The sequence below is a fragment of the Epinephelus lanceolatus genome, chromosome 18 (assembly GCF_041903045.1).
Source record: "Epinephelus lanceolatus isolate andai-2023 chromosome 18, ASM4190304v1, whole genome shotgun sequence".
NCBI lineage: Eukaryota > Metazoa > Chordata > Actinopteri > Perciformes > Serranidae > Epinephelus > Epinephelus lanceolatus.
Window position 1 is genome coordinate 11,674,902 of NC_135751.1, and position 72,089 is coordinate 11,746,990.

Below are 72,089 nucleotides of genomic sequence, written 5' to 3' on the forward strand. Positions count from 1 at the left end.
TGGATGTGCAGGTATGATGTGGTGTTGCACTTGTTGCTAGGGCACTTTTTTCTGCTCCGTCATCGTGTAGGTGGAAAACTGACACACAGTAAACCAAACCAAGATACACACATAAATCACACAATTTACAAAGAAGAGATGTTGCCCCCTCCCCACTGTTGAAAACTCATAATTATCATATTGCCCTCAATTTATTGCTCCAGACAATTTTTAAATGGCTCACATAGTAATTTAGGGGTTAATTACAGGTTTATCAGGGCTGGTTATGTTTTATAATGAGTGTAATTAATGAGTACTCCAACATCTAATGACTTTTAATCATCTGGGGCTCACTGTTACGCTGAAAACATACGTTTAGCCTTCGAGCAGGAGACGGTTATTTGCTGGATAAAAGAGATGAATGTATTATTTTCCTCAAGTCTGTGGAAAGATTAAGACCTCCTGTTTAAAGATGCACCATGCAAGTATTTAATGTAAAAACAGCCCCTTTGGAGATAACTAACTGAGGCTGAAACAAAAATGATAAAATGCTGCAGATTCACCCTGTTTGCATTAAAACAAAATTTTAATCTGTGCTAATGTGTCAGTTCAAATGAGTTCTCATCTCTTAGGTACTTTTAGTACAAGTCATCACAGACTGTCTGGATAAGAAAACATGAACTCTACTGCAGTTACCTGCGGTCACCAGTAAGTGTCCAAACATGCAACAAAAGTTGCCCAACCACATACTGTAGACAAACATGGATGTAGTGCAGATGACACAATACATGTTTCACTTGCAACTGCGTCCTTGAAGGAAACTATTCTTGCACAGCAAAAACAAACATATTGCCAGATAGTCTCTAGCTGTGTCTGTCTGCTGTTTGCTGCTGAGCTGGTAGTGTAAAGTAGCTTTCTTTATGAAAATGATGCAAGTTGGTTTGTTTATATGGATGTTAGCCCACTACAATGGTTGCAATGGCAACGTTACACAAACGACCATCCTGCTGCACTGATTTGAATGGGAATGTCTGTTCTGCTCTCATTCTATTTCTGTGAGTATACCACAGAGCACTGACTTACCAGCAAGAAACAAAAAAGAAAATCAGTGGAGCAGAAGCAGAGACATTGTCTACATACATACACATGTCTTCCTTGTTAAAACCTGGTTCCTATATTACCCACAATCCACAAACAGTTTGGTTGGAGATTCAGGTGAGTTATGCTGGTAGCAGTAGTGGCCATTAGTGGTAGTGGATCTTTTGACAGCTGATGTTCTCTTCTGCTTTAAGCCATTGTTAAAAAAGGTCACATATTGACCTGTGTGTGTGGATCGTTCCCACAAAGCTGTAAAGAATAAAGCTTTCTCTTTATATCCCTGACAACCTCACAGAGCGTTTCCTCTCACTCCTCTCCCTCTGACAGTGAGATCAAGTCAGCCACACTATGAGCAGCTCACAGAGGTGGACATGTATCTCTGAGCAGGAAATGTGGGACGTGTTTCCAGCACTGCATCCAGCAGCAGTATGGATTCTGTATGTGGGCCTCACTAGCTGGTAAAAATAGATCAGTGTACACAGACGTGGACTGGGCTGAAGTTCACAGTGCTGGGAGGTAGGATTGGGTGATGTCTCACAAACTGGCATATAACAATTTCTGCAGTGAAAAATGGTGACACATGATGATATTATATATTGATATATTTCCTAAATGTAAAATATTCCCAGTTAAATGTGCAGAAAAAGGTTCAGACAGATGTAGCACTTTACTTGATGTTCAGTCGGCTCAGTAGTCCAACCCTTCCTGAAATTTAGGCTCCTAACAGGGAACAGCTTTGCAGGTATTCATTGGCAAACCCTCCTGGAAGTGTGACTGGGCTCCCAGTGACACCAGTTTGCCACAGCCAGGCTGAGCAACTGGGACGGCAGCACCCTCAGTTTTGTCTTTGCTAATTAAATAAGATGGTTGTCATGGTAACTAATGGATGAGACACACCAACTTCAGCTGCTTGCTTCAGTTATTGAAGCTGACAGGGGTTTGTCAATACACTCGACCAAATGTTGCCTTTAACCCCTGGTGTGATGAATGTGAGCTCCATTTTTAGGCACATATTTCTATTGAACACTTTTCAGTTGGTTGTCCAGGTGACGCCCTGTCATTTTGATGAACAAAACCACACAGTAACAACAATTGTAAGTGATCCAAAGCAACAACAAACACAAGTGGGGCCAGTTCTCCTTAAATGACAATAACATAGTCTTTATTTCTCATTTAAAATCTGGAAAATATATTAAAAGTTAGCCAAATGACATCTTAACTCTAAGTAAACTTTGATGTGTTTTAACCTGATGAAAATAAAGACAATTATGTTGAAAAGTGAAATATTTTCTCACAGTAAGCTCTTAATACACAAAAACGAAGAACTTTAAATAAATATGGTAAAAGCTTCCTTTTAAAAAAAAAAATAAAAAAAAAAAAAAGAGAGAAAAAACACCATGTGTTAAATGTCTTGTATGTATTTAATCAATTTTCCAGAAAACTGAGTGGAATATTCAAGAAAAGACCCACTGATCACCACCTTCGTAACAAATATCAGCATGTTAAACAATACTTGAAGCCCCTTTTTTATTTTTATTTTTTTTTTAATTTTATTCTCAAATATAACACTATGAATATATTTTATTTACTTTTTGGTTAAGACCAAAGTTTGCAGTTTTCTGGTGATTAATATGACAGTATGGTGTCACCTATGCCCCTAGTGGCAGGGTAAAGAAAGAATTCACAACTTAAAGGGAAATTTCAGTTTATTTCAACCTGTCTTCTATCGTCCTAAATTTGTTTCAAGTGACTAGTGACATAAAAATAATAGTAAGCATGTTAGCCGTTAGCCTAGATACAGCCGGGGCGCATAGTAGCGTCAGACCTGTTAAAACGTAAGTGAACGGGCAACCTTCAAGTGCAAAGTTAGTCCACTAAACAAGCTTTTTTTCCACAAAGACCGCCTCATATCATTAGGATAAATGTCAGAAAACATATAGAAAACGACATGTAAACGTGTTGTCTTACCTTACTGGTGTGGTGCCATGTTTGTTTACCATCTAGCTCTGCTTTCCAAAGCACGGGCGAAATATCGCGAGAACAAGCAGCGATCTCATACCGTGCCTGAAATCTCGCGAGAACAAGCAGCAACAGCTGGAAGCTGGAAGGCAGAACCGGACAGTAGCCTGAAAAGTTCATTCGTTTATTTTATGAAAGATTTATAGAATAATGGCTGACTTTTTGCCATGGTACCACACCGGTAAGGTAAGACAACACATTTACATGTCGTTTTCTATATGTTCTCTGACATTTATCCTAACGATATGAGGCAGTCTTTGTGGAAAAAAAGCTTGTTTAGTGGACTAACTTTGCACTTGAAGGTTGCCCGTTCACTTACGTTTTAACAGGTCTGACGCTACTATGCGCCCCGGCTGTATCTAGGCTAACGGCTAACATGCTAACTATTATTTTTATGTCACTAGTCACTTAAAACAAATTTAGGACGATAGGAGACAGGTTGAAATAAACCGAAATTTCCCTTTAAATGTTTATGGCGGTGAAAAACAAAACAAAAAACCCTCCTCCTTCATTACTGCAGATGTTTGCAGTTTTGAATATGTCACTCTGGTTGGAACGATGAGCCCAGCTGCCATATGGCTACTTAGAGCTGTGCACTGTGAAACCATGGAGGGTGTTCTGCGTCTGACTGGAGCATTTTAGGGTCCCGTGATGATTCAAATGCTGTTTCATATGGAGCTTTATCCCTATCTTTATTCAAGAGAGTGGTCTATCAGTTTGAGAGCATTATTTATTGATTTCACATTCAAAAACCCTGCCCTCGCACTCAAATAGCCTCTGCTTGCGCTTGGATCTACTCTGTTTCTGCTCAAACTGTGTGCTCGCACTCAGATACCATGTTGCTCGCACTCAGATACCATGTTGCTCGCACAGATTTCCTGCTCGAGCTTCAGCTTTTCTCCTCGCGCTCAAACTGTTTCTGTGCGCTTGTGGAATTTCTGCTCTCAGATTTCTGCCTTGCGCTTGGATTTTTTTGTGTAACAACCCTGTTAAAATCCCCCAACCAATAGAATGCCAGCTTTACTGTTGACCAATGAAATGATCCCTGCCTCCTTGTGGGTGCGCTCGCTTTAGTTTTAGAGCGTCCTGTCCGGGCGGGTAGGCTACTCTTTAACCGCGTTCATCCACTCCCACCCTCTTCCCCTGTCGGGAGTTATTTTTCAACAGTCACCGGCTCACTATACATTATTCCTTACACATATATATATATATATATTTAAGCAATATCTCACGAGGGACTGATGTTGTAGGCCTACTGTATATTGTCACGGCTGTGATTCGGTCATGGGCACGAGGCCGCAGCCCGAGTGCTGAAGACAGTTACAGCCGTGATGAGATACAGTACAACGTTACGACCTCAAGTGTGATATTGCCTTTATACAACAGTTCAACAACAGCTTAAACAGCAATGCTGAGTAAAGAAATGTTAACGAAAGGCGATGAAATAAAGTATGTTATGTAGTAGTGATGCGTGGGTCGGGGTTTTTTCCAACCCGCGGGTCCCGCATTTCTGAAATAATTTGAGCCGCTCCATCCCGCCCGCACAACCGCATCTATTTTCACAACCCGCCCCACCCCGCCCCCGCCACTATTAACTTACCCGTCTTGTGGCTCTTATGCTTGTATAGCTTATCACAGGAATTGCACTTCACGTAGCCAATGCTGCTGTCATCTGCTGCACTAACTTTCTCACAGAAATTGTCCCAAACATGAGATTTAGCAGCTTGGCCTTCTTCTCTTTTAACTCTGTACTCTTCCGACCGTAATCTTTCCCTCACTTCTTCTTCCATCTTCACCGCTTCATTGATTCTGGTTTGTTGTGGCCGCTGCTTGGCGCTTTTGTGACATCAGGTCGCAGGTTACGTTATGTAACATGCATTTATCTAACCTACAACAGTTTTGTTAACAAGTAGGCTATATCCGACATATTTAATCTTTAATGACCCGGCAGGGAGGCAGGGATCATTTCATTGGTCAACAGTAAATCTGGCATTCTATTGATTGGGGGATTTTGACAGGGTTGTTACACAAAAAAATCCAAGCGCAAGGCAGAAATCTGAGAGCAGAAATTCCGCGAGTGCACAGAAACAGTTTGAGCGCGAGGAGAAAGGCCGAAGCTCGAGCAGGAAATCTGTGTGAGCAACATGATATCTGAGTGCGAGCAACATGGTATCTGAGTGCGAGCACACAGTTTGAGCAGAAACAGAGTAGATCCAAGCGCAAGCAGAGGCTATTTGAGTGCGAGGGCAGGGTTTTGAATGTGAAATCAATAAATAATGCTCTCAAACTGATAGACCACTCTCTTGAATAAAGATAGGGATAAAGCTCTATAGTTTCAGAGGTTTCCTCACCTTGACACAAACAAAACGACTGAACAGATGTCATGTGCTGAATGGTCAGAGTTCTCCCCTGATGGATTATCTGAAATACTACTCTGCTATCTTGAACTGAATAAAGGATTATTGACCAGGCTCGACCTCTGACCTCAGCCACAAGTAAAGAAGCTATCAGCAGACACACAGATGCTCATCATGCAAAAGAGATACTTACTGATGCATGAGCTCAGTGCATTGTGCAGTGCAGGCATTACGTATAATCAGCTGCAAAGGCTTGCCACAGATTTTGAAGAAAATGCTTCACTCTGAATAAGTGAAGAAGCACTTAAATCCACATAAAAATAAAAACAAACTATTTTCTATCATAGTTTTACTTAGAGAACTATATTTCTACAATTCAGTTATGACTTGTAAAATCTTCTTCCCCTCTGTGTCATACTCTTACATTTGCTTAATAACTGATCAGTGATTTGGAGTTTTTCTTACATTCTTACTTTCTTCCCATGACTACACACAGGCAATCGCTCTCCATTTAACTTATTATGTGACTGGCTGCACGGCTGCTGATTCAGGTGTATCCAGTTATCAAGGGGGTGAATACCTCTGCAAACATTTTATATTTGTAATTCATTTAGATGACATTAAGATTTTTTGTGTTGATCAGTGTTGAAAATCCACATTAAATCTGCTTTGACTCAATGTTGTGAGACAATAGAATGTAAAAATTTAAGAAGTCGGTGAATATGTCTAATGGAGATGTTTGCGCTGACTTTTTTGGTCCTTTAAAAACACAGAAGCATTTCACAGCTTCAAGAGTGCTTCTATTAAGGTCTTAAATTCCATGCAAGTGTTGCATAACAATGACAACTAACTGTGAAATTCATTATAGATTATACACAGCTCAGAGAGTTTTATTATGTTGCAGCTTAAGAGGGTTGAAATGCTTTCTAAGGACATTTTGGCACTGCTCCCCCTCTGTTTCCACTGTTCCCTAAATCAAAGCTGGACAATAAAACATATACCTTTTAAGGTGGTAAGAATTTGATGCTGCTTCTTTTTAAGAGCAAAACGAGTGGGAAAAAACAAACAATCAAATCAAACTACATTTGTTAAATGATCTCCAGTGAAAAATATAAACTGATTAAAGTCGCGGTCGCAGTCGCAGGGCAGATTCTGCATCACACACTGGTGGAAGGAAACACTGCACTACTAATCAAAAGCATTCAGTCATTATAACAGAGACTGGAGTGTGCTGATCAGAGCAGCTCTGAGGAGTCCTCTTGTCATTACGAGTGGCCACTGTGGACTCTGAGGGCACATTGATGTTACATGTGGGTTCGTAGGTGGTTGTGTAAGTCACCTTCAGCTTTATTCTGCACGTGCACACGAACAAGTAAGCTTCTGATGTTCTGAACATAGAGAGGTAGTCATTAGAGAATTTCACTGAAGAAATTCAAAACAATGCGACATGTCAAAAAATTCTCAATTCAGACAGACCACTTAAAACCTTACTCTGGAGCTTTAAAACACATCTCACATGTCATTGTCTAGAGAAATAAACAAATAAACTTAATTCTAACACAAGTTTAACACACTAAAACCCAGCAGGGATACTGTGTGTTTCCATCCGTCTGGTTATATGCGCATTTTAAATCTGTGCATTAAAACCTGAACCAGAAATGCAGAAAACAGAGAAAAAATTGAAATATTGCAAAATCAAAGTGTGATACAGATTTAGCCACAAAACCATGACAGGCATAAAGCATGTGCCTTAAATATGATTTAAACTTCCAAGGAAGACACAAAATCTGGCATGTTTTCCAAATGGTTTCCCATTGTTTAACATCTGGCGTTCCTTTAAAAACATCATCTCGTTGCTCCATCTTCCTCTGTGATGCTTTACTGGCACTGTTTATCTGGATGAACCAGCTCCTAATATTCACATAACAGAAGGTGGTGGGTTGTTTTTTTTTATGCCACACCCTTCATTGCAAGCATGACAAATAAAGAATAAAGTTGATGTTTTTCTATATTTTTCTTTTTGTTGGCAAATTCCATGAAAAGACCAAAACAAACTCAACATCAGTGGCTCTCAGTCATTTGGTTCCTACGAGCATAACTAAAATAAATAAAAATAAAACAGGATAAATATTTTTCAGTGAGAACAAAAAGACTCTGTAATTTCTTAAAAAGGCTGAAGAAGGAAATAGTGCATTCGTTGGGGACTATTTTCAGCAGCGGATTAATCCACATTTGGTGCTCTAGTGAGTATTTAGGGCAGCAGGATGGTGTATATGGGATTGAGTCAATATGAACTGCAGTTTTTGTGTTCATGGTAATGAAATAACACGTCACCCACTGCAACAGTGTGGCTCATTGTTTTTGGACAACAATAGAGCTCTCAGGCTTTGGATACATCCATGGATAATAGAGAGCGAAGTAGGACAGATGTGAGATTTAATCTTGACAACAAATAATTTACAGAATAATTAAACTCCAGGACACTCCCAGACTAGTATGAGCCTGCAGAACAAATAAAAACACCTATAATGACTGTGCACACAGAGTTTATAGACAACTACAGGTGTGCATGTGTGTTTTCTCTTGAAAACATGAGCAGTCTCATGTGTTATGAAAGACTCTACCATCAGAGGATTGGTAGTCCTGGAGACATGATGCAACAAATTCAACAAGCCCTTATATCATGTTGTGAAGTAAGAGTTACAAAATGGAAATGTGGTGTGAGATGTGATCTTTGCAACTGCAATTCATATATATGGGATGATGGTTTTCATGAAGCCGCAGTGTGTCTGGCTCAGTAGAAAAAGACCGTATTAGTGAAGGAAAAATCACTGATTGAAACACATTGTATCTGTGTGGAAGCCTACAAATGCTACACTGGCAGGAGCTGTAAAAACAAACTGCTGCAGTGTGAAAGTGGCCTCGTTGTTTCCTTGGGAACTGAGAGGAGGCTTTCCATCTCTGAGCTGAGTGCTGGGAGAGAGTGACACTGACCAATTAAGAGGCGAGAGGGCCGGCGCTGCCGTTCCTCTCACATGGCCTTGGTAAATTATCCTCAAGAGCCTTTTCACCTCAGTAATGAATGCAATTAAAAAGCAGAAGGCAAATTAATAAAGCTTTCGGCTTCGCTTTATTTAAAGTGCACCCAGCCTCACATTTCCTTGAATTTCTCCTAAAATGTTCATTTTTAATTGAGAGTGGTGGCATGTTTTAGTTTTTTTTTATTTCTTATTGCACTAATGGAGTCGTCCTAAAATCGATGTCTCTAATTAGAGCTTTTTATGATGCATTTGGGTAAAAGGGACACTCAGATTCTTAAGATAATAAAGCTGAATTTTGGTGTATACTAATACATTTTTAGATGGTTCAGATCATAAAAATTTAAATTGACAAGTCCCACTGCAAAAGCTAGCTGTCTCATTTGTCCCAGCTGAATGAAAACACTGGTGTTTTACAAGTTTCCATCAACTGGTGTGGCACCCTGTTCCCCATTTAAATGAAGAAAAATGCACTTTCTTTCACAAGAGAAAGTGCCCAGAGCCTTGCTAGTAGCCCAGGGGATATACTGATTATTACACACAGGGAACTGTACATCTAGTATAGAATAAGCCTACATTTATTTTGGTCAATTCTACACCTCACAGGAGGTAGCGTAACCCTTACAGTATGTTGCGGGAGAGAAAGTAAGAATGTAGAGCTTGATCTTCACTCAGGAAGCCAGAGTTTGCATCCTGTCACAGATCTGCAATTCACATTTGCATTTTTTGTAACCATATCCGTAATCTTTCTCTGATATTAACCAAGTGTTTCAGTTGCTTAACCCTAACCATATTTTTTTAACCATAGACACAATCATACCATAGTTGCCGTGTGCAGATATTCCAGAAAGCAAGAAAGTTAAACAACTGCCACTGAACGTAAATCCAGTTTTGCTGAATCGCCCAGTTTTCACACTCTTCTCTGGTAGTAGGGTCAATGTGCTCAGTAAATGCTGACTCTTTTTGTCCCGTGCATGGTTGAGATTTTGCTGCTATGGCTGAGAAAAGGTCAGAAGGTTACCAACACCTTTGGGGAGAACAAGTATTCACAGTACATACATTGCTGTTAGCTGCTTTCTCAATCTCTCGGATGGGAGGAAATGTCAAATGTCACAACTGTCCCGTACATGGTACTGTCCTGCCGGCTGCCCCTTTTAGACAGATTCAGTGCTGTTAGTACTACTTCCGCTACCAGCTTAAAGGCGAGACTACTCTGTCCCCCCATTCTGCGATTGTAGCTTTTATAAAGAACAGTGAGGCAGAATGATGGCATGAAATTCCCGCCTTGAACAGGCAGTGTAAAAGGAGCTGTACCAGATGTCTCTGCATTTACTCAAAATGTCTGCTCTTGGATTAATTTGAACAATCACATTAAAATTGTCCACACAGGAGTTTTAAATACCAACCTTTGCAGCTGTGGTGGAGACATTTACTCTCTAAATGTTTTCTAGTTAGTCTGGGTTATTAAGTTTGAAGAGTTTTAGCCTCCATGGACTGTCAGAGTTCTTATTATCAAGAAGAATAGAAGAATTCCTGATTTGCTGTAAGATTTCGGGGGAATGAAATGCTTAAATATGAAAATATATCTCCACATTATATCATCTCATTGGGTTAAAACACATGCACAGTAAAATCTGGTCTGCACTTGCCGAAAGGCTCAATAGCTGGTGCAGTATCACATAACATGAGGATGACTGATGACTTTCACAGTTGGCCTTGGGTTGGCTTAGATATGACTGAGAATTACAATGCTGCAACTATTGAAAAGATCTCTAAAATACCATAAACAAATGTTTTCTATTTCTGTTGCATACCGACCACTATCTATTCATGAGTACCCAAAAGTTCTGTGAGGCCGAGCACATAGAGGGAGGCTATAGAGAGAGCACCCACAGAACACCTGAGCACCATCCCTTTATTTCTAGCACTGTCTGTTGTAACCCTCCAACATCACAGCTCCAGTTATGGTGTGATCACACTGAAGGCGAAGCGCGTTTTCACATGTGTATATGACCACTGGAGTGTTTTTCGGAGTATTTTGCAACTGGCTGCAGTTTTCCCTTAACAGCTGTGCTAATGGTTGTGCTAACTTACCAGGGACAGCAGCTAGTGTGGCTATTGTGGCAGGACTTTCATCCCGGAGACTGCTGTTTGTGTCCCAAGACACCAAGAGTCAACATTGAGTTGGCTCTTGGTGTACTTAGCGTAGTATGTCATGTGAGCTATGTCATGTGCCCGCTTACTTAGGAAACACTCCTGTAGGTCTTATTAGAGGGTGGAAACATACACCCTAAGTTGCTGTATGGGTTAGAGGACTTGTTGTTTCCACAGTAGCTGCAGGAGCTGTGCAGTAAAATGCACCCTCACAGTCTGCCAGACTGTTCGAGAAGACCCTGAAATGCGTTATGAGATGGCAAACTGTTGCCCTCCCTCTGAGGCTCCTCTGATGTCGATCCAAGAGGATCTCATGTCATGTTTTTAGACCACTTGATGACCCTGAGGCACCGCTTGATCCTGCCCTCCAACACGCAGTGCGAGCAGCAGCCAGCCACATGTCCAAACTCATCCACCACAGACGGAGAGATGAAACATGTGATAGAGGAGAGGAAGGGCAGAGTGAAGAAACTGAATTTTCTGCATGAAACTGCCACAAAGCAGAAGTACCTCATACAAGTGTTTTTAGCATCCCATTAGCATGTAACCACCAGCAGCAGCAGCACAGTATGTGTGCATGTTGGGGCCTCTCAGTTAAATACCTCTGAGTGCTCTTACCATCCACTCGCTGCTGCTTAGAGTTTTTAAAGTGCTCAGATTAGTGGGACTCCTGCTTGTATGGGGGCTCTGGGATCTGGTGTTGGTCAGCTGTGGAGCAGTTACGCACGGTTACAGCCTCATCAGAGTGTCACAGGCTCCTCGCTGCCAATGAATGTCCACACAGCCTCCCAGAGCAGAGCATCTCCTCTCTGCTTAAAACCACCCACATCCCTGTCTCTCCCACTCTGTCTCCATCATGCTGTCATCCCTCTGTCCTCATTCCCCCCTCTGCTGCTTATGGAAATGGCTGCTGCTCAGCTGCCATCGGATGTCACGTCAGGGCAATTGAGAGGCTGAGAGAGCGAAAAAAAACAACAACAAAAAAACAAAACTCCATTAAGGTGGCACTTCTGCTGTGCACTGTTGTGACCACACTGTCATCCGGTGCAGCACTTGTGACTTTGTGTGTGAGTGTGTGTATGGCTGTGCAAGTCTGCATGCTTTGCTCTGCACTGGCATCATGTGGTCAGTCAGAGTAATGCAGTCTTGTGACAATCCGCAGCATTTTCTATGCGAATGAAAAGTCAGTTTTCTACGATACTATCTTCTACACTACTACTATAGTATATCTAATGTTCTTACTGGTGTTTTCCCCGGGCTTTTTATATTTACATACATTGTACATTTTACATACATTTACATATATTTACATTTGGTGGTTACATGACAACAAAACAGGAAATCCTGTTGTCCAGCTGGGTAGAACGTTACTTTTAGCTCACGAAGACATGAATTAGAGACAAAAACATGTCATGTAACTTTAAAAAGAGGTTCATCAAAGAACAGGAGACAATATGATAACAAACCTAGCAAAAACAGAAATGAAATAATCTCAACTTTTTGGGAAATCTCTTCAAATTGTAAATCTACAGGTCAAAATGCAAAACAATGCTTCTTGCATAAAAGAAGCAGGATGCATGACAACACAAATTTAAACATAAAATCGTATGGTGAGACAACTGATATGACTTTAATGTCCAACGGGGGTGTTTCACCAAATTTTCAAGATTTAACCTATGATTTGAAACATGAGATAATTCCTTCTCGTGTTGATTTTGACAGGTTTTACTTGCCATACTTGCAACAAGGCTTTGTTTCAACATTAGGGGGACAGTTTGGGGGTTCTGCACCAAAAAATGTAGTGCGTCAAAACACTTCATTTTCTGCATTGTAAGGAATTTTTATGCACCAGTTTATAGTGTAAATGTCTTTAATTTTGTCAAGATAAAAGTCCTCTGCTACTTTAAGTAGACACGTTCCCTGCAAAATATTTCATGCCACAACTATTCATACTGGCTACGATGCAAATTTACAACAATTGTAACAGGACCGCCATTGTTGTGACCTCATGGTGTGATGTCCGTTCCACACAATGTTATTGGCTGATGCCTTTATTTGCGATGTGTAAGCTCAGAAAAATTGACCTCATTCCAAAAAAAGGTTACGCTGCATTTTTGCTCCATAATACTTGCGTTGAGTGTAAAAGTACCTATGGCAAAAACAACAGGTTGAAAAAATACATTTATGTGTAAATTAATCGCATTAGAAAAATGCTCCTGGCGTGTCATGGCAATAAAAAAACAAACAAACAAACAAAAACCCCACTAAAAAGCATCAGTAGAAAAACAGGCCAGAAAAATCTAAAAACAGGCCGAGTTTCTGCTCCAGATGCAGCAGCCACAGCTCTCATTGGATACAAACTCCTTTCTGTGAGGCTGAACGACTGAAAGGCTTGTTGTTTTTGCTGTTATGTCAAAACAGGGATTGCAATAATTACCAAATAACTGGATTTAGTCTCTTAAAATAGCAGCGTCACAAGAGGAAATCCACATGGAGATTTTGTGTAACCAGGATTTTGCTTCAGCGCTCTACACAATGTTGATGTTTTCCTTGAATACATCTTTTTTGCTTGTCATGTTAAACATACGTCCACTTTCTATGGTTTCTCACATCACACATTGCTGATCCGCCACATTGTTCATGTCTTGTGGAGACAGCAGCTTTAAGGAGCTGCAGGTCAACATGCAGAGAACAGATATTATCAGAGGATTAGAGTCCTGGAATAGTTTCCCTCTGGGAATACAAACAGCAAGCAGCCTCATGACCCGAGAGACGGGCTAATAAAAGACACCAGGCTCTGGTTTTGGTGTCTGAACATGGTCAGATGTTCATTCTTGAAAAGAAGGGAAAATTCTACGAACAATCTGAGTGGGAACAAATCATGCAGAGTAGATTTTTGGGCAAACAGCACACTCTTTATCATCTCTGTAAACCAGCTTCCAGAGTATCAACACTCAGTCCAGGCAGTCGCAACAAGCTCCTGGTTTCTATGGCAACTCCACCTACACAGCCAGCAGTGGAGGCAACACAAATGTGTTCATAAAGTGTTTTAAATTCTGCTGCTGCTTCTTCCCACTGTTAGTCACCTTCCACTGGTGTCTATCAGTATGCTGTTCAGCCAATGTAAGAGACTAGAAGCACTCATCAGGGCGCTGAATATTCAGAGACTCAATGTTGTACAGCGTGTGTTTATATACAGAAGAGCTCTCCTGCCTGGAGCCAGAGGTCAGAGCCCTGTCACTGATACACTCATTACATAACTTGTCTCATTTTGAGAAGTTTGAGAGGAACAGAGAACCTACTGCTGGAAGAGAAAGCTTCCACAATCAACCATTGAATTTTTACAAGCCAAGCTGCCAAGCTATGCCATATCAAATTATTTTAAATATTTTCTGTAAAAAAAAAAAAAGTGCAATCTGCACTCGCTGCAACTAACAGTTGTTGTCATTTTAAATTCATCTTCTTATTTTTTTTTATCAATCAGTAAATGCCCAAAATAATGACAAATGCCTGACACAATCATGCTGATAAGATTTGATATGCTAGTTGTGGTCAGTTGAGTGTAAATGATACAGTTTATCAGTGCCTCATATTGATAAAAATGTTACTCAATATTAAATTATTTTCTCACAACTCAGTTTCTGTGTTACCTCGTGGTCACAGGCTAGTTCATCAGTGAGTAAACCCCTACAGAGGTTATATAACTGACCAATAAAAATACTGGACAAAATTCCAGTAAGATCACACCACTGTCACATCCTGGAAAACCTGAACATGTCAAGTTTTGACAGCTATGTTGCATTTGCAAATGCCAATTTTATCTGCAAGTATTCGCATGGCCATTGCTCATCAGGCTCTTTGTGACATGGCGTGACCATTACAGGCCCTCAGATTGTCTACAAGTAATACTACCTCAGGTACCTGTAAAATACTGATGTCCTTTTCTACAAAGGGAGGTAGCATATACAATTCACTGCCTACTGAAGTCAAAATAATAATGTAACTATGTGTAGGGATGGAGGGTAGGAAGGTAGGTATCTATGTGTACGCAGTGTGTATGTGTGTATATGTGTAAATACTGTATATATGAGTATGCTGGCAAGTCAAACTGCTGTTCCTTAAAGGTCAATAAAATGTACCACATAGTTTTACCTTGTTGTCTGTGATCATGATTGTTAAAGGAACTCCTAGGTACGGGCATTGGAAATCAGCGGTAGCTATAAATGCTGTGATACACTGTATTGGAATGGTGCAAGTCTTAATGTATATTGTATTTGTCCCCATCAGATAAAGATTAAAGCTACAGTTGGTACATTATAGAAAAATAACTCTTTGTCATATTTGCTGAAACTACATCCAGACAGCAGTGCACAGACAGAGGTTGTAAAAAAAATGAATGTTCCCCTGCCTCCTCCTACTGCTTCTAATAGTGTTTACAAGAATCCACCACAACTGAAGAAAAACAACCAACCAGAACCAAGAAATCTCTGACGCAGCTGTCAATTATGTCAGTGACTGCTCGCAGGCTGTGGTCAAACTGCCAAACTAGGCAGCGCTGAGCAAAACTGTTAAAGAACCTTGCAGAGAAAAGTTGCAGCGGTGTGAAGTGGCCGTCTGAGCTTGACTCAAGCTGGCTGATGGCGTCACCTGCAACTCTGCTGGTCAAATTGTTGGCAGCTGGTTTTAGAAGGTAAAGTGCGTCATCTGTTTAAACAGCCAATTGGCTTGTAGTAAAGTTCACTGGCCGGTGTGTTTGCTTGCTGTGGCAGGTGCTCCATCCCCGCTGAGCCTTCTGTTTCTGTCCTCATGGTGTACCAGTATCCAACAGTGGGTTGCTGCTGCTGTTTGCTGTATGCGCTTATGCCCTGGCAGATTTTTAGAACGCTGTAGAAGAGCGCATTGCAAGTACAGTAGTTGCCTGTTTCAACTCGTCTCGTTGTGAATCTTTGGTCTGAACTGGACATTACTGCATTGCTTATTTTCCACCTCAAATGTTTTGAGAAACATAACTCAGTGTACTGTTTAGCTGTAAAATGACAGAGTTTGCTTTGGCTGGTGGGCAGTGCTTGGTTTTGGCTCATCTGTTTCCAACATCGCGGCTGGGTCACAAGCTTTCTCATTTTACAGCTAAACAGTACACTAAAATATCTGGAAACACTAGCCTGAGTGTCAGACTGAAGCTCCCAGAACCTTCAGTCTGACACTGCCTCCATTGAAGGCGATTTACAAGGGGGAGGGAATTTGATTTTTCCCTAACCAATCAGTAGAGATCAACGACTCACCCAGAATCTGACGTCATTAGTATCCATGCCTCGGGGGTGCCGAAAACAAGCGAGCATTGCCCGTTTAAAATGTCTCCGTCGTTGTGCACGCGCAGCTGCATCGCCGTTAAATCCAGTTTAGCAGCTTCCTTAATTTGGTCCTCCATTAACGCGAGTAGTGGCGAAATACCTCGGTAGCATCGTTAATGTGGTCTGTAGGATCTGTAGCGGTCGCCATTGTTGCTATCCTCACCAGTTACCCACTGGTGTACAGCTTGACATCAGCGTGGCACTGATTGGCTAATTGCTAGACCCGCCCCCAACCCCGGCGTTCATTGGTCCTTCCATCGTTTGGACGAGATAAATCGCAAATTCATTGCAGTATGCCAGACCAGAGATGCAAGCCTAATCAGTTGAGTGGGCGGGGTCTATGGTCTGGAACCAGGCTATGGAAACACATGAGGTTGTGTGAACAGTAATAGAATCTTGATTCATATTTGATGAGTGCTGCCTAGTTCGACAGTTTGAACGAAGTTCAAGAGTCATGACTGACAGCTGCGTTAGAGACTCCTCGGCTCTGATTGGTTGTTTTCATTCACATGCAGTAAAGCCACTGTATGTGCTAAAAGGCAATAGAGTAGGCAGAGGGATATGATTTTTCCCCCCAGATTATCTGTCTAATTTAGTGCTGTGTGAATATAGTGACACTTTCAGCAAATGACAAAAACAACTGCAGCTTTAATATAGCCTGATCTTACCAACAGTGAAAAACCTCAAAAATATTTAAGCTGCTACACACAGAATTTGACATTTCTGCCTGAAGTAGTGACTCGAGTGGTTATATTACAGAAGACACTGTGGCACATGAGGCAGCCTATGTAAAAATTTAATCAATCAATCAATCAATCAATTATTTGTCACATGACGTCATACAAGCTACAATTCCAGTGAAATGCGATCAGCTTATGGGTTGCAGTTAAATCTTTTTTGAACCACTTCTTAGATTGTAGGCTGCGGCTTTGTAATGTTCCGTGTTCCCAGATGGTTCTGGTAATCCAGTTTCTGGTTGTGGAATGATATAATTGTAGTTTTGGGTACAGTTGGTTCTCTTATCTAATCGCCCCTCCCCCCTTGCCTTTTAATAAACCCATGTTTGTTCCATCACTTTTACAATATCATGCTGACTCATTCACTAACAGACCACCAGACTTTGCTTCTCAGACAACATACAAGCTGCTTTACCTTCTTGGTGGAGGATGTGCACCAACTTCTCTGTATTTTCAGGTAAAAATAATAATTTGGCTGTATTTATTTACAGATAATTCTCCTAAATGACACTAGAATTGAACATCAGTCAAAGATAATGTAGTAAGAGACAGTTTTTTGTGGTAGAGACAGGAATGACAATATTTTTTGAGCTTAATGGTTCATTATTGACCTTAGAATTAGTAGTTAGATTTTTTATATGTACCATTTTTGGTATACTAACATAAATCTAATCATAATTATTATTTGCTAAATGATATTAATTAATATAAACAACGAAAATAATAATTATATTACTTGTCTGTGCTTTTACTGTTCTTGTATATTTGTCTGATCTCAAGTTGCAAATAAATGGTGAACAGCAAACACCTGCCTAAAGTTCTTCCATCTGTGTACCTGAGAGTGTAAACACTTGTTAATGAGCTTCCTCCTTGTTAATATGTCAGCAAAAGACGCCTTATGTTTATTTATATGTTGAGTTATTCCCAGTAGACTCCGGCTAATACTGTCTGTGCTTTCATCTGTCATGAAGTGTTTTTATTCAGACTGCAGGTTTCTCTCCTCTGCTCCGTGTTCCCACTGGGATCATTAAGTATCAACCAACAAACCTGCAGGTAATTAGCATCCGAGGCCGGTTTCTTCATCAGTGCTATTTGTCAGTAATTAGCTCATGTACGCACATCTGTATTGTTCACATACTGATTGTGAAATAATTTTAAATTTTGCATCATGAGATTAACGTGTTGTTTCAGGAGTGATCATTCAGAGCAAAACAGGGTTGTGGTTTCATTTATATAACATTGTTTATATTTATTTAAAGGTCCAGTGTGTAGGATTTAGTGGCATCTAGTGGTGAGTTGCAGAATTTCAACTTCTCCCTTTTTTAGTAGCTATTGATACAGATCAAATTGTACACAGATATAATATTGCTTAATGATACAATAAAACACGTTGTGTACCCCCAAAGATTTAATTTCCCTGCAAACCCAGCATCCAAGATTTGTATCTTTCACAATGAGCCCATCATTTGACCGGGAACTGCCCATTAGTTCGACAGCCCATTGGTCCGACATCCCATTGTTCCGACCATATTAAACTCATTGTTCCGAAGTCCGTTCCGAAATCATCATGATGCCCTGTGGTTAAGGTCTGGTTAGGTTTAGACACAAAAACCACTTGGTTAGGGTCAGGAAAAGATCATGGTGTGGGTTAAAATGAAAAAGAAAGTGACAAACACATAAGCTGTGAGCCTGCTCCGCCTCAAGCCAGTCGCGGCGCACCATATGCCCGCCGCGAGCCGTTCAGCACCGCGGACAGTCGGACTAATGGGATGTCGAACCAATGGGCTGTCGAACCAATGACATGGACCCCATTTGACCTGTATAAATAGCCAAGGTGATCCCAAAACTCAGAATTGCAGGTACAATTTCAGGTACTGAACAAAAACACAACACTTTGTAGTTTCAGGTGATTATAAACTAATAAAAACATTGTTATATTATAAACCATTTCTGCCAATAGATGCCTCTAAATGACCTTAAATTAAACTGTCATTATATTTCTTAGCAGCTAATCATGGATATTGTAAATTGCTACTGAAGTCAAAGTTTTGTTTCTGTGTTCGTACTTCAGCACATCTGCTCACAGCTACAGCTGAACCCTCTGTGGCAGCTGAAGTGAGGAAACACCTTCGACACAGCAGCTTTATTTAGCTCCTCCAACACAAAGGAGGAATGCTGGACCTCGACGGGGTGCAAACTGGATAATTGTTTCACTGTCGCCGGGCGTCTGTTTATCCCAAAACACATCAGAACAACATCAACTGTGAGAAACAAGTCAGTGAGCAGAAGGTTTCACAGGCTGTACTGCCTCTTTCTGCACTGTTGTGTCAGTGCAGTCACACTGCAGCTGGAGAACTGATGGAGGGAGAGTCCTCAACTGTGTCAATTATAAGTTTGTTAATACTAAAGGATCATGCCATGTTCTGTGCTGAAGGAGAGTTACTGTTCAGTTAAAGAAGTGTCTTGCTGCTGTAAGGATGCTCTGTTCATAAAACTAGGCGGTCTATGCAGTAGAAAGACATTTGAAATTGGTGCTACATGACCAGTGAAAGCAAAGAAAAAGGGCTGTGGCATTCACTTTTGCTCAAATGAAAACCTAAAACTACCAGAAGTCACTGCGCCACACTGCACCAACACACTACAAGTTTCCGAAAACGTTTTTAGGCAAGAAAGAGACAACACAGTAAAAGAATATCGGTTCATCAGCACTGTCTAGTTTTACTGTTTGATCTCAGTTTTTCAAACTTTGTTTAAACAAAACAGGAAACAGTATGGCGGCCACATCCTGTTCACAAATTCTCATATTACAGCCAAACAGTGCACTAAAATATGTTTCTGGAGACATTTTAGGCGAGAAATGGGCAAAACAGTAACTGAATTTTGGCCCATCAGCACTGTCTAGTTTTACCGTTTGATCAGAGTTTGACAAAGAGAAAGAGACAGAGATGGCCCTCTCAATATGCTTTTTCCTCTTTGTGTCGTGTAAAATGCAGAAGTATAATTCATAGTTTTAGCAACAGCCCTAGAGCCAGCAAAAATCTGCCGGATAATGCAATGTCAGACATATCTCTGACATTTTTGTACTGTGATGTCTTGTTTGTTAATGTTACAATCTCAAATCCTCATCTGTTTCAGAGGATATGTGCACCCGTTCCACCTTTTGTTCTTTTTTTTTTTTTTTTTTTTTTTTACATAGGATTTCCATCCAAGTTTTTAGGTCCTCACAGTCTCTCTCACATCTCACTGACTGCACATATATTTAAAAAGCATCTTAATTTTATAACTTGAGATTTAATAGTTTGTTCATATTTTACTCGTCTCTAAATATTGTCTCTGGTTTGTTGTTTCCATCTCTCTTTCTCTTTTCCTCCCTCTAAGCAACTTGAAACTTTAGTTTTGTGTGTTTGCTTGCTAGATGAAACTATTCACTGTGCTTCTGCAAGTAGATGAGCAGACTCTCATTTTACTTTTGTCAGACTAACATCTGCAAGATAAATATTCAGACTGAATCTGACCTTGTGCCACTTTCAGTTCAGCTTCACTCTTTCTGCTCTGTGCATCACTTTGTCATCTTTTGATTCTGTCTTTTTCTCGTTTTTTTTCCTAGTAAATTGTGTTCATGCATCAAAAATGTGACCACATCTGTCAAAGAAATGTGAAATTAAAATGGAAAAAATAGCACAAACTAAGAGGCAACATTTGTATAAAAATATGAAAATGAAATATGTAATGGTGATCATACTACCTGAGATAAAGTGAGAAAAATAATCACAATGATTTGATTATTTTATCCCAACAAATGTAAGCATAATCTATCAAACTTAACAAATTACCAAATTATGATACTACTGCTTCTACTATTACGCTGCACTGCAGTTCTGTGAACTGTAAAGTTCACAGAACTTTTGTAAAGTGTTTGTGTGTACTTATTCTGTGCAGCCCTAAACCATATGCTAGCTCCCAAAAATGGCATTCATTCATCAAAAGTTTGAGAACTCATTGAGGGTTGCAGCAGTAAACCCTTAAACTGTATACTGTAGTATGAAATTTGGCAGTTACCATATTGTGTACATTTGCTTGTCTGTGGTATTGAAAAAAAGAGCAACCAGTCAGAGAATCATGCATCTCCTTTCCTCCTTGACTGCCTGTCAGACATTTTACACATACAGTACAGGCCAAAAGTTTGGACACACCTTCTCATTCAATGCTTTTTCTTTATTTTCATGACTATTTACATTGTAGATTCTCACTGAAGGCATCAAAACTATGAATGAACACATGTGGAGTTATGTACTTAACAAAAAAAGGTGAAATAACTGAAAACATGTTTTATATTCTAGTTTCTTCAAAATAGCCACCCTTTGCTCTGATTACTGCTTTGCACACTCTTGGCATTCTCTCCATGAGCTTCAAGAGGTAGTCACCTGAAATGGTTTTCCAACAGTCTTGAAGGAGTTCCCAGAGGTGTTTAGCACTTGTTGGCCCCTTTGCCTTCACTCTGCGGTCCAGCTCACCCCAAACCATCTCGATTGGGTTCAGGTCCGGTGACTGTGGAGGCCAGGTCATCTGCCGCAGCACTCCATCACTCTCCTTCTTGGTCAAATAGCCCTTACACAGCCTGGAGGTGTGTTTGGGGTCATTGTCCTGTTGAAAAATAAATGATCGTCCAACTAAACGCAAACCGGATGGGATGGCATGTCGCTGCAGGATGCTGTGGTAGCCATGCTGGTTCAGTGTGCCTTCAATTTTGAATAAATCCCCAACAGTGTCACCAGCAAAACACCCCCACACCATCACACCTCCTCCTCCATGCTTCACAGTGGGAACCAGGCATGTGGAATCCATCCATTCACCTTTTCTGCGTCTCACAAAGACACGGCGGTTGGAACCAAAGATCTCAAATTTGGACTCATCAGACCAAAGCACAGATTTCCACTGGTCTAATGTCCATTCCTTGTGTTTCTTGGCCCAAACAAATCTCTTCTGCTTGTTGCCTCTCCTTAGCAGTGGTTTCCTAGCAGCTATTTGACCATGAAGGCCTGATTGGCGCAGTCTCCTCTTAACAGTTGTTCTAGAGATGGGTCTGCTGCTAGAACTCTGTGTGGCATTCATCTGGTCTCTGATCTGAGCTGCTGTTAACTTGCCATTTCTGAGGCTGGTGACTCGGATGAACTTATCCTCAGAAGCAGAGGTGACTCTTGGTCTTCCTTTCCTGGGTCGGTCCTCATGTGTGCCAGTTTCGTTGTAGCGCTTGATGGTTTTTGCGACTCCACTTGGGGACACATTTAAAGTTTTTGCAATTTTCCGGACTGACTGACCTTCATTTCTTAAAGTAATGATGGCCACTCGTTTTTCTTTAGTTAGCTGATTGGTTCTTGCCATAATATGAATTTTAACAGTTGTCCAATAGGGCTGTCGGCTGTGTATTAACCTGACTTCTGCACAACACAACTGATTGTTCCAACCCCATTGATAAAGCAAGAAATTCCACTAATTAACCCTGATAAGGCACACCTGTGAAGTGGAAACCATTTCAGGTGACTACCTCTTGAAGCTCATGGAGAGAATGCCAAGAGTGTGCAAAGCAGTAATCAGAGCAAAGGGTGGCTATTTTGAAGAAACTAGAATATAAAACATGTTTTCAGTTATTTCACCTTTTTTTGTTAAGTACATAACTCCACGTGTTCATTCATAGTTTTGATGCCTTCAGTGAGAATCTACAATGTAAATAGTCATGAAAATAAAGAAAACGCATTGAATGATAAGGTGTGTCCAAACTTTTGGCCTGTACTGTACTTCCATTAAAAAATGGTTTCAAGTTTTAATTATGGTAACACATTTGTTCATCCACAAAAAAAAACGGGTTTTCTTTCAAGGGTCATTGTAATGGAAAATGATAATAATAATAATAATAATAATAATAATAATAATAATAATAATAATAATTGTGTTATACTGTATACTGTGGAACTGTGAGATTTTCTGAGGCAGTTCTTGTACCATGAGTTTCACCGTTAATTTTTATAAAAATTTCTCCTAGTGAAATTCCCCCAGACCCACCTGGGTTTGGTTGCAGAGGAATCTGACAGTCTGAAAAGTGTTCCTATACTGCGCCCCTGTGGAAAAGAGTGGAACTACAAGCAGTGTTCACACTAATAACAGTTGTTTCCTTTTTCTGCATCAAAAACAAAACCATGATTCTGCAACAAGAGCCAGAAACAGAAATGGGCTTTAAATTAATTTATTAAAAAAAAGCATTTCTCCACTGAAGCAGAACAAACATCAATTTTTTGTCTTTTACTATTGTTTGGAACGTGTACAATCAGAAAACAGACTCGCCAGGTCGCCAGAACAGAGTAAAATAATCAAGCAAAGGGGGGTCTGCCAACACCACAACGTCAACACAGCCGGGAGGGATGAGGAGGAGCAGGAAGAGAAGGAGGGTGGGAGGAAAACAAAAAAGAAGAAGAAGAAGGAGGGAAATGAAAACACAAACATTTAATCAAGTGCAGGTCTGGTTTGGACAAAGCAGGTCATTTTTCCTCTGTTCAATTTACAGTTAACAACTCTTCTGTTGTCAAATACATGCAAGGTCAACATCTGGAACTACACATGGAGATTTCATATGCTTATATCGGTTATCTGTGCAAGTATTAAAATATGTAGGTATAACTAAGCAATTTTCATATGGATATGTCAGAACGAGGGGAAAAGAAACAAATATTACGAAAAACTATTACACTGTTTCACCGAACAGAAAAGGAAGTCCACGTAAAAAAAAAAAAAGAGAGTGAGATTTCTAACTTAGTTACCGAAATGTCATCGACCTCATTATTTTGCACGCTTCCTTTAATTAAATTATTACTTATCTAGATAAGTGAAAATACATAAAAAAAATCCTATGCTCCACATTTGAACAACAAAATACTGCATATCTACGTACAGCTGCAATAAAGGAAGGTCAGTATTGTGAGAGGCTAGCTGCCAGAGTTTCAGGAATATTGGCTCCGAGTTGATCCCTTTCTGAATGCGTTGACCGTTTTTTCTTTGTTTTTTTTCTTAAACCATTGAATGCTCATCATACTCGTCGCTCGGTTGGTCACTTTGTCCAGAAGCCGTCCCGACAGGTCCGGGGAGGACATTGTCTGCTGGCTGCCGGAGTCTCCTATCTGCTCTGAGGTAGATACGACAGAAAGGTGGCGTCCAGCCCGAGCTGAGTCAGGGCCTCTCCCCGCTGGACCACTTGAGGTCAAAGGTCAGCTCTTAAGGGTTAATTGCTGTTAAGGCTTCCTGTGGTCTTGGTTTAGTCACTCTCCTGTTTCAGTGGCTCACAGGGGACACCTTTGAGTTCATCTTTGTCACATTTCTTTCTTTTTTTTTTTTTTTTGTTCTCAACCCACATTCCAGTCTTTAAAGGGGTGGACATTTTTTGATGCTCTAGAACAGATAACCCAAACTGAAAATGAAAAGAATCCTCTCCGTTTGGCACCTCGGGAGTCAGTGGTAGAAGGAGGAGAAACGAAACAAACGACGGGGACGAGAGAGAGAGAGAAACTGTGGAGGGAAGAGAAGGTGGTGGGGGGGGGGGGGTTGTGTGGTGTGTGGTTGTACAGACTAGTTGAGGCCTGGGTTGTTAGCTGCCGACAAGTCTGAGTCTGCTGCGGCGGCCGGGGTCGAGGCCGCCTCGTCCTCTGTTTTGATGCGCTTGGTGTCCGGCTGCTCGCTGGCCAGCTGGTCCCCGTTCTGTCGTTTGGTGGGGAGGGAGGCCGAGGCCGAGGCGTGGGCCGCCAGCAGGTGGAGGGGGCTCGCCACAGCTGCAAACAGAATGAGAGGGGCGGGTTAATAGAGGAAACACTTCACTTTCAGAGCAGTTCAATCTGTGGTTAACCGACATTTGTAAGCAGAAGGAAGTGTGGTCGGCTCAGCTGCAGAACGGGATAATGAAGGCTTTCTATGATTCAGTGAAGGCAGAGTCTTTATTGCTGAGCGTAAACATGAGTGTCAGAGATCTCGTGGTTTACTGGTTTATCTTTCGGGTCAGTAACCATCATGCAAACATGCTTTACTGCCTACATGAAATTAGAGCTGAAAAAAGCATCCCTCACTTGGCATCCATCCTATAAGTGTTGAGGCACAATGTTAACTTCAGTCTCTCTTCTAAGCTTCTCCATCAGAGTTCATTTAATAAATAACACTGAGCAGTCTGAGCCATTAAATATTTAAAAATCTTAATGAAACAAAATACTTCTAGCAAAATCTTTGAAACTGAAAGCTGAGGTTTCTCCATGATGGTGTTCCCATAAAGCTCCCCACACCTGCTTTCCACACTGCTCCTGTGCTTCTCACCTGAGCTGGCGGATCCCTGGATGGCAGTGGTGATGCTGTGGGTGCCGTTCTGTGTGATGGCCTTTATAGGCAGCTGGTGCTGACCGATGGGGGCCTGCTGCACTATGGTAACAGTCTGCAGGGGAGTGCCTGACTGGGAGCTCTGGATGATGCGACTGGAGCCGCCTATAGAGGCGATGGTGGGAACCGTCTCCACTTTGACTGCGATGAGGACACACAAACAGGTCAACAATGACTCCTGGGAAAAGATACTTGCTGTTGTAGCAATATGATGAATTGAGGGTTATGAAACCAACAATGGTGGGATCAATTTAGTAAAGTGATGACAACAAAGGATAAACTAATAAAGCAGAAACTAATTTTCCTGAAAGCTGCATCTTTAGGCCTTCTTGAAGACAAATACATTCACATTTATAGCTTAGCTTTATAGCTTTGAAGCTGATCTGGCCATCCACATGAACAGTACAGTCTTCTTAGGAAGTTGTCAAACTGTTTTGATACTGGATCAAGATGATACTTGTGTTTAGGTACCCATATCTACTTTTTCATTTATCTTTTCTCATACATTTTATTTCCATACGTAACTCAAATTAAACAAGTTCTAACTACAATTCAACATGTTTTAAATAAAAAAAAGGCTTTTCTCCATTTAACAAGCTAAGGCTTACTTTGGTAGCTAACATTACTGTTGGCCACCCACTGACCAACAGTTACTATGTTCAAAAACAATGAGCTCTTTGTTGGTGAGGAAACAAAAACCACGGTTTCAGGTTTTACTCAATAATCAAATCAACGGTGGGACTCACAGGATATGGAAAACATTTTTTCTGGAAATCATACATAATCTTAAAAGGTCAAGCTCTGGGAGAGACAGCTACTGATGCCAGTACGACTGGGTATCGACTAAAATCTTTTGATACAGCACAAATAAAATACCAGAGCCTTAAAACCAAAACAATACTTTTTTTTTTATTACCTGAGTAAACAAGACCAAGCACTTGGTGCCGTTTTGGACAGATGTCATAAAGTTTCTATAGCCTTTACTGTAGTGGATAACAACATTCCGCACAATGCCCCTGTCTCACCTTTGACCTCTGTGTGCTCGCCGTTCTCCTGCGGCTCGCTCTTAATGATGGTGGCTGGCTGGGCGATGACAGCGGTGGAGCTGAGGGACCCGGCTGGGATCTGCTGCAGGACGTGGACAGTCTGGACAGCGGGCTGGGAGGTGCTGGTGCTCACTGGGGAGGCCATGGTGTAGGTCACTGGCTTAATGGATTGAGGTAACTGACGCTGGACTGCTATGAGTACCGGCTGGTTGTTAACAGGCGAGCCTGGAACGGAGACAGTGTCGCACATGGAGATATTTATATATACACAGAAAGCATGCAGGTTTATTAATTACTTTTAATATTATTTTCAAACTATGGACACTATCTCAGGGCACTCAGGGTGAGCAAAAGAACAAGCATTTGTATCAGTGTGATGGAGAGCACATAAAGTGTTCAACAAATAATGTGAGTAGCAATAAAATTTAACAACCTTTTTACAGTGAAATCTACTGATAAGATCTGTTTTATACATCGTTCATTTGGAAACAGTTAAATAATTAATACCATTAACACTGATAACCATAAATGTGTGTGCTCCTTCATAAAAAGCTGTCTGGAATAAGTCTGACAAGAAGATGAGAAAGATATGAAGGGCATGTTTTGGCAGAGAATTGGATCCAAAGCCAGAATCAACATTCAAAGAGGCTAAAACAGCTTCACTGAAAACTACACACACTGCTTTAGACCACCGTGTTGGAGAGAGAAGACACTCAGACAGCCTCACATCCAGCCATGTTCAGAACACAAACCCCAGAGAGGGAAGATCTCATACCTGGTGTGTTTTGTGCAAAGCGTGCTTCCTGGATGACTGCCAGTTTGGGCTGGACGACCGTGGTGGACGTCGGGGTTGGAGCCGCAGAGGTGTCCAGCTCCAGGGGAACTGGGGAGCCCTCTCGTGATAGGCTGTCAGGGGTCTGGACACCGCTGGAGTGAGCGGAGAGAACCCCCGAGTGATTGGGAGACGCTGGGGCACTCCTGATGGTCAGACGGACAAGTCAGGTTGACTCTTAAATATCAACACTGGTATTCAAACTGATACTGAATAGAAGAGGTGGCTATGATGGCTGTTTTTCAACAACAGATTAATTTGTGGCTGTTGTCTGTTGTTAAATCAAGTCTGTTAAACTACAGAGTGTGCAAGTCAATTTATCTGGGAGATAAACAGAAGCTTATCTGGAGACTGACTGTAAAAATGTGTTAATTTGAATGACCGTGTATGAATCAAAGCCAGTGTGTGTGTGTGTGTGTGTGTATGACAGTGGCGTGAAACCAGACCTAGAGGAGAGGGGTCCGTGTGGGGTCCTGAAGCAGGGGACGCCCCGGGGCCTTCGTTTCCTAAAGGCCTGCTCGATGAGCTTGCCCTCCGAGGACGGGTCTATCCTCCAGAAGGAGCCTTTGCCTGGCTCCTCCTGTGACCGTGCCACTTTGATAAAATAACGGTTCAATGACAGGTTGTGACGGATCGAGTTCTGTGACAGAGGAAACAACAAAAAAACAGTATTAGAGATGTTTTAATGGTTATTTTTGGGAGTATTTCCAAGTTAACACTGAGGTTTTGGCACAGACTCTTCAGCAGATCTGTTATATTTTGTACCACCATGCTGACGGTTAAAGTGACCTCAAATAGACAAGCATGAGGCCAGAACTCACCTGCCAGCCCTTGTCTGCAGTCCTGTAGTAGGGGTAGTTCTTTGTAATGTGATTGTAGATTCCATTTAGTGTGAGCTGCTTGTCCTGAGCCAGTGTTATGGCCTGGACAATCAGCTGTGCATAGGAGTACGGAGGTTTGGAGTCATCCTGTGGAGTGGAGAGGAAATGCAGATTTATGAATCAGAGCCTGTTACCCCAAGATAAACTGTCTTCATGTCACCTTCATTACATTAAACTACCACAACTATTTACAGACAATACGGCAAACACTGCAAAACTGTTTTCATGTCATAATGGATGTTTTCCATTAAATGAAAGAGCATCTTTGGTGATTAAAAACATTCCAACTGTGTCAATATACTTGCGTTTCAATGTTGTGCTTATTTATGAACATCAATATTTAGCCTCTTCCAGGATGTTGCGGTCCCAATAATTAACACAAATTGAGCCAGTCCCTGTGAATTCTGTGCAACATTGCAATTTTGTCCCATCACTGCAACTTTAATGCAAATTTGACGACATAAAACAGGTATATAAAACAGCTCTGCGTCAAAGGGCAGCAAAAGCTGGTGACTGCCGATGACCAGCTGTTGCTGCCCCCACCCTCAGGCATTTCAGGCCACAACAATACCAAAAAATAGCCTGCAGAATCCTGGAGGGACTGAATTATTTAAATAAACACTTTAATCAGTTTGAGTGGGATTTACTTGAAAGACCTAAGTTGACTGTGGGTGTATATGAGAGGGCTTTGACACTGCTGAAGTGAAATAAGTGATGTGAACTGAATCACAAACTAAGGGTCAGTTTTAAAGAAGATCTTCTCCTCACACAGTGACTGGACTTTACTCCTGCTCTCACCTTGGGACTGTCCCCTCCAGAGGCGTCTTTGTCGTTCTCAGGCTGTGAGTTGTCATTTATAAGCTGCAGCTCTGCAGAGCTGACCATGCGACCGCCCATCCTGTAGCCTGAAGAGCCTGCACCCCGAGGGCTGGAGGGGCACGAGTTAGCAGCACTGCAGGAAAGCACAACAACAAGCCTGTCAGCTGCTGAGAAAACTTACTGTAAACATATCTTACACTAAATCAACACAATAAACAGCCAACAATAGGTTTGGATTAAGTGCTTAAACCTAAAATATAACTAGTCCAGCATTCCCCAGAAGGGAACACTTAGGTTCCCTGGCTCGCTTATCCGCAGTCTTTGCTGCAGTGGCACGCTTTTGGCCGACATCTATGCAAATGGCCCTACCTCCCAGATTGTCTGGAAATACTGCAGTCACTTTAGGAGCCACTATCTGGCCTAAAGCTACGGTGCATTCAAATCTTAATCAAGTCTAATTACCCATTTAATAGACTCTGATAACCAGGGGATGAAGGGACTTAATGTAAAGGAGGATTCCCATATTTAATGTCTATTTCAGTACTCGGGGGACTCTGGAGATGTTGGTAAACCAAACAAAGAAGCAGCAGCTCAGGATTCCAACATGTGCTACACCTGCTGCCTCTTTTATTACGCTGACTGCTTATTTGCCAACAGTAAACACATTCTGTCATATAACCTTCAGATGGGACCTGTATGACAGAGGAAACCTGGTTGGTTTATAGCCATCTGGCCGAGATCACAGATTGAGAGGATCTAAAAGTCTGAGATGACGGTGCCTCACTCTCTGAGCCCTAGAGTCGCTGAACTAAGTCTAAGCTGATCACCACACAGAGGCCATGTCAAGGTCAGCTGACACCTCAAGGTGAACTAGAGGCAGAGTGGGAGTGACTTTTTCTACCACCATGCACTGATCTGGGATCTTAGATACATACTAATACATTTATAAAACACAAACTCTGTCCTGGACCTGTTTCTGTCATTGTCCCTATTGTTTTCACAATCCACCCACCTTTATCAAGACAGGAACCAATTTAAAAGTACAATAACTTATTTTCTTACTAAATTTACGATTTAGGTTGAATTAGCTGAAACGACTTCCAACCTGATCAAATTTATGAATTAATCTTCACAACTAGCCCAAAAACCAGAGGTGCATGAATGCTAAATGCTGATAACTCTTTGCTATGACTGGCATAAATACAACTTTGCTAAATGATCAACCATTGTTTGTGAGGTTAGTTTCTAGATAGTAATTTCTTAAGAGAAATCACTGTGGCATGCACAAAGAAAAGTCACTTCCTGTCTGTTTTGAGCCCTTAAATACATCATGATCGGCAGGAGTGAGTACCTAATGGTGCCAGTAGGCGATGGCAGGGGGCTCATTAGGTGAGCGATGTTGTCTGGAATGTTGATGGTCAGCGGGGAGATTTGGGGCTGTACTGGTTTCACTGGGGACTCTGGAGCTTCGCGCTTCACTTTCTTCCCGCTGGACAGGGCTGTGAATGTGATCTTGATGTTTGTGCTGGGGAACCTGAAAGTGCACCTGCGAAAGAAAACAGACACAGGATTTAAAAAGCTGTGCAGAGGCACTTGCCGATGAAGACAGCATTTCAAAAGGCAAATCAAATCAACGAGCACTTGATAACACCACGTAAAGCTCATCTGCGGTGGAACCGTTTGCTGATTCTCTGGCTGACTTTAATTAGCAGAGAGAGACTATGTGCAAGTTAATTAAATTTGAATACAGATGCAAGGGCTTGATGAAGCTCCCTCCTTCTTCCCGACACCTCCTGGAAATCTTTGTTGGAAGCAGCAAAAAGCAGAGGATTATCATAGATAGCTCCACGTTATTACACTGCGGAGGACTGGAGCGCAGACTGGAGCTGCTCTGCTGTGGCTGTTCAGGGGGAGTGGTGGCCTCAATGGAGGACAGGCCTAAATTAGACAGAGTGGTTAATATAAAGACATGCTTAATGCGCAGTAGCCTTAGCACCTTGTCAGCAATTACAAAACATGCCTCAGATGGTAATGTGCACTTCTCTTCTGTGATTATTAGTGCTTAGAAGTGAACTGATTGATTTATCTGTCTGAAAAATGAACTGACAAACAATTTTGATAATAATTATAGTAATTAATCAAGTATAAAATAGCAAATATGCACTATTTCTGTGTTATGTATCATTGCAAATTGAATTTCTTCGGGGTTTAGACAGCTGGTCAGACAACCAAGCAATATGAAAATGTGACAGTGGGGTCCTTGAAACAGTGATGGTCATTTTCGGTCGGTTTATAGGCAACATAATACATCAAATATTATTGGGTGGGAAATTAATAATGAAAAAAAAAATCAATACATACAGCTCAAGCACTAAACAAAGACTCCAAACCACTGTGGAACTTATTTCACTCTTCTGAACCTTTCCAACATTTTCCACAGTGACTTTCAGCACACTGCAGAAAATAGGGTAAGGACTTGTTCCATTTTCCTTTCAATGCAACACGCCTTGTTGCTGCATTTAATAATGTACCACTGAGGCTGCCTACAACAGAATGTGGTATCTCTGCCTCCAGGATGGATCTACTGCACGTCCTGTTGCCCTCAGTTAACTAGGTTACTGTTGCTCTCCTCATGGACGAAAAAATTGAGAAAACTGGCGAGCCGGGCTGAGCTGATAGTTATGACAGCAAACCATCTGAGAAGTTATGTGTGGATGCAGTTTGCATTCAGCACTACCATTTTCCTTCCTGAGCACAATTCCAATACCTGAACTTGGATATTGGCCGATACCAAGTATGGATCTGCTACCACTGCATCAAAATAAAATCCAACAGCTGTATACTACAAACCCTGTGTGGATGTGTAATGCTATCATTGTTGTATTGGCTCAAGTTGAACCTTTTTTCATACATTAACAAATACATCTGTGATATGACTTCAAATGCTTTATAAGATTTTAGAGCAGTGGGAAAAAACAACAACAAAATATTTGATTTCTGGGAAAACTGTGAAAATAGTTTTTTTTATAAAGTAAGTGGTTTCAGATTGGCGCAGTCTCTCATACTTGCCAATACCTGATCTAGTGTTTCAGGCGGTATGGTAGGTATTTCAGATACTTCAAGTTCATCCTTCATCTTAGTTATGTGACCTTAATTGCTTTTCTTCTTTAAATCAGATGTGAACCACAAGGAAATCACCTTAACTTGAATTTGTTTTCCTGCCCTTGGCTCATAATGTGCAGTTCTTGGTTCTTGAAACTCTACGTACTTTAGAAAATAAATAAACAGAAGAAGTATTAAAAGGAATGGTTGTAGCTTTCTTATTATAAATAGACACAAATTACATTGGTAGTGTACAGTTGTGGAGTAATCAGCTGAGCTTAGGGCTGACTATTGCGCAACACCAATTGAGGCCTGGCAGGCTGCCACAGTGCTGGGGATGTTGCGCAAAACCAAAACCAGGAACGCATCATCTCAAACAGTGTTGTGCCTGCTTGTGAACTTGCAAGTTCATTCTTTCAAGAACAACTAGTAAGTAAGTAAGTTCTCCCCAAGAACACAAATGTGTTCTTTGCATTCTTGGGTTTGAGAAACGTCCAGGGTCAGGTTATATGTAGGCTGATAAATAACATAGGACTGTAAAATCTTAAATATTAATATCCAGTATCTGTGAAGAAGTCACTTATTAGCTTGTCACTCAGTGGGGCAGCAGAGGCCGCACAAATGAACCAAACCACAAAAATTCTACAGCGTTAATCTACAGGATTAGGAGATATGAGCTGCATTTAAATTAATTGGAATTAATAATCTATTAGTTCTCATTCGTTCAAATTATTTTTTAGACAAGGGGACAGCTCTGTTTTATAGAATGACTTGGTATTTATTTAATTATTTGTTTTAAATGACTGATCATTGCCTCTCCACTTTATATGCAGTGGAATTAAAAAAACTCCAACAACCAACAAAATGGACTCAGGAATGCAAGGATGCTGCCAACAGAAACTGAGACAGGCTTTAGGGTGGAAGCCTTGTAGCCTAATTAAATATTTTCTATTTGATAAAAACAGACTTGTCATTGCTGTACTGTAGAGTTTTATATATGAGGAGGAAAGTGGTACGGTCATGGGAAATTTTCAACATTCACAGATAACGCTGAATAGAAGGAAACCTCCTAAAATGCTGTTCGGATCAGGCTGCCTGACACCGTGGAGACGGAGCGGGCACACATTGGTTTTCATCTAGTTAAAGAGTGCCAGGCACAGCAGTTTCTTCGCCAGACCCTCGCAGAGCTGGCATCTGCTGAGAGAACTGTATCCCTGACACCTACATCTCAAATTAGCTTTGCCGCTCACAGGAGGAGACTGAAACACTTCCTGGAGCCAGACTGGTGAGGGGAGACACTTTTCATTGTGCATGTTCCCTCTCAGCACCCTTTCAGGAAGGGTAAGAGACTTCACTGTGGATCTCTGACAAAGTCATGGAGGATCCTTAAATAACATCAGAGCGCTTCTCAGTATCTAGTGGCTGTGGAGAACTGACAGAGTGGGGACAGTGATATCTAAATATATCAAAAAATAATAAAATATCAAAACCACTCCTGTTCCTTCATGTTCTTGTCTGTATTTCACCATGCTGCAGACGAGCACTGCTGTATGTACAAATATAAATACTGGATCACAACACAAACAAGCTCGACTGTCAACCATCAGAGCAACTTTGATAAGGGAATATTGAATAATGAGGACTGTATACAGTCTATGAGACTGGCTGCACAAGTTTAGATTGTGCATGCAGGAGCAAAGATCTTTCCCTTACGTCAGGTTTTTAGTGGTAACAGAGCCAACTCTTTTAAAAACCAAAATATTCCAGGGTTTCCCCGAGGAAACTGTTCCGGCAGAGGTGTTAAGCCATTCGTGCAATCATCAGTTTAGTTAATAAATAATAGCTATACAATATCTATACTCATTCAATATGTGTATGAAGTGGTGTTTGCTCTTTTGGTTACAGTTTTATTTCATAAAAGTTTTTTAATATTGTTGGAGTTGGTCTTGTTTCCATGGGAAGTGGCCAGTCTCTCCTATAAAACAGGAAAACAATACTTTTCCATTGCTTGGTTTGATGGATATCTGCATGTTCTTTCTGCACTACGCCCTTTCTTCAAGTAAAAAATAAGGCAATCTTTGCAAAAAACATCAGTGTTTAATGTTGTAGCAACACAAGCAGCCTCACAGGACCTTTACCAAGATAAAGTTCCTGGATCAGGTCAGCAGCTATCTGATCAAAACATAAGTAAAGCAGATGGAAGAAAATTGTGACTGAAAATTAGATACCACCTTTTGATATTAATGTTTACATGCACACTACTACTCCCCTTCTATTCAGACAATGACATGACAATATTCTGAATTTGATGCAGGTCATATAAACAGCATATTCTGTTTGGATATTCCCAATTACGCCATTTTATGAATTTAGCATTTTCCGATTAAGACGTGAGATATGCTGGTATTATTTGGCTATTAATAGTATTAACTGAGCATGTAAACAAGAGCATTCAAAATCTGCGTTCCACTTAGGGTTGTTAACAACCGACTCGCAAACAGTTTTTGAGGCTGGGGGAGAGATGCATGTCCGATAGAAAAGCCCACATTTCTGGTCGGAAGGAGAAATGCACCTACTTTTAAGCATTTTGAAAGACTTAGATATCAAAAGGTTTTTGGAAATGTGCAAATATTGCAACACCAACCTTTTCAAGAAGGTGGTGGAAAGAATGAAGCTGTGCTCACAAGGTTCAAAAAGTCAACCACCAGTAGGAAACTTTAAAAAAAGTCCAATTTTGATGCAAAGAAGCAAAACAACAAGCAGCACCAGCCGTTCCTTTCTGTATTGTGACGCAATAAACATCATGCTAGGGCAAGTTAATCGAAGTATGCATGGCTGCATTTAAACAGGAGCATTTGTGGGAAATTCATTTTCATTTGCCATGTACACAGTTTAGCAGGAATATTGTCTTTTTCAGAGTAAGGACAAAAAACTGAATATTCTGTGCAATTAAACACAGTCAGTGTTTGCATATATTGTTATTTCATGGGACCAAACCTGTTACCATTCCCTTCTACCATTAAAATTGGTTTTTAGTGCCTAGCTTATCCAATCAGAATAAATCAGGCAGCAACTGACAATTATTTTCATTATCAAGTAATATTCTGTTTTTTCTTTTCAATATATCACTGCGTATTTAGTCTATAAATGTCTGACCAACAGCTCAAAACTAAAAGAGATCATGAAATCATGATGGTGTAATGCAAATGTTTTGCATTTGAATGGCAAAAATAATGACTAAATAGTTTGTTCAAGGTGCTGAATATTATTTGAAAATTGAAAAGATGTTGGTGATAAAAGATTGCAATGCTTCAGTATAAATACAGAAACAGTGTTTTTCTTATCTCGCCACTTCTCGAGACATCTACATACATATGGAATAATCCGATATAGTCCTGTCAGAAAAGCTTCGTGATTTAGGAAATATTTGATCAAAGAATGCGCAAACACGCCTTACGATATAACCTAGGATTCAATGCCAACCTTCGATACTAGACACTCAAATATACGGCCAATTTCTGGATGATCATCAAATGGTGTAAAGGTCCCATAATGGCAATGTGCGCGATTAATTGACCAGTCATCTAGATGTTGCTACCCTCAAAAGTCTGCACCAGAAATAAGCCAGTTGAACCTATTATTAAAATTATTATTATTCTATTTTATGCGACTGGTTCGCCCAATGAAAATGCTGTTGTAACAATCATGTACATTTCCTTATTATTCATTTTACAAGAAAACATGAATTTCAAGCAATGTTATTTGTTTAGTTTTATTTAATGAGTTGACAAGTTTTGTAGGATAATGTGCAATGTTTATAATGCACAGTGCCAATCCTTCTAGCAGCATTTAAAATAAGATTTGGACATTGAAAAATGTGATTAACAATTTGGATGTTAGATGCAATATTTTTTTCAGACAACACTTAACATTGCAGATGAAATCACGCCGAAGTATTTTTTTTTAAACTTTCAGTCTAGTCAACCAGTCTAAATTTAAACTCCTTTTTAAATGTCAACGAAATTAGTGTTGCACTATGCACTGATGACTTTACGTTCAGAATTAGACATCTTTAATAGTCTGAGTGAGGCTCAATGGTATGGAAAGCTGTGTCCATGTTGTTGAGCACCTCCCCTGAAACCATGCATTCACTGAAGCCCCTTTAATTGACCCTATTTTTCTCCTGTATGAACAATGAGGCCTGAACTCCTAACACACAAACGCACAGTTGCTATGCTGCTAAGCTGTGAGGATGGCAACAAACAAAGCTTGTTCAACTGAAAACCTTCACTTAATTTTCACCCCCACCCACAATGCAAAAAAGAATGTAAACAAAAGAGGATGACGAGACAGGAAGAGCAGCAACTTGGAGAGAATTTGTGGGTGTGGGAGAGGACAGGGAGGGGAGGGGGGAGAAAGGGGAAGTGAAGGCTGTTCCTTTCTGTTGAGTCTGTTTACATCACCAAAGAGGAATCCCTGGAATACAACCGACCTGTCCCCTGGGCCACGGCTCTGCGAGTTCTCTCATGCTGTCAATCTGCTTCTTTAGCAGTCTTATCGTGGACACTGAGGGTCGTCTAAGTGTCGTCTGTTGCGTGAGGATTACTGTAAAGCATGTGAGCCTGTGCTAGGTGTCTTACTTATGGAGGCTCATGTTGTAAACACTGCTGCTGATTGAAAGCTCTTCATTGGCAGTCAGCCTGATCAATATGAGAACCTGAAACCACTGCTGCTTCATTTTGTTCCTCATGGTGCCTCCTAATGAAATGCATTGGCATACCAGTATGTGATGTGGCTAACAGCAGTGCAGCAATTGATTTAAATACCAACCTCAAAAACGCAACATGCTCAGCTGCAGACAATATTTTTGTGCAAAAGGCCAATGTAGCGGCCCAGAAATTGCACCAAGTCAAAACAAGCTTTATTTGTGTAGTACAAAAAACTGGTTTCACATTGAGGGATTGCACAATAGCCGACTGCAGTGTGGGAAGTCTGGCCACTGTTGGCAGAGGCTGGTAGGTTTGTCTACATTACACGTCACTTTGGTGAGTAAACTGCGACCACTTTTTGGCACACTAAAACCCAAAATAAATCTGTCTGGCCAAAATGTAAATAGGGTTAGTTTGTTTAATTTTTTCACCAGAGATGATTTTCCACTCTGGTTTTGTAGTTTCAATTCTGTACGTGGGACTTAATGACTTTCAATGGCGCCTTATCTGTGAATTACAAAATTGCTTCTTCGTAAAACTGACAGACAAAACCCCAGAGATAATCAATGTACAATAAAAAAAAAGAGAGAAAATTAGCAAATGTTGGACTTTTTTGTTTGATAAACGACTTAAAGCATGAACAGTGATTCGCAAAATTGTAGCAAATTAACATCCTATCCATCAACTAGGTGATTAATAGAATAATTGTTTCTGCTCTACTTCAAATTGCTTGTTTTTCCAACCAACTGTACAAAACCCTGAGACATTTGGTTTACAGTGTTATAAACACGGCAAATATTCACAGTTAAAGGGTTACTTTGGTCATTTTAAACCTGGACCCTATATTCCCATGCTTTTGTGTGTAAGTGACTAATGGGAACAACAGTTTTTGAAACTGGTCCAATATTGAGACAGATGGCTGCAGCCAGCTAGGTTACCATGTAACCACTTGGGGCATTTGTGCACCAACATCAGTTTACATCCACTAAAAGTGCTTGTTGTTGCTAATGACAGGCTCAGATTATTATTCTAGGGTTCTGACAATTTATGGAAAGTATCCCTCCAAAGATAAAATTTTCTAATACAGTATTAGATCCTTTTTGTTTAACCAGAATCTGCCCCAAAATTTCACTTCATTCAAAGTCGACAGAAACAAACAAAACTTACAAAAGCCATCTGGGTTCGTATTTATACTGTGCCAACAATCACCAACTCACCAAATAAGTCCTTAATTTACCCAGTAAGATGTGAGAACTTTTAGGGGACGTAAATTGATGGTACACAAATGCACCAGGTGGTTACATTGCAACCTGTTTTTATCTCACATAATACTGGAACATTTTCAAAATTCTTGTCTTTAATCACTTTGGGAAAAAAACATGGGAAAATGGGGACTAGGTTGAAACATACATAACTTTCACATCATGAAGTTAGGAGCAGATGTTTGCAGTTTAAGCTTTAAGGATCAATCAATTACCAAACGATTCATGATTTGTTTTCTGTTGATGAAATTACCTTTGAGGGCTGCTACATATCTGGTAGAGCCTGCCTCCTTATTACTTTATTGCTTATCTTAATCTGTACCTTTATCTGTACCAGCCACTCAAACATGGCTTACATCCAATCCAAGCACCGTGGTTAGAATGGGAATACAAAGGTTTATAACCCATTGCTGCAGTTAAGCACAGATCAGGGCAACAGATTCCTCTGTGGGATAAATGTTTGTTTAGAAAACAGCACATGTCACCACAGCACATTATCAACAATCCTAAAAGTTAAACAATGGCACGCTGCAGGCTGCAACTTGCACAACATGGCCCAGAAACTCTCTCCTCAGAGCTTAACCAACCTCTTAGGCAGAAACTTACAATTTAATATTTATGTGTCCCATCGAGGTCAGATTGTTTTTCAGTGGTTAATGTTTGCATATTATTGGTGAAATACACCGGCTAGCAGGACTTCGGCTGGTGTGAATAGAGGCTAAAGGTCCCGCAGGCTGTGCTGTTGTGAACAGATAGGGCGGGGACGGGCTGGTTTGTTTACGTTTAGGGGTCGAGAGCAGCTCCATTCACAACTACTGAGAAGCTGCAGCTAACTGTTAGCTAGCATATTTGCATGACAAACAAGCACGAATGTTTACAGTATCACGAGATATACATTTCGTACTTAGAGATTGTCCACGTGACAAAAAAAACTGCCACTAGTCAATAACAACAATAGCGTCCACATAGCTATGAGCTAGCTCAGTTATTGTGGCTAAGTAGCCCCAGTTCAGACACTGAGGAATGCGGCTAACGCTAAGATAACCACAGGAGGGAATGTGGAGTGAAGGCAGGCGGCTAGTTAACACTGTTGCTAACAAGAATGTCAACAAAGAAAATGGCATTGCGAACAGGATGCGGAGTTCTTGCTAACATGCTAAAACACGTGGTCCTCTCCACCCTGCTAGCCACTACAAACCCAATGTTGTTGACTGTTAACTTTAGCTGGCTGGCTACTAGAGCTAGCATCCACATGTTCGCCGAGAGGGGAAACTTACATTCGTGGTAGCTGCAGAGGAGGAGCGCCCCGTCTGAGGAACACTCCATCTACAAACACCCCGTTTTTACCGAGACACCTCAGGTAGAAATCCCCGCTGCCCGTGCCGTCGTCGCTGGCGGTGAATATCTCCAGATGCCTCCGGGAGATGAAGCTGGAGTGGCCCATACTCACGTCCACGGAGCCCTGAGATGAGTTCCGGCCGATGGTCACCGAGCGCTTTTTCATCATGTATTCGAATTCACGGCCCTCAAGCCGGGCAACCGGCCCAGACGATCCGCTCACCACGGCCATGTTCGGGTTAAAGTCTCTAAACGCCAAATACTGGGGCAAATAAAACACCGGTGTGTGGACGCCCGAATGTGGCTTTACAGAGGCGTGTAAATGAATCAAATCTACCAGAGGGGCATCAAATTCAAAACAGGAATTTAGAGGGGAACATGCGAGGCCAGGGACAGCGGCTCCGACCCACCGCCGAGAGAAAGGGTAGCAGAGAGATCCAACCAAACAGAACAAGAGGCGGATATGACTTTACTGACAGCGCGCTCCGCCAATCACAATCCAGCAAGTCTATGCAGCCCTGCAACTGCAACCAATCACACGCGAGAATTAATCCGAGGACAGATTCAAGGTCGGTTGGTAGGTAGCGATACGCGCATATGCTGCCCGGTGAGAAGGAAGAAGCGGAGTGTACATTTCTAACCACACAGGAAAGGAGCGGAGCCACCAGTTTACACGTGCAACCGGTCACAATAATCACTACAGCGAAAGATTGTCGATAATCTACAATCATGCATCGATATCACCGACGGATCATGTACTCAAATCATGAAACTACCACATGAATGAGATCATTTTGCAGGATCCAATCCTTGTCAGTCTCCACGTCGCAGCAGCGCAGAGCCACAGTGCGTGATGGTCTTGACTTCCTCCTCCACTACAGAATCCATGACTGGTTTTGGGCGTTGCCCCCTTTGCAGCATCTTGTTACTACTTTGCAATGATGAGGTTAGCTGTCTTTTAAATAATCATCGTTACAGTCTGTAATCAGTGCAAACACATCTTGTTGCCTTGACAGGGAGACAGAGCTACTTCATATTACTCTGCTGGGGCTGCAGGTCTGTAATCCTGTGCTGTCCTGTCTGCAGGCCGTGTTACATCAGGGTGAGTGACCCTGCCATCTGTAGGCCACTTGTTTGTAAACACTGAGGTGAATGTGTGTGCGCGTGCGTACGCGCGCATACGCGCGCATGCAACCAGTGAAGGCCTATATGAGATGATAACACGCCTGACAAGGTTAAAGTAGCGATAAGGCGTTAACAGAGTGTTTTCACTGAATGCAGCATAGTCGTAAAATCAAGGTAAGTTAAAATAAGAATAATGATCGTATAATATGGGACGTGAACCCATGTTAAGATTGTGAGACATAAAAATGTCCACAGAGGCAAGGCCATATAAAACAGCATGATCTGAATCATCATTAAGGCAGGATAGAATCAAAAAGAAGGAAAAGGCCTGGTGTATATCCATCCTTTCCTGCAAAATATTTTAAAAGAATAATTTGATGCACAATTTATTATGTGACATGATTTACCACTCCTGAGAAAATCTTAGTCCTTTTGCCACTGAGGTTATGAAATGATCCACTGTAGACCTGAAATGATCAGCTATTAGTTAAGTTAGTTATTAAAATTAATTTTTGTTTTAAGTAATTGTAAATGTATTTGATTTATTCATATCTTTTTGACTTTAGTTCATACAAGACATTTGCAGATGCCATTTTGGGCTCTAGGAATGGCAATTTTCACTTTTTGCAGACTAAACAGATGATTATAAACAACAAATTGGTCAACATTTAAAATATCCTCAATGTTGCCACCCTAATGCTGTATAGTGCATTGTGCTGAAATACACACATTTCCATTACAACTGCAAACTGCATCTATTTAAAGAACAAACATACTCCCGAAAACATGCTCCCTCCACGAATCTTGCTGATCATTTCCATATTACACGAGAAACATAATTAAACTAAATTGATGATGTTTGATGTAAAATAATCTCAGTTGGTCAGAAATTCTATTCGTGCATAATAAAACCATGAAACCATACACACTGTTGGAATATTCAGTTAACAAAACTGTAAAGCTCATGTTTTCTGTGATGTTTTCCTTAATGCCGATATTCAATTTTATATTGATATTACTGGTGATTGTCTGTTAATCCCATGCACCTACAATAATTAATATTCTATCTTTACAGAGTGCAGTGTCATATCATGCAATTCTGGCAATGTCATGTGTGTCTTGTCTTCACAGTAAAACAAGAAGACTGGCAGATTAAAAACAAATCTCAAAATGTAAACTGGAAATGTGTGTTAACTTTTAAAACAAAAAGCAGCTCACCTGTTAGATTAAAGAAGTGGCAGAGAAGTACATATATTATCTAAAAATAAAAGAAGCAATATACTGCTGTCTAAATATTCTATTACAGGTGTTTGCGTAATAGTCCTACATGTACGATTTAACTTAAAGGAGCAGTGTGTAGGATTTAGTGGCATCTAGTGGTGAGGATTGCACATTGCAACCAGCTGAAACTTCTCCAATGTGCTAAGCATGAACTCCTGGTTAGGATGCAATCAGTGTTTATTGTTCATTGTTTTCACCAGGAGCCGAATTATCCACAGAGGTCTTCTTGTCTCCAAAAGAGATGGGCAGGCATGAAAATCGCTCACCTTTCGGCGAAATTTGCCGTTTTGAATACAAAATAGGTGACCTACGTGAATTGTGTAGATCCGATGAGAAAATATTTTTTTGGGGGGGGGTGTCTGTGGAGCGAAGCCACAGAAAAAAGACGTAGCGAACATATGCGCGTGGGCATTTCATGAGAGGAGTTGTCAGTCTCATCCAATGGTGGATTGGCTGGTCACCAAGTGGGCCGGTGGGGCTGGCCTGGTGAGACTAGTGAATGTCAAGCTAGTTGCTAGCTGTCAGTGCTGCAATGCGAGTCCCTCCCATGTTGTTTGTGTGCTGTGAGATGTTCAGAGGGAATGTAGGTGTCAATCTTATGTTTTGATGCTTGAAGGAGGAGATAAGAGCAGCCTATCTTGTAATACTGCATGTGACCACCACTAGAGTAAATCTAAAAGACATCAGATGTGAGCATCTGGAAGCTCATTTTTCCACACAAAAACAAAAAAAACAATCGAGGAGCATAACCCCAGGACCCCTCAGCAGGTGCCGGGTCTCGTATCCTTCTCACCTTTTTCACCCCTGACCCATTTTCATGCCTGGATGGGCCAAGTGATTACAACTGGTAAAAACACTGAATAAAGCATTTTCACATTATAAATCAATGTTTTTCCTATGTTGTGTGGTTCATCACAGATAGGACAGTAACACCGCATTTGCTAATGTGTGCTCACCTTTTTTTCTTTGATAACTTAAAATCCAGATGTTCAGCAGTTTTTTACCGCCAGCTGAATTATCAGAGGTCTCTTCCTGTCTAAAACAAAGGGACCTAGTGATTTAAACCACTAAAATCAGAGAATAAAGCATTTTCTTAAACACAAACGGCCCTATTTACAGCCAGTGTTTAGTCTGTGTATTCTACTCTAGAAGCATGTTGGTGTAACATGGCAGACCATGGAGAAGGACCCACTCCCTATGTAGATGTAAACGGCTCATTCTGAGAAAACAAAACAAAACTATTTTCAGGTGATTGTACGTTAAAGAAAACATACTTATTATATTACTGGAATACTGGACCTTCAACTAAAAGTACAAAAGTATTGACAGCAAAATGCACCAGAAGTTTTAAACTAAAAGTAGCCTAATTGTCAGGCAGAATGGTCCCCTCAGAGTTATATTATTATATTTATCATATTATTGGAATATTATTAATAATATAATAAATGTAATAATATAACTATGAGAGGGACCATTCTGCCTGACAATTAGGCTACTTTTTAGCCTATTATTATTGGAATATTATTATTGGACGGCACAGTGGTATGGTGGTTAGCACTGTCGCCTCACAGCAAGAGGGTTCCTGGTTCAATCCCGGGTGTGGGAGCCCTTCTGTGCAGAGTTTGCATGTTCTCCCCGTGTCACCGTGGGTTTTCTCCAGGTACTCCGGCTTCCTCCCACAAAGACATGCAGATTGGGGATAGGTTAATTGGTGACTCCTTGGTGTGAATGTGAGTGTTAATGGTTTTCTGTCTCTACATGTCAGCCCTGCGATAGTCAGGCGACCTGTACCCTGCCTCTCGCCCAATGTCAACTGGGATAGGCTCCAGTCCCCCCGCGGCCCTCAAGAGAATAAGCGATTAGAAAATGTATGGAATATTATTACTGATGCTTTAACACATGGGCAGAATTTTAGTGCTGTCGCTGGTGGAGGTTAAGCACAATATTATATTTCATAAACTGATAGTATTTATTTTTTTTTTTTGTAAAATTTCTGTAAAGTAACTGCAACAGTCAAAAAGTTCAATATTTCCCTCTGAAATGTAGTGAAGTAGAAGTATCATGAATGGAAATACTAAAAGTAAAATTAGCTCAGAATTGTGTTTAAGTACCATACCTCTGTTCTTGTTAACCGAAACAATGTCAATGCTGTTGGAAGGGTGAGTCCTTTAATAACACACATTTGATGACTGTGCTTCTGAATGGACGAGAATGGGTCTGAATGTAGGCACACTGAGTTCTTGAAGAGATGCAACTTTATTTTAAAATCGCTGGTAACAACTCATTCACAACAGAAGCAAATGCTGTCCAAACTCACTCATTCTGACATAAAGCAGGATAATATTCAATTAATTTTATTCCCGGAGGGAAAAGCTGAAGGGCCCTTAAGAATCAGTCACATTAACCTCTAACTTCGACTCTGCCAACCACTGGAGGGAGACATGCACCGTCACAATCCTCCAAAGATGACATCATGAACTCACCAGCCATTTTAAGCTTTTAGGCCGAAGTAGTGCTCAGAAACAGAGCAGGGTAATCATACTGTGTATTATCACTTCATCACCTGTCTAAAGACAGATTTATCTGCCAACAGCCGAAGTGTACCAGCATTTATCTGGTTATTTATAACAGCAGTTGTACACTAAGGAGCAGATATGAGCTGCCCAATGGGACCCACCCTTATTGAAAGAAAACATTAACACACATAAGACTGATTGCTTTAAGTAGCCAATTTGATAGTACTTTTGATTGGAGTAATAATTCATACCAAGATTATTTAATGAAGCCACATCTGAAATATTAAAAACATTATCATCTCTCCATTTATGATTCTTATGGTGCTCTCTGTGTACCTTGTGGCGAGCACTTATTTGCCCACTGGTGACAGTCTGTTCCAGCGTAGTGAGGTACAGCTAATGGGAATCAACTATTAGCCAAAGCTCTCTCAAACCACATGACTGGGAGTCACATCCTAATATCATGCTCAGTGTCTACCTTCAAAAGAGGGTATGCTTCATCATGCCACATTATTTGATTTAATCTGAAACCAACCAGGATGTGTGTTTGCGCCTCACGTCCCTCGCTGCTCTCAAAGTAGACCCACCCATAATCTGCGTCTCTCGTGGGAGATGCTATTGTTGCTATTGACGAATACAGCTGTGAATAAGATTAGAGTGACATATACTGTCAAGACAACTTGGGGATTTCAGTGCAACAGAGAAGGCCGTGTCCCACGGGGGGAGGAGGGGCTGAGCAGCAGGGTTTCCATCTCTTTGCGGAGAAAGAGAGAGAGAGAGCCCCATTACGCCTCTTCTCCATTTCCTGTCTCAGGGGCAGGAACCAAATGGACACATTAATAACACTCTCCATGTCTGAGGGAGCTAATGGTGCCTTGAGTGCTGATTAAGGCTGGGAAGAATTGGGCGTGGAGGAGGAGTATTAGTTTCATTCTCCTCGCTGGCTGTTGTGGTGAACAAACTGAAGCACAGCATCAGTGATTTTTTTTTTAAAGGGGAAAACTGCTAATTGGGGAAACTTTTGCGCATGTAAATAGGTATTGGAGCTTCACTGCTTGTGAAGAGGCATGATTCCTGCCTTTCTACATACCTCTGTAGTTTTGCCTGAGAGTGATGTTTATTTTTCCTGTTGAACTCTGCACTGGGTGGATCTTACAGAGCAAAAACCCACCGTGCCTGTTTGGCCAGTTTTCATCAAGGAGCAGCGTCACAGAGAACACAACAACAGTCATTTTAAAGCATATTTAGTTGTTAATTTCAAAAGCATTTCTGTCTTACACAGTTGTGCAGGGACATGTTGAAATATAATTATCAACTCATACTGTGCACAGTTGATAATAATGACATAAATAAGGTATACAGTATCATCATGGTACAATTTTCCCTTCTCCCAATGAAAGTGCTGAGAAATACATTTTCCAACTCTGACAAAGTCCAGGAATCACTGCTGTCCATAAACAACATGACAAGTTGTTTTCACCCTCAAGTCAAAGGGTGGAATGCAGTTTTTTTTTATCTCCTGGGATTAGTCAAATGTGTTCCTGGTCGTGCCTGGATTTAGTTTTATCACATATCCTTCACTGAGGCAAAACCTCAAGGAGAGCCACAGGTCCACAAATTCATGATTTTTGATGAAGCTTCTGCTTCTGTGTGTCCTGCCAGCCCCCTCCTCCTCATCATGTTGCTGGGCTGAAGGAGTCCAGTGGCTTGGCCAGCGCCGATTCAGTCCAGTTGCACTCATACTGTTGTCACAGTATGTCTGGTTTGGTCAAGTTGAGCTCCTCCTCAGTCACAGTGAGGCTCCCCAGGTACCAGAATATCCAGAAGATCAGGCTGAGGAAGATCAGCAAAGGTCCGGAGAACACAAAAAAGTCCCAGAAGCTCAAAGGTGCAAAGATCCCAATGAAGAAGAGGCAGAGGCCAATGATGTCAAAAATCACAGCCAGTGATAAGAAGAGGTTGGTGCACTTTTTCTGCTCCATAGCAGTGCCAGGTGAGACGGACAGGTGGATGTCGTCTGAAGGTCTGACAGGAGTGACAGCAAATCTCTCCAGAAAACTGCTTTCCTATCCTCTGAATCATTCTGTTTCAGCACGCCTTGCATTTCTTTCATAGCACAAGACTGGTATCCAACCACAATAATGGGTTGTGTTGCTCATTAGCAGCAGCTGAAAGCCCTACAGTCCATCTTCATTCCTTTGCAGGGCTGACTTGTTTTGCACCTTTAATGTGACACATCGGCTCATTGTCTGTAACCAGCACCACAGATTTATGCACATATATTTCGCAATCAGCCGCCATTGAGCTCGTGTTTACACAGTGATAAGCCGGCTATAATTAATTGGGGCCCCCCTGATCTTTTTGTTCGGTTAATGACACCAAAGTGATTCGGGGCTGCATCAGTGTGTTGCATCTTTTATCAGATGCTTCAAAGCTTCCTCTTGACTTCACTCCCACTGAGTTCAGAGATTTACCCCAGGAATAAATTCACCCTTTATATTAAACTTGGGAGCATCTCTGCAGGGTGGATACACTGCATTCAAGCCCTCCCTAAATATTTAATAATCCACGGTTCATGCCTCACCACAATAACGGCACCTTTTGTGAAGTGACTGTCACAAAGAGGAAATACACGTAATGGAAACTTCTCTGTGTGCAGCTTGTTTGACCAGTCAAGCTGCCACTATTTGTCTCTGCTCGGCGGCTTTGACTCACTGTCCTGCCTGCCATCGCAGGTGTACACAGCAGAGAGGAATTATGTTTTATTGACTGTAACATTGTCATGAGTTTGTTTGAAGTGCTTTGAGCTGCCAGTCATGCTAGCTCTTTAAATGTTAGAAGCCATTTCAGCTGCAATAAACAAAACGCAGGCAGGGCTGTGACATTTGCATAAGGTGTGCCATTATTGTGACTCCACTTTGTGGCTCATTCGCTCAGGCACCTACTCCCAAAATGTGATGGGTAGAGATACTACATACATCCTCGTGGACATACAATATGTCATTATGCAGGGTCCCCAATTACACATGACACTCTGTGGAGGATTTTCAGGCTTGTTCAATCAACACCACAACACTGCGACAAACCAGTCTGACCAGTGTTTGTGTTGCTTTGACAGCAACTCAAAGGGCAAACATGACGTGACTTATCTCCATCAGCGTGGTAGCAGGCACAACATGTAAAAGATATGAGAAATGTATTTGGAACACGTGGCAAAGCATTTGTGGGGCGAAAAAAATCAAGCTGAAATAATATAGGACAATCAACAAGGGAACGTATCAAGCTGTTGGATGGGCACGACAGCCTTTCTGAGATGGCAAACTGTGGTCTGGTACTGCAGGCTGACCTGAACAGGGCCATAGTTAGAACTGAGGACACTGAGGTCATGTATTTTGTTTTGTCTTTCTAGGATCAGGAACATTTCATTTTACAATTAATTTCAAAATGTACATGGCAGTGGGCATTTTAGAAACATATATTATTATGTATTTTGTAGACAATATATCAATGTTCTTTTCAACCAAAAAAAAAAAAGAAAAAGAAAAAAGGAAGTAAAAGATTCAGTATCCAGAATTATAATTCTGCAGCAGGGCTGGATTAACCTGGACCAAAAAAAGAGCCAAATGTACTATGAAAGCACAATATATGCTGAAATATTTACTGTCCTAAAACTGTATCTTAACTTGGGAGCCTTTAAAATACAAACAAGACCATGGCCTCAAGATTATGTAAAAATAAAACTGTTGCCTTTTGGTCATTATCATTTTATAATGTGTGTCAGTGGTAAATAAAATTAAATAAAACATTTGTAATTAATTAGATTACAATAATCTAACTGAATGTGGGCACTTTTGGCCTCTGAGTGTCTAGAGCTCTTTGTAGTGGTTGGTAACCCAGCCTTGCCTATAGTGTGGAGAAAACTTTGAAATCACGTAGACCTTGGAAATAAAATATACATAAAATTCAGCTGAACAGTTCAATGAATAAAAAAATGTTGCTTTTTTTCAAGCCCACAATTTCAAAATAAGTTACTTAGATGCTTCTATGTACAGTAGGTTGGTAGTAATTAAGGGGAAACCTAATTCCACATGTATGCCTATGGACCAATTCACAGTTTTTCCATGTTCATCTGACCTGCTGTGACTAAAAGACTCACTAAGTTGCAATAACTTTGATAACATAAATAACTTAGATGATTGAGAGTACAATAATGGAACAGCCTCCATTTACCTAATCAGTAGTACCAAAATCTTTCCAGAAAACTACAGATGTGTGGGATAAAGTGTTCCTAAAAAATAAAAATAAATAAATAAATGGAGACCTTCTTTTTGTGACAGGTGGCAGTGTTCTGATGGGGGAGGGCATTGAGGTGCCTAAAATCCTGGCTACAGCCCTGTACATGAACATTTTAACATCATATCACAGTGTCCTTTCATCCATGTCCTTTTGGCTGAGAAAGCTGTCCACAATCCTAATCTTGTTTGCAGTGTACCCTTCATAAAGTTCCTGAAGCAGCAAATGTAGTTAATGATATGTATCAAATCAGACATGGCCACATTTAAAACATCACATGAGTATTGTTATATGAAAGTACCCTTCCGTGTCATCAGAGTTCAGATCTTTTCTTCATGATGTGTCTCTATCTTCTTCTCCACGGCAGGGGAGTCCTCATAGTTCTCAAACCCTTTGTTGTCGTAGGCTGTGGATCTTCCCCATGTCACCCGGCCGGATTTGTGCGGAGGTGATCCAACCTGGCTGCCGTCGTCACCCTCGGTATATTTCGGCCGTGACTCCCCTTTCAGCGTCTGGCTTAACCTCTCGGAGAGTTTCCTGGCCAGCTGCACGATGCTGCTCCTCTTCTTCAAGCCGTCGTCCTGCGACACCTTGATGTTCCCCACGTACCACATGAGCCAGAAGGCCAGGCTGATGAAAATAATCAGAGAGCCGGTGTAGATCAAGAAGTCGCCATAAAAACGGCCGCCGATGCGCACGTTGGCGAATATGCCGACGAAAAGCATAATCAGACCGATGACATCAAACACCAAGGCGAGGAAAAATGAAACCACGCATCCTCCTAAACACTTTATCCGCTCCATGGTGGGAACATAACAGCTGCTTTACGCTTGTATAACGGGAGGATGCTTCAGTCTGTGTAGGCTACCTGAGCTGAGGCAGCGCACCTGTAGAGTAACGCCCCACCTTTAAAGTGAAGATAAACAAGGTGTTACCTCAGGCTTATTCACTGTACACACAAATTAAACACACACACACACACACACACACACTGATGGCCGTTTCCAGCAGGTTGTTCTTAACTAAAAACACAACCCAACCGTGAGCAATTCAGGTTTAAGTCCACAGTCATGTGGTCTGGCGGCCACAATGCAAAAGATGCACTTGCAGTAGCTAGTAAAATATCATTTGACATTCAAATTGATATTCAAGTACACAGAGTCAAGCAAAACATGACTCAGCTTTTATCTGAATGTGATGCATACAGGCCTACTCTGTGCAAAACAGTAGGCTATTATAAACCTCTCTCTATATATATTATTGATGTTATTTGGTCCATGACATAGCTTAACCCTTTTCCACTATACACGTTTCTTCCAGTTTTGTTCTCTCTCATGTTAACATGAGGCTAAATTTTTTACATGTTCCCCATGTCCACTATAATGGATGTTTTGATTAAGACAGTGTAAAAATGTCTGAAACATGATCATGGATTTCTCCATGTAAAGTTGTTGCAAACTACACACAAAGGTGGGCCTACAATGTGTTGATTTTACCTACATTCTGCTATTTATAAAAAAAGAAACCCAAACAAACAAACAAACAAACAAATACAGGCATTGGAGAAGTCTTGTCAGCTATAGAATACAATACAAATACAGAGAGAAATCTGTTGTTTTAGGGCTGTGACTAATCTTTTTTTCTGTTATTGATTAATTTGTTGATTACTTTCTTGATAAATCCCCATTAAATGTCAGAAAATGGTAAAACAACAACAACAAACACATCTTTCCAAATCCAAAGACGACATATTCCAATATATTACTTTTTTTTTCTCACCACAGATATTCAGTTTGATACCTTCAGTAGAAGTGAACACCCTCAATTTAGAATCTGAAAACCGCATTTTTTTTTTTTTTTTTATTTACATTTTAATAGTTTAAGGGATTTGTCATCTGTTAGAATACCTGAAGATTTATTTTCTGGCATATAACTTATCGATTGATGTTCTCAGCTCTAAGCTGTTTTGAGGCCAGTTAGGGTTTTGATGATGTTTTTAAGCAGACGTTCTTGACACCCACAGACCACATGTGTTGCTCATGTAGCATTGGGCTACTCATCCCCTACAACACTCAGGTTTAGAGGCTGAGAGACTTTATCTGGAGGATTCTTTAATACGCTGTAGTGTGCTCTATGTGACCTTCAATAACCAAAAATAACCAACTATCATGTTTTCTTGTGTAAATTGTAATTATCCGACAGTATTTAATTTAGCAATAATGTTTCATTAACTTTAACAAGCATGCCAATTAGGCTTATTTGAATCAGAGATACAAGTAATCACGTCAGTCATTCAATATTGATAGTAGCTGCTTTAAATACAATCTACTCAGTCGTAAGGGCAAGGTCTAATTTTAAGTGCAATTCCAATGGCGATTAATATTTCATATTCATTATGATGGACACTGAGTCTGAAGGGGTTAATTAAAATTTCATGTCACATAATATTTAAATCCTATGAAAATGTGCTTTTAGGTCACAGTAGTCAAATGTTTATCCTTTACATATATTTGAGGATGAATGCACGCAGAGTCAAAGTCTCCTTCCTAGTGACTCAGGCTCACAATAAGGACTTCAGTGGATACAAGACACAGTAAACCAGGAACTGACAATTATAAGCTCTCACAACCTTTAATTATTCATGAATTGGTATACACTGTACCACACAGCATTAGGAAATCCCCCTTGTCCACTTTTCCCTCATGAATATTCATAAAGACAGTTTGCTTTCTTGTATCCTTCTCGCTAAACTGTGTGTAAAAGTGTGAATAATTGCATTTCATGCGGCACATTGTTGTCCTTGTGCTCTCACCTTCTTTCTCCACAGCCATGGTTATTAATGCAAATGTTGTCATGCACACTTGAGAGCGAGATAAGCACTTAGTTTTGTCAATCCTGGAGAAATAAACATAAATGTCACCACGCAGAGCCTTTTAATAACTAGCTTCCACAGAGGCTCCCATGCTGAAAAGGTTCACTCCAGTGTGCTCTTAAAGTTTCTTGTTTTGAGTGACTTCCAAATATGAAGTTTTGTGACAAGATACCAACCCCCAATTCATCACAGGTTGAACACTTGGGGAGGCCTGTAAGTGAAAGGCTTTTTCATGTTTGACTGCTTCCTGTTCTCCTTGGTGATGGGGATCAGGACCACGCCCACCACAAAAACCATCAGCCCAATGGACAACAAGGCTGGTCCCAGGATGTTGGTCACCTTCCTGCAGTGGCCGGCGAAGTACAGACCGCTGATGATGATGCCGCATGCCAGGAAGCTGCCCCCGGTGGACATGAGGTGGATGGCGAACCAGAATTCTTCACACTTACTGCGAGTGGTCTCTGTGGTCCAGATGGACTCGCTGCGGGACAGGCTGAACACGGTGCTCTCTGTGCGGCTCGGCGGTGTCAGCTGGTCCCTGGACTGGGAGAGGGTGCACTCTCCCAGGGGGATGTTCTCTGGGCTGCCTGACATAGCCTCCTGGATGAATCTGTGGATGTAATGTGGAATAAGAATCAATCTGTGAGGGAGGACATGTCTCTCTGAGATCTCTGGTTCTAATACATAAAGTTATGACTGATGGATAATATAGAAAAATCCTAACTTCCTGTTAATAACATGATATTTATAATGGGTGATCAGGAAGCCACTTTTAGCACTTTAATCATACTGATGCTATAGGGACAAACATTTTCAAAATTAGCATTTATAAATTGTTAAAATGTGACTTTTCCCAGATCAGCACTTTGGAATAACACACTTTATTATCCAGTAAACTCAGGGCTTCATGTATAAGTTTTTCTAAAGCACCTAGCTCCAACAAAAATTGCTACTATTTCCACTGGCAAACAATTAAACCCATGAAAATAATGTAAACAATTAGACAAACACCCACCTTTAAATCTGGATCAAGTTTCTTTGTCTGTATTTTTGAAGAATCAACAATAATTTCAAATCTCTTAACCATCAGGAAACATCCAGAAATACGAAGGAGATGCTGACAAAAATTTCCGCCCACCGTCCAACCAGAGAAACCAGTAAAATGCACTGCTACAGATTCCCACTCCACAACCATCTACCCACCCTCCTATGCTATCTCCACCTCCTTAGGAGAATCCTGTGACAACCACCATCCCCTTACCATCATCTGCCATCGCAGGCGCTCAGTGTTGATGTTGCATCCAGGGCGAAGAGCTTTCCTTCCGGTCCCCAGAGGATATCCATAGACCCCACACCACTCAGACTGACGCTGCCATTGGTCTGTAAAAAAAAAAAAAAAATCAGAAAGTTCTACCAACAGCTCGGGGGTTTCTTTTTGTTTAAAAAGCCTGAAAGGACCAGACAATGAGAGGAAAAGATCTGTCTCAATTGGCGGGTACTCTTTTTACACAAAGAGGAGCAGGGCAGGGCAGCAACGAGGAAATGGCTCTCTGTTATAGCTGGATTGATGTAGCAAGCAATCACCCATACAGAGACTTTCCAATACAGCCTGATATGTTGGCACAGTATTGATCCCAAAGTACCCTGCAGCAATTATCTGCAAGTTGTAGTTTTGTCTGCTGGACATGAGATCAATGAAATCTGTGTAGCATAATCAACCCACAGAAAATGGAGGAAGTCATATAGAATTTTGGTCAGATTTAGGATTTTTTTCCCCTGTCTTGTTCTTCACCTTCTAAAACGTCCTGCCATAGATTCACAGAGGGAAACACAAGAGGGATGTTTATGCAATATGACACTCCTACTTCCATTAAACAGCCCTGCTATCACATTTGTGTCTGTGTTGCTTTGTGGGCTCTTTTGGGAAGACACAAGTGCCAGTGTGCTGTCATTGATCTGAACATGATCTCACTCTTTAACACAATTATTGTCTACAGAGAGCTCCTGAGCTTTAAAATGGCTTCTCAGCACTGCTTCTTGTACTTACTTAGTAAACACCGAAGCTACTGCATGAACTCATTAAATTACTGCTGTCATCTGTTTAAAACACACCACCATACTGTCCTGTGGTGCAACACTGATATGGAGAAACCTGTCAGCGCATGCATTGAGTCAGTCAATCCAACAGAGGGCAGTACAAGCATGTCTCTTGGCGTGTGGGCACACAATTGGCTTCAGTTTAGTTGTATCATTAACTTTTAGTGGAATATTTCATAGCAGTATTAGTTAATTAATCGGTTAATTCAGTATTTTTATAATTATCTTAGACTCCAGTTCATTGTGATGCGCCTTATGGATCAAAGTCTTTTATTTTGCAGCCACATGTGAGAAACTAATTAACCATTCCATGTAATGTGCTACAGTATCTTGCGATTATGATGTGCCTAATTCTCTTTAATGGTCCATTTAAGTGGGCTGCATCCCATTCACTTGATCATAGTCATCTGAGGGTATTTTACAATGTGCTGAGTAAACCTGCTAAAGGATGAGGTGGAGCTGCAGACCTCCATGTAACTGTGTGTTTGAAAAAGACAAGACATGAGATATGATGTGAACACATCATAAATCTATTATAGTAACATGAAAGACATTGTTTTGTCCTTATAGGGCAGTGCATGTACTATAAGGTTTGATTGATGTGGGGATTTGAACTGCTCACTTGATGGAAAGAAATGTATGTGAAAAGCCAAAATCTCCATGTTCCATCCAATCAGTTGTCAGGATTTGATCCCTTTCTCTGTTTTATATGATAATGGATTGAATATTTTTAGGTTTTGGGCTGCTGGACAAGACAGACCATCTCAGGACATAACATTGGGCTTTAGGAAACTGTGACTGGCACTTAAAGGTTCACTTGGTAACTTCTATAAAAATATTTTTTTTGTCATGTTTGCTGACAGTGGTAACTGAGACAGATATCCATGAAAGAAAGTCATATTCATCTGGTTCCTCTTGGCACTGTTTATGGCATTTTCAAGGGTCCATTGTGCCTGAATGAAAACAACCAATCAGAGCCAAGATGGCTCTCTAAGACATATCAGTGCACTGCTTGTGCACGCTGCACTGCAAATAACATTGTACATAACAGTAACAAGTAAACAGAAGAAGACCAACGACGAAAAGCTTGCTTTGACTTTCACTTAACAGAAGACAACCGACATCTTCTCTGATTGGTTGTTTTCATTTAGGCATAGTTCTTGCAACTGCTATTAGAAGCCATTTAAAACGAATTATCTGTTTCGTGTACTACTGTCAAGATACAGCTTCAGCAAATATTACTAAAAGTTACTGATTTTTATTAAAATTACCTGCTGTAGCTTTAAGTGTGCAAACCATAACTCAAATAATTGTTTAAATAATCTACAAATGAATTGATTATGACTGCCCTAATTAGAAGACTAAAGCTAATATTGCTATTTTTGAAGCTTATTCTTAATATTTGAGATGAAATTCGACTATCTGACACAAACACTGTTATGCTATAGGTGGTTAGCAGTTTGTTTAGTAGGGTAACTCCTCTCATTGATTCAATTGATCATCTATTTTCATCCACAGAATGGGAAGGAAACCTTCTAATATATATCAAACCTTTAGGAAAATAATTTATCCTCAGATAACATTGTTAAAAAATATATAAAAACATGCAGTGCCAATTAAAATGTAGTTGCATGTTTCCCTGATGTATAGTCAAAGAGAACCTATCATATCACTGGTGGATTATTTGACTCTTGGGTGTTATAAAGTTAAAAGTTGAGCCAATATATTGGTAAACCGACATACAGGTATCAGTCTAATCCTATTTGATAATACAAACACAGAGGGTTGCCAGGGATTAGAGCTAATAAGCCTCGTCTTGAGTCAGCACGCTGAGTTTGTTGGTTTGGCAGGGGTTTAGGACTGGATTCAAATGAACTGTGGACTTTGAGGTGCAGCGCGCACACCCTCCGGTTAAAGCCACCAGAACTAAGATGCTCTAACAACTCCAACCCTTGCGTTTTTTTCGAGGCTGTGGATTAAACAGAAATACTTTTTGGCCAAATGAAGCCTCTCACAGAGCCTCGTTAACTCCTGAGCAAATATCAATAAAATCCGTGCAGAAACTCGTCTGCAGATGCTATTCACTCGTCTGCAGACAAATCGCATATTAACGCATGGAGCCCTTTTCTGTACAGGTGACCTTGGGAAACTAATTAATCTGCTTTGCATATTTACAGCTTTTTGTTGAGTAATCCCTGGGGGGAAGGCATGCAAACAACCGTAGCATAAAGGTTCTTTCACCCATGGAAATGCAGAGAGATATGTGATATTCATAATTCACTTTTAGCCATCAAACTAACTCTCAATGGAAAACATACTAATACTTTTAATCTGCTCAGTACCAATGGTCTTTCATGCTTCTAGTTTGTCCTAGTTAGTATGTGCTTTGTGGGTGCATCCACTTTGCTTTAACTTACAGGTATCCACTTTGAATTTACCATGAGGTGTCAGTCCAAACTATGATGTAAGGGACACAGAATTAAGGCAGTGACCAGGCTGTGTAAAAAAGATTCAAGATGTCAGTTCATTTCAATTACAATAAAAATCGGCAATTCACAGAACATGATTCATTTTATATGCAAAAAACTGCATTTCAGGAAATTCTCAGCATCTGTGATGACTTAAAGGGGAACTATAAACCCATTTCCAAAATTCATACGTTACTCCTACGATCTAAAACATGGAGCAGCTCTGGACTTCACTCTTGATGATATCACAAGTTTGAGCCTTACTTCTCTGGTTACCGGCTTGGAGAGAGAGTAGCTCATGTTCACATATAAGAACTCTTATTTAAGGTGGTGTTCCCCTTTAAAGGTATACTTTTTAGAATCCCTCTCAATCATCCCTTATAACCCACTAGAAGTGTGTGGCGTGTATTTATCTGCAGAGACTCTGCCCTTCTTATTTTTGTCTTATTTTTCTGTGTGTAGGGCATTCCTGGGCCCAGCGTGCAGGTCAGGTTGGGTCTTCAATAAAAAGATATTGAGCAGATGCCAGACTGTAAGCAGCACGCATCCAAGAGGAAGCTACGAAAATTGTGAGCATAACACTGACAGACACAAATATAGTGAGATGAAAAGCCAGGCAGACAAATCTGGCTCTCACTTGTGATGCTGTTGGTAAACATCAATAGAAACTCCTGCGTAGTTTATCTTCTAAGTGACTTATCAGTGGATCAAACAGGTAGAATAACATTTTATCAACACTAAGGTCCTGTTTATACAACAACAATTTCAACCGAAAACAGTAAACTTTAGTTGCGTTAAGGCTGATTGTTATGCGACAACGGCGTTTTGGGTGCCTGGCGCTTCTCCAGCACAGTGTAGATTTACTGTGGCAACTCCACCTCATTGTCCCTCCAGACAAGAGTTTGTGCAGTTGCCATTTTGTTTGTTTAAACATCACTGTTCTGTAGAAGGAAATGCATGTGTGGAGGTGCGTATGCTACAGTGTTTTTGGTCATTTTTGCGGATCTGTGTGCACGGTGATTGTTATCAAAACTTTGTCGTCTCAATGCGGAACTTTTTTCAAAACGAAAATGAGAAACAGTTTCATTTTCAGTGGATCGTTTTTGTGTAAACATGGCCTAAGTGACGGTAAATCAGTTGGTCTCTCAGCTGTGGTCAAACCATAACAATCATAACAAGATAAAGGACATCTTGTCTCACAGTGCAGCATGCTGGAGCACAATAGGCAGATAAATTATTACTGTTGCAGACAGCAGCCATGGGAGACTAATAAAGTACTGCTATTAGTGTTTTGGCGTCTGTATTCATGACACATCCCAACGTCTGGCGCAGACAGGAAGTGATAAGACAACATTACCACAAGTCTACTTGTTGCTGAAATGTATATGATCAATATGTTGCGGTTAAGTGTTTTTTTTATTTCTCAAGAATCCTTGCATAAATATTAGCACACTAATAGATGATAATTAAATTCAATGGTATTAAATGGTGTGAAGAGGGAGATTCTAACTATGGAAGTAATGTTGCCATTATTCTTTTTCTCCTTCTCTTACTACATTTAAATGAACATTGCCAAATTTGACTAAAAAGAGAACGGGCAGATTAATACTGATATGGTCTGTGCGCACTAAACAGCTTTAAAATGAAATAATGTTGTGTGATAATGCGCCTATCATGATGTATGAGGAACAGAACATGTTGATTTTAACATATCTAGGTCATTGACTTGCCTGGGTGAAAGTTTTTTTTTTTTATACCAAATGAATCAAATATGTGTTCAAGCTGTTAAGGTGTATTTTTCAGGGCGGAAAGTGACGGCATGCTTTCACCCCGTGCATTTCCCTGCTTTGATGATCAAAACATCCGCATTTATTAATATACATGGCCATCTAGTTTATTCAGCACGCTGAAATAAAAATAGAGCATATAATAAATGCTTTCAGCAGTGAGAGAAAAAAGTATCTATATTCCACTGATGATAGTCCTTGGACTTCCATGACGTCAATGGCCTGCACTGTTCCACCCCTGCTATGGCATGTCAAAGACAGAGAGAGGCAGGAAGTGCTAATAGATGCTGTGGGAAAGGAAAAGATGTGGATTGTATAAACAGATCAATAGCTCAGCCACATCTCATTTCTGACAGATTTGTTTTCCTGGACTGATAATTGGGCAAATAACAAAGTGTTTCACACTCCTGTTGATCTGATGGTTCACGGTCTCTGGACTGTCTGGGCTCACTGCTGTATTTTCATCAGTGTCGGCATGTTGGAAGGTGCTGACAGACTGAAACTGGCTGGAGGACACACAGGTAAGGTTTTTGTTAGCTGTTGCCTCAGATGAAGAGCAAAGGATTTTCTTTTTTTTCCCTTTCTGTAAATCTCTGGGAATCATCTCTGGTCACTGGCTAAATTTGATGCTTTGTTGTGGAAGAAGAGGTGCTGCTGCTTATTAGTTTTCATATTGTTAGGACCCCACACACCGTTAAAAAAGTAAAAAGAAATATGTCATACTTATGTGCAATGAACCTGATAGATACACACAGTTATCATCCTAAAACACACAGAGAGAACACACCTTTTACCCTAAATTAAAGGAAAAATCCTTGTATCTTTTAATAAAACCACCATCCTGACCATGAAGCTAAATTTAAGAATCAAGATTTGGGAAATTATGACTCTAGCAAAACATCATAAATTAGGAGAAATCTTTGCCTCCACATTTTTGTCTTCCTCTTTTATGGAAGTGGCTTCTCATCTGTCTACTATGATTGGAATAAATATGGTCAGGCATCAAAGTGAAATAAGAATTATGATGATAATCTTCATACAAATCCACTGGATATTACCAGTAACTGCACTTCTTAAACTTCCATTTCTTTGCTAGAATTTTTGTAGCACATAGACACACACTAAACAGACAGTGATCCACAGCCTCTGACATGTAAACAAAACCAATGTGTGCCGATAAACAGGCAGCTAGTTTGGTTAGCTGGCCAGTTGCACCGGAGGTAGATCCGCAAGCAACAATAATCCAGAGGGCACATTCAGTGGATACTTGCAGATTCAAGCACAAGCATTTGAAAGGATTCATGTAAACTTGAACTTTGTTTGGAAAACTGGAGGAGGCTGGTGCTGCTTATCCTGGTGTATTTGTTTCGGCAAAGTCATTTTTCCCAATTTTCTTAAAGTGGGTGGCGAGTTTAAAGTTGCAGACTTAGAATGGCCACTTTAAAAATATTAGATTGAATGAGGTTAAAGAAAACAGAATACTAGACAGTTTTTGCCTGGCCCCGTCACTTTCTGGACCTTTTTAACCTAGAGGAAGGATTTTTCAGTCAAAGCTGAAAAAAGATATGATGGTTAAAGTGTGATTTGCAATGCCGGCCCCACTGACTCCAATAGAACTGATGCCAAAATCTGGCTCCTCGAATGCTGTCACTGTTGTTGTGACCGTTCCTTCTTTCATATTTTATCTGGACTCTTGTCATCATCGTGAGGTTGCCAGGCAAGGCAACATGATGACTTCTGTAAGTTACTGCCACCAAGTGTTGTTTTTACATTTTGCTTTTTGTATAAATTAAACAAAGAAGATTAAACTTATTGATTAGTGAACCCAGTGCTGGTAGGTGGATTTTGTTACCTTTGGACAGAGCCAAGCTAGCTCATTCCCTCTGTTTCCAATCTTTATGCTAAGCTAAGCTACCCAGCTGCTGGCTGTAGCTTCATATTTAAAATACATAAAAGTGGCATCAATCTTCTCATGTAACTCTTAGGAAGAAAGCAAATAAGCTTATTTCCCAAACTCTTTGACTTACAGGACCCTATTTAGATGGTCTAAAACACGAAGCGCCAGGCATGTGGCGCATGGGCGTGTCCCAGTCACTTGTTGGTTAGACAGCGCGTTTTTAGACTGTGCGCCATGGCGGAGAGTCTAAAAGGGTTGGACTTACTTTGTGAATTAGTCATGAGTGTGTTTTGGGCATATCATTCAATAAGCCAATCAGAGTGTCACCTCTCATTCCTTTAAAAGAGGCATGATTGGAGTGCATGGCGGAGAGCTAGTTAGATGGCGGACCTACCAACTGGAAAGAATGAGCGTTTTACAGCTGAGGAGACGGATCTTCTTGTGCGGGAGGTGAAGGCCCGTCAGAACCAGATCTACGGGGACAGCAGACAGGCACCCAAGCTCCCCAAGGTAAAGCAGGCGTGGGATCACTAATACAAGAAAGATCTTACTAAATATCTGTGGAATATTATTCAAACCTGTTTTCATCATATAACAGAGCACAGCTGTCAGGACTGCCGTGGAGCTCCCCAAGGTGCTGATCCTGCAGCTAGGACCTGTTCAGCGTTTTCTCTCCCACCCATGTTTGTTAATTGTTTTCACATGTTTCCTAGAGCTGTGTTCTGCCTCTTATTTGCATGTGTGTCCTCTCTACACTCAGATAACAATATAATGATATAATATAGCCTAGTATATAATGTAGCCTAGTATTTATAACATGTAAAAATAAATGCAATGTGTAGGCTTTGGTTTTCAATCAGATAATTTCACAGTTTCATTTATGATAATCATTAACTGCGATTAGATCATTCTGATTAATGACTGACCATTAAGATGTGTTTCTGATAAATATTTTAATGTGCACAATAATAACCTTTCACATTGTAATCATATTTTTATTTGTTATCTTTTACATGTGTGGCTGCTCCATGTGTGTCTGAGCAGAGTGCACACGCGTTGTGCACCCGCCTAGAGATATTACTAACTTGTTTAACAGCGAAATACTGCACCGTTGACTTTAGACCAGGTTTTTGTTGGTCACTGGCGCATTTGCTTTTTACGTCATCTAACTAGCAACACGCCATGACTGCGCCTGACCACTCCTCATTTTTACACTAACACACCCAGAGAAGCGCAAGTTCATTTGCTAGTTAGACGACAAGGGTGCAGGGCGTGAAAATGACAACTGCGCCTGCATCTAAATAGCAATGACACTTGCGACTGGATTATGCGCCCTCCGCCATCTGCTTTAGACCATCTAAATAGGGCCCTAAAGGTCTAATGTGTGGGATTTAGTGCCATCTAGTGGGGAGGTTGCAGATTGCAACCAGCTGACACTTATTCTGTGTGCTAAGCATGCAGGAAAACAACCATGGCCGACGCTAAAGTGTGAATGGCCCTATCTAGGTAGAGCCAGTGTTTGGTTTGTCCATCCTTGGCTACTGTAGAAACAACATGGTGGACTCAATGAAAGAGGACCCGCTCCATATGCAGACATATGCAGATATACATGGCTCATTCTAAGGTTATGAAAACACAATCATTTTTTAATTTCAGGTGATTATACACGAAGGAAAACATAAAATATAATATATCCCCCAAAATCCTTCACACTGGACCTTAATGCCACAGCAGTATCCAGTTACAACATTACATCAGATTTTAGAAAACTCGTGGAAAAAACTCTTTAGAAAAACTGCCCAGTGCAGCTTTATCAACTCTCAACTCCTAAACAAAGCACATTCATATTTTTTTTTCCATATCTGCACCACTAGATTGTCATAATGAAAACCATAAAAAGGAATCTTCAAAGAATATCTTTGTATTCAGCCAGAAGAGGAGATCTAAGAAAGAATAAGCATTTCAAATAGACTGTTAAAAGGTAAAAGTGGGGTAGGTGACCTGTAGGTGTCAGATCACCTCCAGGACTGCCACTGCCAGTCTGCATGAACACGGTGCTTCAGGTGAGAAATCAGCCAGAATTAACAGGAGGGAGCCTGTCTCAGTGGGTGCACCACACTGGTCGGAAGAATACACTCAAAGGGCGATTTTCACACTTGAAATGAATAATTTGATGATTTTTCTAAAATGTTATCTAATAATGAGTCTGAGATGAGTCATGTGTTTGGCCCATTTTGGATTAGAAAAGACTGGAGAGAGGGCCAGCAGCCTTTTGACAGAAACACAGCAGGGAAAAACCGTTTTTCAAGGCATGTGTAGTTTAAGATGATGAGTGGGAACCAAAACAGCTTTTTGTATTTTTGTTTTTGATGTTGACCAGATTGATTCATACATATTTGGATATCTGTAGCCAACAGTTGAAACTCTCTACTTTTAAGAATAACAGCTTCTACATTTCTATTCATTTTGAACTTTCATCAAAGAACATCAGAGGTGTTTTATGTATGGGAGACCAGCACTTACATATCAGCACTTAGTGTAAAAAGTCTTGTTTTCAGCACTTATAGTGAGGCCAGAAATATAAAAGACGGTGTAGAGTATGGTGTACTTAAGGTGAATTATCCTTTAATGTGGGCTATATGAAAATGTTTTTCTGGTCCTTCTGTTAATATATACAGTCTGAACAATGTTTAAGAGCGTACAAGTGTGACATAAATTGTGTTGTTGCTCTGTAAGAGAGCTTAAAACATGCATAGTACAAGATATATAAGAATCTCACTTGATGTACGAGTCTTAGAATATTATCTGCATTGAGGTAACACTTGGGAAAAAATGTGTTCCACTACTTGACATTGACTCATGTACTGTAACGGTGATCCAAGCCCAGCACAAGATCTTTTTAATATACACTTACGGTACATGTTTTCTGTAGAAAATACCCATAGTTCACATACTTTGTAACTTGGAGCACCAAAGCTCGTTGGTGAAGCAGTTTAATGTTTCAGTTTAATTTCTTACAAGCAAGTTTTTTGCTCTCAAACTCTGTAAATAGTGCAATTAGGTACATCAAGAGACAAAAATGTCACTCACTGGCCACTTCTCACTGCAAAAACTGCCACTTGTGTTCAGTGGTCGTGCTTTTTTCCCCTGCCCCTCAATAATAAGATCAATGTGCTTCCTGTAGCACATAAGGGAGACGTCATGCACAGTTGTATCTTAAATCATCGAAACCGATTCAAAATCCTCTATAATTATTTCATAACTTCCTTTACTTTGGTGTAATTGCTTTAATTTTACCATAAATATATATTTCTATTAACACCAGATCACATAACAACTTGTATGTAAAAGGGTGGCTTGTAGTGACAAGCCTGCAGAGAATCATTACACTGTGATTCCCCCTGAGCTTTACAGTTTCTGTCTTTCATTGTTTTGGTTTTACGACCCGCAGCTTTGCTGTTTTTGCTCACTCTCACTGCTCACAGGTGTCATTTTCAACCACAGCAAGCAGAGAAGCTCTGATAAACTCACAATACACAACCTGCCCAATACCTGTCAGCAGACATACACAGTTAGAGGCTAGCCGGTGAACTCAGTGAAGCATTTAGCAGCTAAAGAGACAGATATTTCCTTCAGGAGGTGGTAGAGACCAAAAACAGAGCTAAAGGGCAAATAACGGACCAATAATTTGTGTATAACCCACGTAATCTGAAAGGCTGCGATCATATAACCAATGTGCTGATGGGAGTAGGAAGCAGTCATGTAAGTAGGCAAGTTGGGGTGGTGGATGGGTCGCAAGAAACAGGACTTTTAGACTGGTGTAAGAAACCTTGTGAAACCTAGTTAACTCTGAGTCATTTTAAGGTATGTCATCAATGTGTTTCTTATTCTAACCCTGACCGATGTCTTTACTTGCCTGGACCTAAAGACACCTAACCATGTTTCTATTCCTAAACTTTACACGTCCAAACCAAACAGACATAATTTTAAGTACGGGTGCCAAATAGCTCAGTGGATGGAGCAGGCATCCCATGTACAAAGGTTGTGTCCTTGCCACAGCAACCGTGGGTTCAATCCCAACCCATGCCCCCCTGCTGCATGTTATCCCCATATCTCTCCCCCTTTATGCTTCAACTGTCCTACCAAATGAAGGCAAAAAGCCAAAAACAAAAAAAGTTAAGTACATAGCAACATTGTATGAGGATACGTTGGTTGGACACATGCAGGACCCCAAGTGAATGATAGTGTGGCTTTGTGTCTGCTTCACAATGGATGTGCTTGCTGACGAGTTTGCCGCATCAACTTAAAGGTGAAGTCAATGTTGTGTTCATAGATTGTTTCTGCTGCCCCCAAGTGGCTAAAACATCAGCTACTGCAAGTTTAACTGAGCTTGTATACTGTTGCCTTTTATGATCTTATTTTATTTCTAAGAATAAAGCACAAAGTAGTACAAAATTAGAAACAGCTGACCAAGACAAAGTACACAGAGCAGATACAGGAACAAGTGTCGCCCCCATCAAGTCAAGTGTCATGAAGAGGTCAATGAGGTCACAGGTCTGGACAGTGATTGATTTAGAGGTGACTTGTGTGAACTTTAGTGAACCACAGTTGCACAGAAATCTATGTAGTCATTTTAAGGTCCCGTTGTATGTATAGACGAGTGCTACCCTCATGTTTTGTGTCAGAGATGAGGGAATGGCAACTGACAGGTGAACCTGTGCTGCGAATGCCAAATTTTTAAGATGTCATCAAAAATCATGTCAGCTTTTAAGGGTGTGAAAGCTCATTTCCTGTGGGCAAGGGGGGGATAATATTATGTAGAATTTTCCAGCATTGACGACCATCAATTAAACACAAAGACAAGGAAAGAAATTCCAGTCCATAAACAAAAATGTTGAAGTCTCAGAAACCCTGACGCCATTAACTGTTTCTTGCCTAAATAACTTTTGGCGTGCCATCTCAGGTTCTCTGTGATCCTATTAGAAGCAACAAAACTCTAATGCTGTCAGCCCTGAAACGGTGCTGAGAGGTTCCGGTCAGGTTACAAACAAAGTGAAGCAATATAGAGCAAGTTATGACTCTGCTTCGCAAGAGAGACTCTGACATCTAATTTCAGATATCAAGAGGGCCTGGCTTCCTGAACCATGGGAAATAAGAGCAATCTAGTTGGGGTCAAAGGGATAAAGGCAGTACAGCCGCACCACTATCCCTGCCTGTGTACATGACTGAGATTTCACAATCAGTACTCCATAATGCAGACGTTTCCATGACGACCGGGCTTTATAGCTGCAGTTTTTAGTACAGTCTGTCTTTGCTGTAGCACAGAGATCACAGGTCAAAGCTTAGATATGTCTCACCTTTGATGCAGAAACGCTCCAGTCGATGTAATTTCACCGTTGGAGCTGGAGTTCCTTTTGAAATGCTAATTCCCCCCAGAGCAGCAGGGACCAATCAATGTTATTGATCAACGTGCCCATCAGCAGAAAGGAGAAGATCCTGCAGTCATATGGATAAGTATTTTACATCCCCACAGACCTCCATATTTTGTGCGTATGCAGAGCAGACTCACCAGGACTAACGTTCAATGACACTTTGATGGCTGAGGCTGTACAGATGTTCAGGCCTAATCAAGATAAATAGAGGCCTTTTGCTGCATGCTGCAAAAGTCAATACGGTGGTCCCACTGAGTTACCTGGAGAAACTCCCCGCGGAGCGCAGAGGCCTGGCAGACTTTAGATTACTTAGAGGAAACAGTTCAGGACTCTCGCAACAAGCAGCAATTAGCAAGTTTACTTCGACTGCACTCTGAGTCTGCAGTTTCAGCTTAAAACACAAGGCTCAAAATTCAGAGGAGAATTTAGGGAATGATTCAACAACATAAACTGCAAAGTGTGGATATATTATTCTGTTTTGACCTGGGAACAGCATACAATATTTCAAATGTGATAAATTCATGTGTAGCAGAAATGCAGTTAATCCCAAAGTAGGATGAAAAAGGTAACACTTCCAAAACTGAACCCCTTTAAAGTGGGTCACCACAGGAAAACATTTTTTACAACTTGAACATGTTAATGAAGCATTTTGATCCACTCTGAGACGCTAACCCTAAAACATACAGTAGAGCTCATCTGCATTTTGTTAAGTCAATTGAGGTCAGGTCGGGTACATTTTATCATCCCTCAGGGAGAAATGTATGTGGTCATATATGTTCCATTTAAAAACACAAAGGTACACTGGATGTACGCTATCAGACACACACACACACACACACACACACACATACACATCCTGTGCATTGCTGGCAATATAAAATGAAATATACATAACAGTCTTTATACAATCTAAAAGTACATTATTCACAAAACCCTCGGACCTAATAACATTTCTGCTGCAGGACTCAGCTGTTCGAGCTGCTACTCCCTCAGAATTTCAGATAGTGGGGATGGGTAGGATCTGATCAGATGTCTTGCATAATTTGTGCATCATTTCTTCTCTGTTTTGACCTAAAACAGGAAACCAGGGTTTTCTTCTTGTCGTTGTTTGTTATGCCATGTACCATTTATCTCTGCTGCATCTCAGAATAGTTGTCAGTGAAACTTCTTCCTTTTACTGCAACACCCGTCGCCATCCTACAAAAGAAATAAAAATAAAAAAAAAAAATCTCCAGATTCCAGCCCAATAGAAAATGTTGGGATTGTATGCTTCTGCAAATCTCAAATACATAATACTGGCATGTTTCATATGTATCATATCAATGTTTCTGAAGGGACTACTGGAGGTATATGGGATGGTGGTGGTGTGACACCTGGGCAAGATGCCTGCCAAGCTGCAGACCACTGCAGACTGCTATCCCAGACTAAAAAACAACAAAGCCAGTTGTTTTCAGCGAGTCACTGCTGTGTTTCCAGCAGCTATTTAGCCCCCAGATGTGGGAATTTTCTTAGTGACCTGTCATAAGTTTTCCAGAGGGGGTAGTGCCATGAAAAGCAGTTGTTTTTTATGGGGATATTGCTGTGTTTCCTGAGGGAATAATGCCACAAAGAGCTGTTGTCTTTTACCAAGACACCACTGCTTTTCCAATGGGCTTGTGCCCCCAAAACACATGATGTTTTTTTAACCATAACCAAGTGGTTTTTGTGCCTAAATCTAACAACATGTTAACCACAGCTTGGTTGAAATGTAAAGTTTCAATGCATCTGCTTAACAATAATCTGAAAATGCAACGTATCTGTGCTTTGCAGAAACGTACAATGCCAACATTTATTCGACTGGGTTGCAGATCTTTATGCGGGTGCCGTAATTTCTCTTCACAACTGCAAATTTTGCTGAATGAATGGGTCTGCACGCTGGAGTTAGACACATGTGGTTCTTAGATATCTTACACATGAATGTAAAACGTCCCGTGAAAACATAGCATCCTTATGTGCTTACATGTACAGGACAAAATCATAAAGTCACTTTACACATGTGAAGCTGCATTTTACAAGTAATTATTCCATGTTTGCTGCTGTTAAAGGTTTGTTTACAACATTTATATCTTTATTTGTTTTTGCAAAGGTGCTTGAAATGATCTTATTTGTATCATAATCAGCTGAGAAACCCAAATATGCACGATCCTTTATAGGTTTAATGCCAGATTTGCCTGCAATTTACATGGTAAATACAATTACAGATTGCAGCTTTAAACAAACAAAAGCTATTCAAACTGTACCCAGCACATAAAAAAATGTAACCTTTGACATGGCCAAGTCATGCGCAATGTGTAATATGTACAGTATGAAAACCATGTTCATCACATAAAATAAAGGCCTGTTTAGTTGTTAAATCGTCTCCTCACCTAATGTGGACAGAAAAATAGGATCTCGAGGATTTCTTTTTCACAGAATATCACCAAACTATTTTTATAACCTGTACCAATCATTTGTGTGTGTTCTCTTCTCTATGACTGTTCTGGGTGAAGGATACTGTTGCTGCTTATCACATATCAGCGATCACATTATCCTCCATTTCTAAGCCATGACATAAAATCCCCATTTGTTGGTGTGACCACAGGGACCAGCTCTCACAAACACTTTACATGATGAGCTGCTTCGGCCTTTTGTGCCTTTATGAGGTGATTTCATTAATTTCTCCCTCAGCGTGGAGATGGCACAGTGTTAGATGAAGTTAGACCACCTGTTCAACTCGGTCCATTTATGTGTCAATCTGAGGAAAGCATGAATTGCTTTTGTGCACGTTTGCTGATTGTGTTGTTATTTTTTGTATTGCTCGTTATGCAGGGTAACATTCAGACAAAGCAAAGAGAAATTCACCGTGCCGAGGCAATGAGTCACTTTGTGTCCTGCACTGCACATGATCATAATCACAAGCTCTGCTGACTCTGAGTTTGTGTAACCTTTTGTTTTCCAGAAAGATTGTAAAGCAGAAAATATCACAGGTTTGCACTATGTTAGGAGAGGAGAAATGTGTAGATTACAAAATTACAATTACAAAATTTTCATTTTTACAATTTGTTAATGACAGTACAAAGTATGCAATATTATTGTAAAAAGGTATGCAAAAAAGCAGATTAATATTAGAAGCTACTGTAATAACTTTTGATAATCTCTTCAATTAAAGTGTTGTGTTATTTATACATAATATATATCTTACTATATAATGACGAAAACTCTGTGTGTGTGTCTGTTCCATGTTTTTCTCCTCACTGACTTGGTCAATCCATGTCAAATTTGGCACAGTGATAGAGGTTCATGGGAGGATGCGAATAAAGCAATATTACATCAATTGGCCAAAGGGGGGCGCTATAGCGACCAATTGAAATTGCAAACTTTGAATGGGCATATCTCATGCCCCGTATGTCGTAGAGACATGAAACTTTGCACATAGATGCCTCTCCTCATGAGGAACAAATTTGCCTCAAGAACCCATAACTTCTGATTTTATAGATTTTCCACCATTTTGAATTTTTTGAAAAACACGATGTCTTCCTAGGAGGTTTGACCAATCTGCATGAAACTTGGTGAACATAATCTAGGGACCAATATCTAAAGTTCCCTCTTGGCAAAAGTTGGAAAACTTACTAAAACTGAGCTTCTATAAGGCAATGAATATTGCGGAGGGTGTGGCTCATCACATAAAGGTGTATAACATCTCAAGGGTTTCACTGATCACCACGCAACTTTGTAGGCGTATGACCACACATAATCTGAGGGGACCCCTCCATTATTGACCCCATCAAACAAAATGGGGGCGCTAGAGAGCTAATTTCTTATCTAGGCCTAACCACCATATCGATTTTTACTAAACTTGGTAGATATGTAGAACAGGATGCCTCAAGGTGACTGGAGAAATTTAACTCTAACTGGCAACTGGGTGGCGCTATAACAACAGAAAAATGCTTAAAAATGGCTAAAATGCGACTGATTGCTGTGGCTCCCCCTGTGGCCGAATGTTGTTGTTTTTCTAATTTGTGGTGTGACTAAGCCATGGTATGGTATGCTGTACTCAATGGGTATAGACTAGTATAGTATAGACAAAAAAATAAAATTAATATAACTCTGAGTTTCACTTTAGTTTCAAACAGAATAGTAAAACATTAAATAAATAATGAGAAAATAATCGACAAATCAGTAAAACTCTTTTTGCAGTGAAATCCAAATGGCTTTTTAGTTTAATTTTTCTCATAACAAAGTGAATGGATGGTCATAAATTATGGCTGCTTTTTGGCGCAAAACAAAAGATCAGATATATGTTTTTCAATCTTAAAATCTCAGTATATGTTCTATTAATCTTTGAAACATTAGAACTGATCAACATCACTGTCAACCCCTGCAGGCATATTAATGTCTTTGTGCAATGAGGCAACACAAATACTGTTGGTTATTCTTAAGTGATTGTTTATGATAATCTGACATTGTTTTAATTCTATATATTTTCAACAAATCCCATAAAAGGATCAAAACAACAAATATGTTAATCCCACTCTCAATAGCTTCTGACTTTCCATAGAAAGTGCTACCAGAACAAGTCCTAAAATGCGAAAATGAGTTCTTATTTTTGCACTCCTGGCTCCCTCATGTTGATACACTATACTACTTTTTAGTGAGATCAACTCGTTGGTTTGGGTCTTGTCGTGGGATTTATTGGGAGTAAAACAGAATAACAGTAAACTTGTCCTAAACGGTTCATTTCTTTATCAACCAGAGCATGCTGTAGATCTCTTTGTGCCCTTTCAAACATAAAGTTAGACACTGACATCATTGTCAAGCTGTTTGGTTACCACTGTGAGCAGTTTATCAGTGAGCAGCTCCATCCAATGTTTGGATGATGCAATGTATTGATGAAATTCCTCTCTGTTGATGGAAGTCTCACTTCCTCTTTGCTTTAAAGATTTCATTCAGGTTTAAAGATTTCATTCAGCGCTTCTCCGACAAACAAGTGGAGGAACACTAATTCCCTTGGATTATGTCGAAACTATTGATTTTTTACCCCCTTCATTTTCATCTCTCTATCGAGACAGCCATTGATTTTTGTTACTTGCTTCATTTTAAAAGAGGAATAGGAATATAATTACAGGAGCTCCTCAGTATCTGAAGATTCAAAACAAACCATGTTTGCCCCCCAAAACGGTTGCTTGTCTGAACATTTTCATCATGCAAAGTTACTAAACTGTATATCTGATTGTTTTTGCCACCTCCTTTCTGCACGTTCACGCTGGTGCTTTGTAATTGACTCAAACATTGTCAGTATCAACACGTTCGTGGCAGCTTTATTTTCTTACACTCTTAGTTCATTATAAAGTGGTGTTTGCTGAAAGACTAACATTTTGAATTATTCATGAGTGTACTTTTTTCTCCCGAATCTGTTTTTGTTTGCTCCAAACTGTCATGCCGCATTTTAATTACGCCGCTGCCTCCCCAGACTTATAGCGGAAACACACAGAGGTTTGACCTTAGCGGGGCAATCTTTTTGCCATTTCAGATCAAAACATTTATGTGTTTCTTTATTTTTTCTTTAGCAGATTCCTCACAGAATTTGGCAGGACAGTTAAAAGGCCAGATAAAGTGAATTCCAAAAAAACAACTGCTCATTTTCTCACTTTCTCTCTCTCTGCAGTACACACTGGTTAAGGTCACCATTTTTTGTTTTTATCAAGCTCAGTGAGAAATGGCCCATAAATCCACATTTCAGAATTTCATGATGTTATTCCTGCGCTCTTGTACACTTGAATCAATACATGTGACTGTGAATGATTCTTCCAAAGCCAGAAACCCGAGAGTGAAAACTTAAACCTGTGATAGCATCAGGTATTGAGAGCCTGGAGCCGGCCTGTAGACAGAGAATTAAAACAGATAGCGGAGTTGAGTGGTGAAGCTTCCAGTGTTATTTTCTACTGATAGATGAATACAGCTGACCATGAAACTAAAGAAGCAGAAGTAAAACCTGATAAACAGAAAAGAGTTTGGGGTCACAAAGTCTGTCATTATTTTCAATGAGTTTAGGCCTATATGAACTTGATGCTTTTAATGTAATTCAGGACAGGATGAATTAACTAGGCCAATATCACAGCATAATGTGAGGGAATATTTTTAAGAGCTGTTAAATGTCAATAGTGGTATCAGTATTAGGCAGTGATGGGAATAACGGCTTTATAAATAAACAGCATTACTAACTGCGCTACTTTTTTCAGTGACGAGTAATCAAAAAAGTTAGTCTCGCCCGTTATAATGCCGTTGCCGTTACTCAGCTTTACTTGAGTCCACTGAAGCGGCTTTGACCCAAGCAATAGTGATGTGTCGGTTGCGAATGAAACGGCTCTTTGAAGTGAACGACGGGAGTCAATTAAATTGACAATACAAGGGCAGAGTGTAGAGTCTGCAAGATTAAAATCTCATATCCAAACAACCTGCACAGGCACATGAGAACTGTTCATCCATCAGTGCAATTGGAAGAAAAAAGACAAGCAAGCGAACCTGCTATTAATGAAGGTGCCAGTGTGTCTACTGCAACTGCTGCTGCAGCTTTAGTTATATTCTGTTGTGTGATTCTGTAAGCTTCTCTATGTTGTTTCACTGTAAATAGTTACAAGTTTAGGATAGTATAGTGTTTAATAGTAAAAAGCTAAAAGTGTAAAATAGTTAAAAGTTTTTTTTGTACTTTATAATTTATTTTTGTAGCACTCTGAAGAGTATATAAAGCCATATAAATAATAAACATTTGATATAATGTATTTTACATTAGTAATTTATTTTACATTATTGTTAGTAATAAATTAATTTAAGCAACAAAAATCAGGAGCCACTTGGGAACTGAAAGAGCTGGCTCTTTTTAGTGAGCCGAGCCAAAAGAACCGGCTCTCTAAAAAGAGCCGGAATTCCCATCACTAGAAGTAGCAGGGGAGCGAGCCCGCCTGAACCTGACTCCTCACACAATAGGCTGAAAGTGGCTTATACTGCTCTTGATTGGCTGATCAGATGGCTGCTTCTCCTCAGTTTGGTTGAGTGAATGATGCCTTCAGTTACAGCTGGGAAATACATATTTAACATTTAAACATCTGAAAATAAAATAAAATAAAATAATACTTTCTCTCTTTTCTCTTTCTTTTAGATTTTGATTTTATAGCTTG

At 40.5% G+C, this 72,089-nt stretch overlaps 3 protein-coding genes across 3 annotated transcripts; all 3 read right to left on the reverse strand.

Moving 5' to 3' along the window:
* Positions 1–22,958: 22,958 nt before the first annotated feature.
* Positions 22,959–39,565, reverse strand: foxk2b (forkhead box K2b). Its single transcript, XM_033644721.2, has 9 exons — positions 39,068–39,565; positions 30,069–30,263; positions 28,697–28,850; positions 27,839–27,985; positions 27,464–27,657; positions 26,961–27,163; positions 26,165–26,410; positions 25,080–25,280; positions 22,959–24,547 (listed from the first exon to the last, which is right to left on the reverse strand). The coding sequence occupies exons 1-9, from the start codon at positions 39,358–39,360 to the stop codon at positions 24,348–24,350; spliced, it is 1,833 nt and encodes a 610-aa protein (XP_033500612.2). The 5' UTR covers positions 39,361–39,565; the 3' UTR covers positions 22,959–24,347.
* A 7,868-nt stretch (positions 39,566–47,433) lies between these two features.
* Positions 47,434–49,627, reverse strand: tmem238l (transmembrane protein 238 like). Its single transcript, XM_033643982.2, has one exon. It carries the CDS (start codon positions 49,144–49,146, stop codon positions 48,664–48,666), a length of 483 nt encoding a protein of 160 aa, XP_033499873.2. The 5' UTR covers positions 49,147–49,627; the 3' UTR covers positions 47,434–48,663.
* A 1,294-nt stretch (positions 49,628–50,921) lies between these two features.
* pirt (phosphoinositide interacting regulator of transient receptor potential channels) lies at positions 50,922–53,069 on the reverse strand. Its single transcript, XM_033645777.2, has 2 exons — positions 52,231–53,069; positions 50,922–51,825 (listed from the first exon to the last, which is right to left on the reverse strand). The coding sequence occupies exon 2, from the start codon at positions 51,807–51,809 to the stop codon at positions 51,402–51,404; it is 408 nt and encodes a 135-aa protein (XP_033501668.1). The 5' UTR covers positions 51,810–51,825; positions 52,231–53,069; the 3' UTR covers positions 50,922–51,401.
* Positions 53,070–72,089: the final 19,020 nt, after the last annotated feature.

Excerpts from the sequence above, each read along its gene's own strand:
- foxk2b (XM_033644721.2), bottom strand. The coding sequence starts at position 39,360 with ATGGCCGTGGTGAGCGGATCGTCTGGGCCGGTTGCCCGGCTTGAGGGC. Across the intron at positions 27,658-27,838 it reads CTGCAGACAAGGGCTGGCAG|AACTCGATCCGTCACAACCT; the intron begins GTGAGTTCTGGC and ends CCTCTGTCACAG. Across the intron at positions 27,164-27,463 it reads CACGGACCCCTCTCCTCTAG|GAGTGCCCCAGCGTCTCCCA; the intron begins GTCTGGTTTCAC and ends TCTGACCATCAG.
- tmem238l (XM_033643982.2), bottom strand. The coding sequence starts at position 49,146 with ATGGAGCGGATAAAGTGTTTAGGAGGATGCGTGGTTTCATTTTTCCTC.
- pirt (XM_033645777.2), bottom strand. The coding sequence starts at position 51,809 with ATGTCAGGCAGCCCAGAGAACATCCCCCTGGGAGAGTGCACCCTCTCC.